The sequence below is a fragment of the Coffea eugenioides genome, chromosome 9 (assembly GCF_003713205.1).
Source record: "Coffea eugenioides isolate CCC68of chromosome 9, Ceug_1.0, whole genome shotgun sequence".
Taxonomy (NCBI): Eukaryota; Viridiplantae; Streptophyta; class Magnoliopsida; order Gentianales; family Rubiaceae; genus Coffea; species Coffea eugenioides.
This window is the reverse complement of record NC_040043.1, coordinates 10347777-10419865: the sequence shown is the minus strand read 5'-3', so window position 1 is coordinate 10419865 and position 72089 is coordinate 10347777. Positions and strand designations below refer to the sequence as shown.

Genomic DNA, 72089 nt, shown 5'->3' with positions numbered 1-72089 from the left:
GAAAACTCCTGATATGTCACACACTTCACCAATTAACTCTCAATTTTCAAATTCAGGTATGATGCCCTCCTATAAGTTAAATCTTCCTATTACCTTACGCAAAGGTAAGAGGCATTGTACTTCTCATTCTATTTCTAATTTTGTTTCTTATTCTCGTCTCTCTTTGTCATATTCTTCTTTTGTTGCTTCACTTGATTCTGCCTCCATTCCTAAGTCTATTACACATACTCTCAATCATCCTGGTTGGAGATTAACTATGTAAGAAGAGATGTCTGCTTTGGAGTAAAATGGTACTTGGGATCTTGTCCCTCTTCCTTTTGGTAAGTCTGTTGTTGGTTGTAAATAGGTGTACGCTATAAAAGTACAGCCTAATGATTCTATTGATAGATTGAAGGCTCGTCTGGTAGCTAAAAGATTTACTTAGGTATATGGAATAGACTACTTAGAAATGTTTTCTCCTGTTGCAAAGATTACCTATGTTCGTCTTTTTATCTCTTTGGCAACAACCTACAATTGACCATTGCATCAGTTGGATGTGAAAAATGCGTTTCTACATGAAGATTTGGAAGAAGAGATATATATGAAACAACCTCCTGATTTTGTTGTTCAGGGGGAGAATTTGCGGTTGGTTTGTCACCTAAAAAAATCCTTATATGGATTGAAATAGTCTCCTAGGATTTGGTTTGGCCGGTTTAGTGGTGTTGTCATGGAGTTCGATCTGACAAGATGTGGAGTAAATCACTCTGTATTTTATCGGCATTCTAATGTTGGTAAGATTTTATTAGTTGTTTATGTGGATGATGTTGTGATTACAGGTGATGATGTTGTGGGAATCCAGAAACTGAAATCCAATATGTATGCAAGCTTTTAGACAAAGAATTTAGGTCATTTACAATATTTTCTGGGTATTGAGATAGTTCGGTCTAAATGTGGGATTTATTTATATCGAAGGAAATATGTACTTGATATGCTCAGTGAAATTGGGATGTTAGGTTGCCGACCTGTGGATACTCCTATGGATCCTAATATGAAATTAATAGGAGATCAAGGTGCATTACTAGATGATTCTAGGCAATATCCAAAACTTGTGGGTAAATTAAATTACCTCACTGTAACGAGACCTGACATTTCGTTTGCAGTGAATGTCGTGAGTCAATTTCTTGAGACCTCTCGTACCAGTCATTGAGATGCTATTATACGAATTCTCAGATATATTAAGAGTGCTCATGGAAAAGGGTTGCTGTATCAAAATCATGGACACACTGATATTAAAGGATATACTGATGCAGATTGGGTTGGATCTGCCTCAGATCGAACATCGATCACAGGATATTGTGTTTGTTGGTGATAATTTAATGTCGTGGAAGAGTAAGAAGCAAACAGTTGTCTCCAGATCAAGTGCAGAATCTGAATATCGTACTACGACTCACACTGTGTGTGAGTTGATTTGGTTGAAGAGCATGTTACTTGAAATTGGGTTTGAGCATAAACAACTTATGAATTTAGTATGTGATAATCAGACGACTGTTCATATTGCGTCTAACCCAATGTTTCATGAAAGGACAAAATATATTGAAATTGATTGTCATTGCATTCGAGAGAAATTACTTGATGGAGTCATCAAGACATCTCATGTACCGTCTGTAAACTAATTGACTGATTTGTTTACCAAAAGTTTAGGGGTTCTAGGGTGAAATACATTTGTAACAAGTTGGGTGCTTATGAAATATATGCTCCAACTTAAAAGGGAGTGTTAAGAGAATATAAGTACTCTTGTAGGTAATAAATTAGTAAGAGTATTCTTGCAAATAGTTTGTTAGATTTGTACTACTATAAATACTAGTTGATCATTCATAATATAATGACTAAGATGTTTTCCTCCCAAAATACTTATTCTCATCAATCTAATTTAACAATGTGCTATAAGGTGATGACCTATGCCCCTTGTTGCTCTAACTTATAGTCTTAGGTGCAAAGTAAAATGTCCCTGAGAGCTAAAAGAATGATTTATCCATCATTGTACAGGCTCATATCCATAACATGACTTTTTAAATGCAAGATTCTGAAGATGACCAAGGATAGCTTTTCCAAAAATGAAAATGTTCCTAGTTGTTAACAAAAACAAAATTCCAATTACTAAAAGGTTCTTCTCTCACAAATCATAAGAGCCACATGGGCAAAGTTGAAAATTAACTCTTAAAAATATTATACAGATCAAGAGGAGCAAATGAAAGTACAAAGGAAAGGGGTGCAAGATATAGAAATTAACATGCCAAGAAATGCTTCCTAATCCACAAAATAAGAAGACTCATTCATTGTGACCATTTTACAGTCCTCCAAAGAAACCCCACACAATAACATTGTACAGAATGCTCTTCTGCCTTCCTGCATGAATGTATTTGGAAACAATCACCCAAACAATTCTTTTATACTTCAATACAATAATTTGGACAGACAAGAAGCATAAAACTACTCGAACAACCAAATAACCATGAAAAGGTGCTCTGCCAAGAAAGGCAAATTAAGCAAAAAGAAAAGTTACCAGCAAAGGTTTCAAAGAAAAAATCTAGACACATTGTGAGGGACCAAAATATCCACCAGTACATGGTTCAGAAAAGAAGAATTCAAGCAACACCTGTCTCATATTATTCAAACTCACCCTAAATGCAGTATTCTATCAAGATGGAATTCAGTTTCGGCCAATAGATTGATCGCTTAGAACTCATTAGACAGCAGGAAAAAATGGCATCGAGCTGGACGCCACAAGGCATCAGCTGATATGACATAGGGGCCATGACATACAGAGGCTTAGATTGTATCTTCAACAAATAAACATCTGGTGACATCTACAGATGGAAAGAGAAATAGTTCCACTCAGTTGTCAGTAAATCCAGAAAGATGAAAAGGAAAAATTTTAAGCAACATAGCTTGTCCAATTACCAACTTGTATATTCATGCTATTTCCAAGCAAATGAGATTTTCAGGATTCTCAGACAGCAAAATGCACCTGCAATTGCCCATTTAGAGCTTTAAAACTAACTGATGATACTTGGACCAACTCTAAAACCATATCAAGAATTTTAGGGTTATTCCCCTCAACAGGAACCAGTTAATAACACTGCAAAAGTAGCTACAGGTGAATAACTTTTTGTTAATGTTAGGAGAATATTAGTATTCTTGTAGATAATATATTAGTAAGGATATTCTTGTAAATAGTCGGTTAGGTTTGTACTCCTATAAATACTAGTTGGTCACTCATAATACGGTGACTAGATGTTTTCCTCCCAAGATACCTGTTTACATGGTATCAGAGCAAAAGTCCTAGGGTTAGGGTTAAACATTTAGCAAAAGTTTTGGTCATCGCGACTGTTCACGCGATACTGTTCACCGCGACTGTTCACGGGGGGCACTGCTCACGGCACTGTTCACGCGGCGCTGTTCACTGTTCACGGCACTGTTCACACGTCACTGTCATCTTGAGTTTTGACCTTTTCTTTGGTTTGATGTGCCATTCGCCATGGTTGAAAGGTTTGTTAATGCGGTTACCAATGACCACATTGAATCGAGTTTTTCAGCACATGGGTCCCAGAAGACTGTTACTATATCTGAGGAGGATTATGTTAAATTCCTACAGTACCAAGTTACAAATCACGCATCTCTTCCCTCTGCTTCTTTAGCACAAAAAGGTAATGACTCATGGATTATTGACTCCGGGGCTACTGATCATATGTCAGGTACCTCTAAAATTTTTTCTAATTTTCAAGAGTCTACTCCATATCCTCATGTTACTTTAGCTGATGGATCTACCACTAAAGTTAAAGGACTAGGCACTGTAGAAATTAATCCATCACTTCCGCTGTCTTCTGTTCTTTACGTACCCAATTTGCCCTTTAATCTAATGTCTGTTAGTAAGCTCACTAAATTTCTACAGTGTACAGTTACTTTTTCTCCTGATTCTGTTGTCATTCAGGATTTGAAGACAAAGAGGACGATTGGTGGAGGGCATGAGCATAATGGTCTTTATTTTCTCAACTTCAATGGTCCGATAGCATGTCCTGCTACTGTTTCTCCTCTTGAAATTCACTGTCGTTTAGGTCATCCGTCTTTACAAAATTTGAAAAAGTTGGTTCCTACTTTGAGTCAATTATCTTCGTTAGAGTGTGAGTCTTGTCAGTTAGGAAAGCATCATCGTGTTTCTTTTGCTCCTAGAGTCAATAAACGGGTTTCTGAACCGTTTTTGTTAGTTCATTCTGATGTTTGGGGTCCAAGTCGAGTCACTTCAAAGTTAGGTTTTAAATATTTTGTAATCTTTGTTGATGATTTTTCAAGAGTTACATGGCTTTATTTAATGAAAGATCGTTCAGAACTATATTCCATTTTTTGTGCATTTGTTGCAGAAATAAAGAATCAATTTGGTGTGCCGGTACGTATACTTCGCAGTGATAATGCGAAAGAATATTTTTCCACTCCTTTTAATACCTTTATGAGTAAGTCTGGTATTATTCATCAGTTCTCTTGTCCTCACACTCCACAACAGAATGGAGTTGCTGAAAGAAAAATTGGACATATAATCGAAATTGCTCGAACAGTGTTGTTGCACATGAATGTGCCCAAACAATTTTGGAGTGATGCAGTTCTAACTGCATGTTATTTAATTAATCGCATGCCATCAAATATTCTTGGAGGTCAATTACCTCACTCCATTCTTTTTCCTCATGAACCTGTGTTTAAATTACCTCCTCGTATTTTTGGATGTGTGTGCTTTGTTCATCAGCTTACTCCCGGGGTGGATAAATTGGATTCTCGTGCCATTAAGTGTATTTTCTTAGGATACGCACGAGCGCAAAAAGGGTATAGATGTTACAGTCCAGTTTTAAATCGATTTTTTACTTGTGCTGATGTTACTTTCTTTGAATCCACTCCATATTTTATCAAACAAAGTACGCCTTGTGAGTTAGACCAGTGTCCCTCTTTTTCCTCTCCTGTTTTACCAGTCCCTTCCCCTTTATTACCTGAGTCATCTAGTCCACCAGATTCCATAGCTCGATTATCTCGTCCTTATCTTCAAGTTTACTCTCGTCGTTCCATGGTTGAGAAAGTTCCTGATATGCCACGCACTTCACCAATTAACTCTCAATCTTCAAATTCAGGTATGACGCCCTCCTGTGAGTTAGATCTTCCTATTGCTTTATGCAAAGGTAAGAGACATTGTACTTCTCATCCTATTTCTAATTTTGTTTCTTATTCTCGTCTCTCTATGTCATATTCTTCTTTTGTTGCTTCCCTTGATTCTATCTCCATTCCTAAGTCTATTACCTATGCTCTTAATCATCCTGGTTGGAGATTAGCTATGCAAGAAGAGATGTCTGCTTTGGAACAAAATGGTACTTGGGATCTTGTCCCTCGTCCTTCAGGTAAGCCTGTTGTTGGTTGTAAATGGGTGTACACTATAAAAGTGCAGCCTAATGGTTCTATTGATAGATTGAAGGTTCGGCTGGTAGCTAGAGGATTTACTCAGGTGTATGGAGTAGACTACTTAGAAACATTTTCTCCTGTTGCAAAGATTACCTCGGTTCGCCTTCTTATCTCTTTGGCAGCAACTTATAATTGGCCATTGCATCAGTCGGATGTGAAAAATGCATTTCTGCATGGAGATTTGGAAGAAGAGGTATATATGGAACAACCTCCTGGATTTGTTGTTCAGGGGGAGAATTCGCAGTTGGTTTGTCGTTTGAAAAAATCCTTATATGGATTGAAACAGTCTCCAAGGGCTTGGTTTGGCCGGTTTAGTAGTGTGGTCATGGAGTTCGGTCTGACGAGATGTGGAGTAGATCACTCTGTATTTTATGGGCATTCTAATGCTGGTAAAATTTTATTAGTTGTTTATGTGGATGATATTGTGATTACAGGTGATGATGTTGTGGGGATCCAGAAACTTAAATCCAATCTGCAGGCAAACTTTCAGACAAAGGATTTAGGTCATCTACAGTATTTTCTGGGTATTGACGTAGCTCGGTCTAAATATGGGATTTATTTATGTCAAAGAAAATATGTACTCGATATGTTGAGTGAAATTGGGATGTTAGGTTGCCGACCTGTAGATACCCCTATGGATCCCAATGTGAAATTAGCAAGAGATCAAGGTGCATTACTTGATGATCCTAAGCAATATCGAAGACTTGTGGGTAAATTAAATTATCTCACTGTAACGAGACCTGACATTTCGTTTGCAGTGAGTATTGTGAGTCAATTTCTTGATACCCCTCGTACTAGTCATTGGGATGCTGTTATACGGATTCTCAGGTATCTTAAGAGTGCTCCTGGAAAAGGGTTGCTGTATCAAAATCATGGACACACTGATATTGAAGGATATAGTGATGCAGATTGGGCTGGTTCTGCCTCAGATCGAAGATCGACTACAGGATATTGTGTGTTTGTTGGTGGTAATTTAGTGTCGTGGAAGAGTAAGAAGCAAACAGTTGTATCCAGATCAAGTGCAGAATCTGAATACCGCGCTATGGCTCACACTGTGTGTGAGTTGGTTTGGTTGAAGAGCATGTTACTGGAACTTGGGTTTGAGCATAAACAACCTATGAATTTAGTGTGTGATAATCAGGCGGCTGTTCATATTGCGTCTAATCCAGTGTTCCATGAAAGGACAAAATATATTGAAGTTGATTGTCATTTCATTCGAGAGAAATTACTTGATGGAGTCATCAAGACATCTCATGTACCGTCTGCAGATCAATTGACTGATTTGTTTACCAAGAGTTTAGGGGGCTCTAGGGTGAAATACCTTTGTAACAAGTTGGGTGCTTATGATATATATGCTCCAACTTGAGGGGGAGTGTTAGGAGAATATTAGTATTCTTGTAGATAATATATTAGTAAGGGTATTCTTGTAAATAGTCGGTTAGGTTTGTACTCCTATAAATACTAGTTGGTCACTCATAATACGGTGACTAGATGTTTTCCTCCCAAGATACCTGTTTACAGTTAAAAAGCATCCTTGCCTCAACATGTCTTCCTCCACTAAGATGTCATAAAATAGTGTTATGTGCAAGGCCATTAGGCGGACAAGCATCTGCAAATTTGAATTGAGCTTTGTACACTATATAATTACCAAACCAAGCCATAGAGATATCCTAATTAGTGCTTCATCCAATACCTGAATTCAAGGTGGCTCGACCCAATTCGTTTAATGGTGGAGTCAAGGTCAACGTCAACCAGTAGAACCGCTTGAGTTTGAGCAATTAAACGTTTCAAACGATCTCAAACTCCATAAGCTAGAACTAGACTCAATTCGGTTCAATTAGATCCCCAGGAAGGAAAGTGTGTTGGAGACATAGCTTAAGGTATAAAGCTGCTAGTAGGAAAAGCATTTAGTTTAAACAAGTTACAGGAGATATAACTTCAAGAGCTCATAATGCAGCTCATGAACATGCAGTGTAGAAGAAAAAGTACTTTAAAGAAAAAATGAGTCTGGGAAAAAATTCTCACACACTTTTTCAAAGTGTTATAACTGCAGAAGTGGAGAATAGTGAGAGGAACTCAAGCTCCAAAAAGAAGTCAACATTGAGCATCTAAAGCACCAATTCATAAATCTTGATAACTTAAGGCTATATAAATGTCTCGCCTGGCCTTTGCCATTTCTCATTGAAGAGGGTAGTAATATTTAGATAACGTTCAGTAGTATATTATTCAATACAACCCTCTTGCATTACAGAGCTTAATGAAACAATAATAAAGCACCAAATGCTGTCTAAATACTACCTCCCTATTCAATTTTCAAAAATACCTCTATGCACAAATGCTTCTGGAAATAACCACTCTAACATTGCAGCGCAGAGCTCAGTGAAAATTTAAACACAGTAGAAGCATAATATTAGTTCAAAAGTACCTACCAAGAAAAGGCAAAGTGAATGACAAGGAAAGTCACCAGCAAAAACTTCAAGAAAAAGCCCTCGCCAATTGGGAAGGACCAATAAGTCCAGAGGAACAAAGCATCAAAAGGAATAATATTTGGTCAAATATTTCATGTTATTCAAACTCATCCATGAATACAGTGTTTAAGCAGGCTGGAATTCAGTTTGACTTCTTTCATTGAGGACTTAGAACTCACCAGCAAATTGGAAAAAACAGTTTTTGGCTCGACAGGATAAGACATCAGTTGGCATGAGACAGTAGCCATTACACCCAAGACAAATTCTAAAATTCAGCATCTGGTGACCTACACAGACTCGAAAATGAAATAGCTTTATTCAGTTGTAAATCAATCCAGCACGAATGAAAGGAAATATGCTAAGTAACATACCTCCTCCAATTCCAATTTACCGATTCTTGCTATTTCCCAAAAAAAAAAAAAAGAGTTTTTCAGGGACCCTCTGACAAACATAATGCACCTACAATCACTCATTTGCAGCTTCAAAACTCATCGATGCGACTTCGGAGCAACTCTAAAACCATATTAAGAAGATTAGGGTTGTTCCCTTCTCTGGGAACAAAATCTAGTAACAAGAAAACGATGATGAATCAGGCAACAATCTTTAGCAAGCATTCATTCAGCCTCTAAGATATCCAGGAAATTGAATTCTACACAAGGCTATTGCTTATACAAGAATCTGCTTGCATTTGCATAAGAAACACTCTAGCTCAATTTGGCAGTCAAGCTTCACACAGGCCATGCCTCATCAAAAGTACGTGACAACAGTAAGATGCAATCCTTCACTTGGAAGACTTACAATGATTACGGAAGGGTCATTGGAGCAACCTTTAAAACCATATCAAGCAGCATAGAATTGTTACCTTCAGTAGAAACTAAATCAACAATTATTGAAACAGTAGATAAATCAGGAGAAAACCCTCTTGCAAACAATTCCTGAAGAAGCATTTATGCCTCAAAATATTCACCGCATTTAAGACATCCACGGACGATGATATTGTAAGTGTTGAAGCTGCATTTGTTGACCAAATGCCTTTGGTGCTTCGTCCCACATCGGTAGAAGCCAAAGGAATTCTTCCTTTGGTTTCCTATAAATAAGGGAGCCTTATGAAGGAATGAATTGCACCACTCAAGAGAGTAATATGGGCTTTTAGCTTCTTGAGTCATTTAGCCCATTCAGTCAAATATTTTAGGCTCTCTTGTTTTGAGTTTAGGAATATTTTCTAAACTCTTTTGTAAGTGCCTATTGGCCTAAGAACCACTTTCCTACGGTGTTTTGTATTTCTTCTTCATAGTAGAAATATTGCTCCTCCCTCGCCCGTGGACGTAGGTCAATTTGACCGAACCACGTAAATCTTCTGTGTCTTTTATTTGCTTTGTTATCCGTCTTTATATGGTCGGTTTTACCGCCTAATTATTATATGGCCGGTATCTACCGCCTATCTATTATATGATCGGTTATACCGCCTACTTTGTGCTAACTTGAGTTTGTCTATTTCCTGACCCGGTCCTAACAAACTGGTATCAGAGTTGGTTGTTATATTTTGCAAGACAGGTTCATCTGGTGGGGCCCGTTCATCTGGTGGGGTCCGTCCATCCTGTGGGGCCCACTCATCCTGTGGGGTCCGTTTATCCGTGGGGCCCGCTCACCTTGTGGGGTCCTTTCATCCAGTGGGGCCCGCTTATCTCGTGGGGCCCGCTCACGAGACTTGCATATTTGTTTGGCCAGTTTTTTTGAGACAAACTTCAAGTTACAGAATTTGTGGCAACAATGATGATAACAAAGACGGTTGTCGAGAAATTCGACAGGAATGTCAACTTCGGAATGTGGCAGCTCAAGATGGAGGCCATTCTTGTTCAAGACGGAGTTGATCTAGCGATTCACGGAATCGAGAACAAACCAGAAGATGTAAAGGATGTGGATTTCGCCGATATGGATAAGAAGGCCAGATCCAGCATAATCTTAAATCTCTCCGATGAGGTATTGCGTGAGGTAGCAACGGAGACTTCGGCCAAGGCTATGTGGGATAAATTGAAAGCCTTGTATATGAAGAAGACAGTCGAGAATCGGCTATATTTGAAGCAGAGTTTGTACATGCTTCGGATGTCTGAAGGTACATCTATACTCTCCCATCTTGATAAATTTGATTCCATTATTATGGATTTGGGGAATATAGATTCGAAAATTGATGATGAAGATCAAGCCCTATTACTTTTGTGTTCCCTTCCCCAGTCTTTTAAGCATTTTCGCGATACTATGATTTATGGAAAGGAGACAATTTCGTATCGGGAAATTAAATCTGCATTAAAATCTAAAGAGCAGATAGATAGGGACATTACTGGGGAAACTAGTGGGAGTCAAGCCGATGGCTTGTTTGTTCGGGGTAGATCTGAAAAGAGAAACACAGAAAATAGAAGTAGATCCAAGTCCAGACATAAAAATGTGGTGTGCAATTATTGTAAAAAGAAGGGTCATGTTATCTCTGATTGCTTTAAATTGAAAAATAAAGAAAAGCAAAAGGGGAAATTTGTTGAGAAAAATACTGAATCCGCTGAAGCTAGTATAGCAGCTGATGAGAATGATGGAACCATTTTCTGTGCAACAAAAAATAATTTTAGATCTAAAAATGAGTGGATTTTAGATTCGGGTTGTTCGTATCATATGTGTCCCAACAGGGACTGGTTTTCAACATATGAATCAGCTGAAGGTGGAGTTGTCTTAATGGGCAACAACGCTGTTTGTAAAGTTGTTGGCAAAGGCACAATCCGGATTAAAATGTACGATGGTATTGTGAGGACGCTCACAGATGTTAGACATGTTCCAGATTTGAAGAAAAATCTCATCTCTTTGGGCACTCTTGAGTCTATCGGGTGCAGGTATTCAGGTGGAGACGGAGTTCTCAAAATCACTCGAGGAGCTCTTGTTGTTATGAAGGCACACAGATCTGGTACTTTGTATATTTTGCAGGGATCTACTGTGACAGGTGCTGCTGCTGTTTCAACATCATCTTTGTCAGATACAGACATCACAAAATTATGGCATATACGTTTGGGGCACATGAGCGAAAAAGGCTTAGGCATACTAAGCAAAAAGGGACTTCTTTGTGGTCAAAGTACCGGGCCATTGAAATTCTGTGAACATTGTATTTTTGGGAAGCAGAAAAGAGTCAGCTTCAGTTCACCAGCAATTCACAAGACAAAAGGTACTCTTGATTACATTCATTCAGATCTATGGGGTCCTTCTAGTGCTCCTTCTAAAGGTGGTGCCAGGTACATGTTGACTTTCATTGATGATTATTCAAGGAAAGTTTGGGTATATTTTCTTAAGCATAAAAATGATGTTTTCCTAACTTTCAAACAATGGAAAGTTTTGATTGAGAAGCAAACAGGAAAACACATTAAGCGGTTGAGAACAGATAATGGCATGGAATTTTGTGGAGGTGAATTTAATGAATTCTGCAAGAATGAAGGAATTGTTCGGCATCACACCGTCAGGATGACGCCTCAACAAAATGGTGTGGCCGAACGTATGAACAGAACGCTTTTGGAGAGAGAAAGGTGTATGATCTCTAATGCAGGGTTGACAAATGACTTTTGGGCAGAGGCGATCAATATGGCCTGTTATATTGTCAACCGTTCTCCTTCTGCATCTCTTGATTTCAAAACTCCTGATGAAGTTTGGTCAGGTACTCCTGCTGATTACTCCAATTTAAAATTTTTTGGGTGTCCAGCATATATGCACGTGAATGATGGAAAATTGGAACCTAGAGCTAAAAGGTGCATTTTTCTTGGATATGCTTCTGGAGTGAAAGGATACAGATTATGGTGTCCTGATCCCAAATCTCTAAAATTTGTAATCAGTAGAGATGTTACTTTTGATGAATTGTCTATGTTATCTTCCAAGAAGGAGTCTTCTAGTCCTTGTACTACTGATAGTACACAGAAGCAGGTGGAGCTTGATATTGGCAGTTCTGGTCCTTCTCAGACCAAATCTTCTATTCAAATGCCAGTAGATACACCTGAATCTACTGTTGAAGATAGTTCTGAAGAAGAAGAGTATTCCATAGCCAGAGATAGAGCAAGGAGAGACATTCGACCACCACAAAGATATGCAAATTTAGTTGCATATGCTTTATCTGTTGCAGAAGAAACTGATGCAATTGGTGAGCCTTCCACCTATTCAGAAGCAGTTTCTTGTGATGATTCTGCAAAGTGGTTGATTGCGATGAATGAAGAAATTGAATCTCTTCATCGTAATGAAACTTGGGTTCTTGTAAAGCCGCCGTCAGCTAAGAAAATTGTTGGATGCAAATGGGTCTTCAAGAAAAAGGAAGGTATTCCAGGGGTGGAAGATGCAAGATATAAAGCACGATTGGTTGCAAAGGGCTATAGTCAGGTACAAGGTGTTGATTTTAATGATATATTCTCACCTGTTGTTAAACATAGCTCTATTCGTGTTTTGCTTGCTTTAGTTGCCATGTATAATTTGGAATTAGAACAGCTCGACGTTAAGACAGCTTTCTTACATGGCGAACTTGAAGAACAAATTTATATGAGACAACCCCAGGGTTTTGAGATTGAAGGTAAGGAAGACCATGTTTGCTTATTGAAGAAATCCTTATATGGATTGAAGCAGTCTCCAAGACAATGGTATAAGAGGTTTGATTCCTTTATGTTGGGTCATGATTATTCAAGGAGCATGTATGATAGTTGTGTTTACTTCCGGAAGTTAAATGATGGTTCTTTCATTTATTTGCTGCTTTATGTTGATGACATGCTCATTGCTGCCAAGAATTTGTCAGAAATTCACACTTTGAAACTGCAGTTAAATAGTGAATTTGAAATGAAAGATTTGGGAGCAGCTAAGAAAATTCTTGGCATGGATATCAAGCGAGATCGAGGAGTAGGGAAGTTGTTCTTGACCCAGAAAAATTACCTTGAGAAAGTTTTGGAGCGTTTTGGCATGAAAGATGCTAAACCAGTATCTACTCCTCTTGCTAGACATTTTCGGTTATCTGCTGCTCAATCACCAAAATCAGATGAAGAGGAAGATTATATGGCACGGGTTCCTTATTCCAGTGCAGTCGGCAGTGTTATGTATGCAATGGTTTGTACTCGTCCAGATATTGCACAAGCAGTCAGTGTTGTTAGCAGATATATGTCTTGCCCTGGTAAAGCACATTGGCAAGCTGTGAAGTGGATTCTCAGATACTTGCGAGGTACTTCAAATGCATGTTTGGAGTTTGGAAGAAATAATAACACTTTGGTTGGTTTTGTAGACTCAGACTACGCTGGGGATCTTGACAGGAGAAGATCACTTTCAGGCTATGTATTTTGCATTGGCGGTTGTGCTGTTAGTTGGAAAGCTACTCTACAACCTGTCGTAGCTTTGTCTACTACTGAAGCAGAATATATGGCTGTAACTGAGGCAATCAAAGAAGCCTTGTGGTTGAAGAGTTTATTTAGCGAGTTAAGTCTATATCAAGGTGTTACTGATATTCACTGTGATAGTCAAAGTGCCATACACTTGACTAAAGATCAGATGTATCATGAGAGGACGAAACATATTGATGTGAAGTATCATTTCATTCGGGATATCATTGCTGAAGGAAAAGTCCTTATTCAGAAAATCAATACTAAGGACAATCCAGCCGATATGTTTACAAAACATCTTCCACTTTACAAGTTCAAGCAGTGCTTGGACTTGGTTGGTGTTCGTTATTGGTGATTTAAGCCCATTGGGACTTATATGGAGAAGGTGGAGCAAGTTTATAATCTCTCGATGTTGGGGACTCATCAAGGTGGAGATTTGTTGAAGCTGCATTTGTTGACCAAATGCCTTTGGTGCTTCGTCCCACATCGGTAGAAGCCAAAGGAATTCTTCCTTTGGTTTCCTATAAATAAGGGAGCCTTATGAAGGAATGAATTGCACCACTCAAGAGAGTAATATGGGCTTTTAGCTTCTTGAGTCATTTAGCCCATTCAGTCAAATATTTTAGGCTCTCTTGTTTTGAGTTTAGGAATATTTTCTAAACTCTTTTGTAAGTGCCTATTGGCCTAGGAACCACTTTCCTACGGTGTTTTGTATTTCTTCTTCATAGTAGAAATATTGCTCCTCCCTCGCCCGTGGACGTAGGTCAATTTGACCGAACCACGTAAATCTTCTGTGTCTTTTATTTGCTTTGTTATCCGTCTTTATATGGTCGGTTTTACCGCCTAATTATTATATGGCCGGTATCTACCGCCTATCTATTATATGGTCGGTTATACCGCCTACTTTGTGCTAACTTGAGTTTGTCTATTTCCTGGCCCGGTCCTAACAGTAAGTAACAGCATTTGGCAAACAGTTATCATCTTTCATTTTCACAAGAAACTCTTTAGCTTCTTTCAGCTTTCCTGCTTCACAAAGTCCTTTTATCATCGTACTGTATGTCACAACATTAGGATGCAATCCTTTATTAGGAAGACTTTGAAAAATGTCTTGTGCAAGATCAAGCATCCCCTTCTTGCAATACCCATTAATGATGATATTGAACATGGTAATGTCAAGGTCTACCCGGTCAGAGTCCATCCTCTCTAATAATAACAATGCTTCATTCATATTTGCATTCTTCGTGAAACCTTCCAAAATGACACAATAAGTGTAAAAATTAGGATTTAGTGAAGCAGCTTGCATCTCATTGAAAATTCGTTTTGCAGTAGCACACTTTCCCTCCCTAAATAAGCCCTGCAGGACAATGTTATAAGTAGCAACTGAAGGTTTCAATCCTTTACATTGAATCTGTCTAAACTCTAAAGAGATGCATAGCTTCATCCACTTTCTTTTGCTTGAAAAATCCGTTGATTAAAATATTATAGCTTTGAATACCAGGAGCTACTCCTCCATCATTCATCAGATCAAAAACTCTTTTTGCACCAGGAATCTGGCCTATTAGACAGTAGCCATCCAACAGTGAATTATAGGTGACCATATCAGCACTCTTGCCCTGTTGAATCATGGTATGAATTACCTTCTCGGCTTCTTCGATCATTCCTTCCCTACAAAGCGCATCAACCACGATGTTATATGTATAAACATTAGGAGAAATATTATAATCAACCATCCTATTCCAGATGTTTTCAGCATCTTTCCATTTACCATTATTACACAACCCTTGAATCAAACAACTACAAGTGATGACGTTTGGGGGAATGCCCTTATCAATCATCTCAGAGAAAAGGGCAAGAGCTTCATCCACCATCCTATCCTTGCATAAGCTGTCAATGATGGTGCTGTACACGATGGTATCGGGCTTGCACTTTCCTCTTTCCATTATCCTCAAAAATTCAATGGCTGCACGAGTGTTCCCCACCTTGCACAGCCCATCTATTACAGTCCCAAACATTTTATCATTGGGTTGACATAGTTTTCCACATATTATCTTCCTGAATAACTCTTGTGCCTCAAGAACCTTACCTTGTCCAAATAGCCCTTTGAGTAAAGTGGTAAAAAGGCAAACGTCAGGCAAATAACCGTGCTTGAGGAAGGATCCCAGAACAGAAAAACCACAATCAGTCCTATCTAAGAGGCAGTAACAATTAATGACCATATTCATGGTATAGTCATTAATAGGAATACCACCCAAGAAGCACATATCTTTGTAAATCGAAATAGCAGCAGAATATTGCTTCATCTTGACCACACGGCCAAGCAGTTGGGCGAAATCAATAACCGAAGGCAGAGGCCTCATCCGGACCATTTGCTTATACAAACCCACGGCATCATCAAGATTGTGAATACTATCAGCAAACCCAGATTTAAATACTCCCTTATTCTGAGACTGAATTCTCCTAGCAGAATGAAAATGGGCCAAAAAAAAAACCAAAATTGCTGCTGATACAAGAAAAGGGTAATGAAACAGGAAGTGGCCTTGGAGGGAAATGCTCAGAAATGCCTCCAGCATTGCGATTGACAGATGACATGGATGATCTCTTAACGGAATGGGCACCAATATTTCTCCCATTAATCTTCATCGAAACAAGTAGTACTAGCACAAATCCTCTGCTGCTCTTTGCCTCTGCTAACTTCACTCAAGACAAGCTCTCAGGCGGGTCGGATTTCTCAGTCAAACATACAAAAGCAGATCCGAATAGCAAAAAGGTGGCTTTTGCAGGAGAAAGAGGACAAGCTTTGGAGCCCGAGGAATCAGAAATCATTTACAAGGTAGTAATTTTGTGGGAACTCTATATTTGATTATGCTGCCGCCAACACATTTTTGGTTTGTACATGTTATGGTGGTGAGAATTGCAGTTTTGGTCATAAATGTTTGAGGCACGATGGCATTTCAAGTTTCTAAAGTTTGGAAGAAAGTAATTGCAGTCCTATTGACTCATTTACACCAACTGTAACTGGAATCCATTCATATGCTGTTAGCCACTGACAATTAATTGTTTAAGAAGGTTTAAAAATCTTGAAAGGAATATTGTTGGTCATAATTTGTAATAAAACAGATTATGTGAGTAATTAGTTTTTAGTTCAAAAATATAAAAATTCGATTGACCAAACAATTAGGTTAAAGAATAATTATTTACGTGACTAGCATGTTAGTATTTGGTATCTTTTATTACAGATTATGGCTAGTAGTAATATACTATTGACTTTTTTAAACTTCTACAAAATTAGTTGCCAGCACATAGGATTGCAAATAAGTCAAGTTGAGTTAAATTCAAGTCAAATTCGAGTCAAATTAGTTGCCGGCACATAGGATTGTTAATCTAAAGAACGAGTCAAGCTCTAATTCGAGTTCGAGTTTAAAAAAATAAAAAATAATTATTCTATTTTTTAAAAAATGAATAAAATAATATTTTTAAAACAAATAATAAAATATTAGAGATATATATGTAATTTTACTATTAAATAAAAATTATATATATACTCGAGTCGAGTTTAGTATTTTTGAACTCGAAATCAAATTTGATGTTAACCAAACTCAAGTCGAGTTTTGACTCAAACCGCTCGCGAGCGGTGTTTACTGCTATACCGGTGCATTACCGGAAGTAAATAAAAATCAATCATTAGGACTAAACGTGCATAAGAAATAAAATATTTGACGCTCCATTTGCTTTCACACTTTCATGAACTAGAATGCTCATACCCCGAACATTTGGGATCAAAGATTCAATTCTCTCTTTATGTAGGTACTATGAAGAGGTTGTAATTTTTCATGTGCAAAACCTAAAATATACAAAGAGTTAGAGTTTATTTATGGAATTTAATACTCAATTCTTATACTTTTAATATTGGGCTTTTCTTTCAATTTTAGTTACAATTTGATAATATACTCAGTTTCGTTTGGGAAAAAAAAAAAGATATTATGGTCCATTGTATTAGTAAAATAATCATAAAGTCGAACCAGCAAGAAGAAGAATTTCTAATATTCACACCTCAAGTTTGGTTTGGAAATGATAGTTTATTGAACTTGCAAATGTTTGATCTTCTGACATACTGTTAGGATTACATTTTATGCTTGAATTAAAGTCCTGACTTGCCATTAGAATTGTAGCCTATATTTTTGTCTGGTGGCTAACTCCTCTAAGGCTAGTTAGTAGTTAGTTTTGTTCTTAAAATAATTTGACTATAGTTAAAGTGTGTATGTGAGCTTAGGTACATATTCTTACTTTTGGTGTATAAATTGGGAGCGTGTAATTATTGTAACCACCTAAAATACTTAAATATACACAAGAACAAAGCTTTTATTTGCCTAACACATGTTGATTTAGTTTATAAGAATAGATCACTTCCTCTAAATTTTGCTTGTGACCCCTCAAGACATGAATTGGTGGAAGTGATCAGAGCCAAAACTACACAAACCTTTTTTTTTTTTTGCTTCTAATGTGCAATCCTGGGTAATACTACTGATTGTAAGCACAAGGGAAACTTTTTGTTACTGAAGTAAATGAAACTTCATTAGTTTTCAATCTAATTTAACAATGTGCTACAAGGTCACGACCTAATGTCCCTTGTTGTTCTAACTGATAGTCTAAGGGGCCAAGTAAAATATGAAGATAGTCCAATGACACATATTGCAATCACCCCTTGTTTCTTGTTAGGGGGAGAAAAAAAAAAACATGAAAGTTCAATTTCATTATGGGTAGACTGTATACTTTTTTGCTTCTTCTTTTTTGTTTGGTTTGCTCATATACATGCAAATACCAAGTGCATTCCATTACTTCTTCAAATCCAAAAATTGAATATACTCTGTGCCTGGAAACAGCCACCTATTGCACAAGGTTCAAACCTGGGAACCAAAACGTAATCGCTGAGAAGCTGAAAGAATGACTTATCCATCATTCTACAGGCTCATATCCATAACATGACTTTTTAAATGCAAGATTCTGATGATGACCAAGGATGGCTTTTCCAAAAATGAAAATATTCTTAGTTTTTAACCAAAAATTTTCCAATTACGAAAAGGTTCTCTGACAAATCATAAGAGCCACATGGGCAAAGTTGAAAATTATCTCTTAAAAATAATGTGCAGATCAAGAGGAGCAAATGAAAGTACAAAGAAAAGGGGTGCGAGTATGGAGACTAACGTGTCAAGAAAGGCTTCCTAATCCAAAAAAAAGAACACTCGTTCATTGGGTTTAAAATGTTTTTGCTTACTTCTTCCACAAAAAAAAAAAAAAAAAAAAAGGCCGTTGCTTACTATGAAGAGACTGTTTTGCATGTGAGAATTGGTGATACAACTTTCACTATGTACACCATCATACACCATTTTTTTGAAGATGTCTCATGGGTTTACACCATTTTTCAATCCTCTAAAGAAACCCCACACAATAACATTGTACAGAATGCTCTTCTGCCTTCCTGGATAAATGTATCTGGAAACTGTAAAACCCACGATTTTTGGCACCGATTTTGTTATTTTATTTCCCCAATTAATTAAATAGATAAATTTACTAAGTAAAAGAAAAATAAAATAAAAATAACTGTAGGATAGGATAAGGGGTCTAATAAATTAAAACTCTGGCCCAAGCCACCTACTAGTAAGTAGGGCTAGGTTTAGGTTTGATCAAAACCCTAGACAGGAAAATAACCCCAACCTTACCTTTCTGTCGTCTGCCTCCCTAGAGCAAGAGCCGTCAGAGAGGAGAGAAAGAGAAGCAGGTGACACCGTCAATCGATCCGACGACTAGGCATCTAAACCTGTAAGTCTCGAGTTCACGCAAGAAAACTTTTCTTTTAAGTTGTAGTTGTTATATTAATGGGTCTAGAAATTTTATGCGCATGTATTGTTGTTATATAGGCATAGATATATATGTTTTGATAAGATTCGTATATGGGTTAATAGATCAGGGGGTTGATTTTTAATCTGGTGATTATAGGGTGAGTGAATCTGTTTTTATAAAAAAAAAAAAAAAAAAAAGTGAAGAGCAGCGGCAGCCGCTGCTCTGTCTTGGTGCGGCTGCCATTTCTGGCGGCAAAGAAAAGAGCTTCAAGGGTTGGCCAGACAGCCAAAAAAAAAAAAAAAGTTGTCGCCAGCACTTGCTGGCGACATTGGAGTGAATTCATGGTTGGCCTTTCGGCCAACCAATTGAGGGTCTGGGCGCCAGACCTTCTGGTGGCCAACCATGGGTCCCACCCGAGGGTAAAAATAAAAAATTAATAAATAAATAAAATAAAACAAAACATATATATATGGTAATAAATAAAAAATAAATAAATAAATAAAGGGAAGCAATTTAAATTTGGGCCAAAGGATAGTATAAAATTTAGTAAACGTTTAGTCAATAAATTTTATATATAACTAGCCCATTTTTATAGTATATCGTGAATATTAGAAAATTCAAGACCCGATTTAAAGTAATTGTTAGAATTGAATTATTGGTCATGTAAACCTTATATTTAATTAATTACGTCTAAGATATTTAAAGAAAAATCTAGGATATCTTAATTTAGCCTTATGAGGTTAAGGTAGATGAGGTGAGATAAATTTATCATAATCATAATAGTAAATAATAATTAATAAACAATAATAGTAAGGATAATAACAATATGGACATGGAGAAGATAAATTTAAGGATATAAACGAAGATAAAAATATAAATACGAGTGGAATAAACTAAGACAATAATAATTATAATAAGTCAATATATATATGTACATGTATATATAAATAATAATAACACCTACACACGCATAAAAGTGGAAATAAAGGGGAAGTAATAGTAACTATTTAATATTTATATAAGTGGTAATAAAATAAGTTAGCTACGACGAGGATGATAATAATAATAATGAATAATTATAAACTATAAATAAACAGAGTGAGATAGTAGTCGGGATAATAAACATGATTACGAATAATTATTTTCTTTTAAATTGAGAAATGTTATAAAAAGGGAAACTTTCCAAATTAAGAAACCTTCCAAAAATGGAAACTTTCTAAAAATAGAAACTATCCAGAAATAGAAAACATTTCAATTTAGGGAAACTCTGCCAGGGTTCATATAATGGTTTAGACACGAATATTTGACTCGCCTAGGGTTCGTATAGTTATGCATCTATAGGAAGTAACCACTAATTAAGGAACCTATGCATTTGATAGGTACGATACAAGGATCTAAGATAGTTCCTCTCGAGCAGCCAAACAAAGGTAGGTGGTACTTACCCTTCTGAGATTTCAAATGTGCAAAACGAAATTCTTGTTCTCGATCCGATTTTGTTGAGTTGACTCGAAAGGTGTTTGATTAAATGTTTTACTTGGATATTTATGAAAGCTATATTTTACTATACAAAAATGGACCATGTGACTTATTTGAAATGTTTTGATATGATTTTATATACAAAATGAGTTGGATCTTTTATGAAAACAAAGATTTATGTATATGATATATGAAATGAATTTTGACAAATAAAGCTCAGAGCAGTCATGAAATAGACGGTAGGGGCTATAGTCCTGTCTAATCGCCATGGTAGCCTGGTATAGAGTCCGGCCGATTGGTAAGGTCATGGTAGCCTGGTATAGAGTCCGGCCGATTGACCCAAATATGAATGAGGCCAATCGGTAGTCATGAAACTTATTGATCGCCCACCTAGTAGGGGTTTAATCTCTAGGCTGAGTACTCAGTAGCCGGTCATTACATGTACTTGTTATGAGCTGATATGGAACGATTTATGAGCTAATATGAAACGATTTATGAGTTGAAATGCAACGTTTTATGGGATGATTCATGAATGGATATGAAGAGACTTATAAAATGTTATAAAGTGATTTATGACGTTACGATTCCTCATGTATAATTATCAATGTGATGCTTTTAAATTGCTTGTCATTCTTTACTACTGATTGTTTTATAAATGACGTTACTTTCAAAATTATGGATGTGAATGATATGCAAACGATTTGAGTTGTACTTATACGTGTATGTATCTATAAAACTAAGAGTGCATGGTCCAACAGAGGGGTAAATATTACCTACTGAGTAATGTGTCGCTCAACCTACTTCTTACCATTTTTTGCAGATTCTGAAGAGTATGAATTGGTTTACGTAGAAGACCCCGAGGATGACTTTTATTAGCAGTAGATTAATAGAAGTTGGCAGGCTAGTTTCTTCTAGTTGTTAGCCTTATTTACTTTTGTTTCCGCTATTTCAATAAATGTACGAACGTCTCGAATATTCGTAGACTTTCTTTTATATGTGGTTTGTACCGCACTTTATTTGGTTAAGTCATTTAGTACTTTTAAAGTTAAACGAGTTGATGTAGCCTTGTATTCTTGAGTGAGACTTGGGAGTACGGCGGATGTCATGTGACGGGCACGTGCGGGCTCGGGGCGTGACAGAAACAATCACCCAAACGGTTCTTTTAGACTTCAATACAATAATTTGGACAGACAAGAAGCATAAAACTACTCGAACAACCAAATAACTAGGAAAAGGTGCTCTGCCAAGAAAGGCAATTAAGTAAAAAGTAAAGTTAAATTTTACTTTTGGTTTGGTTTATAACCAGCCTTCTCCTTAGCTGGTTTGGTTCATCAAATAAACCCTTAAGCTTTCAACCTGAATAGAAGCACTCTGCCCCTTAAACTCTCAACCTGAATAGAAGCAGTCTGTACCGTGGATAGTTAGGTTGGAGACTTTATGAACTACTATGTTAATCAAACCACATGCTCGACAGCTTCTGCATTCCCTCCTCAGTTCCCTTTGAGTTATTTTACTGATTTTTAAGGTCAAATTGTTAAAATCAGGAGGAATTAGGTATAAATATAGCTTCCTTTGCTGAAGTTGATCACATGATCATCAGGGTCCAAATCAGAAATCTCAGGTTGTGAAGGATCAGTTAATTGGAAAACTAGAACCAATAATCTGTCAATAACCTCTGTTTAGTTTTTGACCTCCAGTTCCAACATCTCCACTGGATGAGCTCCAGCTCTTAGCCCTTCTCTTTGCATGTGGTTCAATCTTACTTTTTGGTTATGTTGCTCAATGGTTGCATTTCAACCAACTAATTACAGACTATCTAGTGTTGAAGTTCAAGATAGGAATGATCTTCTGGATTTATTGTCATTTTATTTCCTTTCTTCACTGTAGTTGGTGCAGGGATATGCCTCTTTTTGCATCTTGTTCAATTTTTCATCATCAGAAGTTGCCTTTTACCTAAAAAAGAAAATTAAACACAATGCTTTCTCTCTCTGTAATCCTTTATACTCCCACTGTAGATTTATTCTTCATAAATCTGCCTCATTCTTGATTTCTTCCTTTTAGACACAATGCTGCCTCATTCTTGATTTCTTCCCACTGTAGATTTATCTTCATAATTCTGCATTACTTTTCCATATGATAGATTTTTCATTTGCATTTTAGTATTATCAGTGGCCTCTTCATCTTCCATGACTTCCAACTGAAAAGCTTGCACAATTGCATGGATGTGTCAATTCTCCAGGTGATGAATTTGATTGGTGCAGTTATGGTGGATGACATGATAGATACTGCTGCTAAGCATTCCTGGATTCATGCTCCTGATTTATCACTTATGCCTCATTTTGTTAACAAATGGAAATATAAAAAATATCCATGGCATCAAAGGCAAATCCAACTATTTGGGTTTAAGTTGAATCCCCCTCCCCCATCTCCCACCTTCTTTTTGTACATGGGACGGGCATGCCTGGTGGCTCTAAAGTATAAGTTATTAACCTTTTCTCATAGATAAAGGGTGGGAGAGGAAGAAGTGAAGAGCTCTGTGTTTTGCATATTTTAATTCTCGCGAAATCTGCGATATACTGGTTTTACCCTTATCTGTATCTGCTATTCTAGGTACTAATAGTTATCTATGCATGATTGGGCTTCCAATATGCTTTACTTCTACTTTGCTTTTTTGTCATCTTGGTCTAGTGTGATGTTGCCAGCCTGTGATTGATTCAGCTGATTTATGCCATTTATGGAAGTCAATGCCCTTCTTTGATCTTGTTTTTGCAATTGCTGCACCCACGCTGTTTTCAGGTACTACATCTCCAGTGCATAATGCTCCATTACTTGCATATGATACAGCTGCTCCAATTGAAAGTAGTTCTCAATAAGCTTAATATCAAGCAGAAGATAAAATCTTAATAATCTTGTTTCCTGTTAAAAATTTCCATTTCCTCAACAACACCACATAGGGCCAAAAAGAATAATAGAATTTAATAAATTCTGATTTTACTCTTTCAAGTGGTAGTTGACATCATATATGAAGTTGGCTGGATGAGTTTTCATGACTTCAACTTTTGAATAGCACATTAGTGGTAGAGCCATATTTGTCTTTAATGTTTTTTTCTCCAGGTAGTTGTTAGCCTCAGAAACACATCTGAAGATGGTGATTGCATATGACTCGTGGGTTTTTGGCACAAAAATGTTTATGTTCTGAAGTATTCTGGATATTCTTGTGGAAAAGTTCTCAGGCAGATCAGTGTTACAGCCTTGTGTGCAAGACCTATAGCATATGGTATTCTTTTCAGTTCCCATTTACTGTTTCCTTCTCCAATGAACTTTTCTTTGGACTTGTACTTAGTAGCGAGCGGGGTAATATTATTTAGCATTCACACAATGATCTGCAATGATTTCTCACGTTTATCTGGGTTCTGCTAAAGTATTTTGTATGTCTGTTCTTTTTCAATCCTCCTGCAATAGAAATGTTGTCAAATGGATTGTTCGAAGAGGTGATCATAACAAATACCATCCCTTTAGCAGAGCAGAACTATTTCCCCCAGCTTACGGTCCTATCTGTTGCAAACCTTTTGGGTAAGACCATTTGGCGCGTTCATGATGATTGTTCTGTGAGTATTACTTCAACCAAATATATATTTGCTTCATAACTTTATATTTGTTCCCTAGCAGATGAGGATTTACGTCCTCTTTTTCCTTTGGTTATAGCGCATTCTGCTTGGTGAAATACATTTAAACAAGGATCAGAGGAACTTAATGAAACTTCCTTTTTATCAAAAAAAAAAAAAGAAGATGGGATCAGAGCAGAGGAAATTAGAGCTTTGTTTCTCCCTTGATATAGTTTAGTTGGCCCATCACATCTTGTATGAACTCTTGCTTCAGCATTGGGACATCAATGCATGCTTCATATTTCAATTGGTGCTTTGAACATTCTCTAATTGATTCAGCGCTTGGTTTATAAAACTCTGTAGGAGGATTTCTCAGTTTTTACCTTCATTTTTTGACGTTTCTTCTTGATATCTTGGCTTTCAGGGAAGCTTTGAACCCTATTCCTGCTTGGGCATAGAATATTGATCAGTTTCGAGTGAGCTTTTTTTCATAGAATATTGTGAAGTACAGCTTCTGGCCTGGAAGCAATGTTGCGGATAAAATTTTCATTCTTTAGTAGCATCCAGGCATCCAGCATTTCATTTTCCTAATATTGTCTGGACTTTGTCACCCCTGTGGTATGATATTTCTTATGTACCTGACCTGTGGTGTAGAATAGTTTTTACTTGTAACTGAACGACTTGATGCCAGTATATATAAATAATTTGGGAGCTTTGGTTATTCCTGGTTCGTTTCACTGGTAACATTATAATCAGTAGCATCACATTTTTTTTCAATATTGAATTTCTGTGCGAGGATTATCAATTCCCTCTTGTCAAATATGATATCTCCATGTGCGTCCTTTTGGAATTTGTATCATTCGACTTCGATCGACGCAGGAGAAGAATGCATGCTGCGCCCTATGTTTGCTCTAATGGATTTGCTGAAGGAGTATGATATCTTAGCATTGACACCAAAAACTAATTTAAACGATCAGGTACACAGTATAGTTCTTAACAGCCATCCCCAAACCAACATGGAAACCTACAAAGAATGATGTTCTTCAAAAAAAGCCTGAAAGGACAATATCTATAATAACAATAATATCTCCTAACCTTTAAGGATATCCACAACTACTATTTCCTTCTCAACAGTAACTCCAACCACACTTTATACCTTTTTTTTTTTTTTCAGTTAGGGGTATCCGGACCTACACCCGACTAGTCCCCTAACTCCGAGGAGAGCGGGCCCACCGATCCTCGGGAAATTACCCCAGGCTGCCAACCACACTTTATACCTTGAATGAACAACAGCAGTGCTTCACTATTTGTACTCAAATTGCAAAGCAGACAGTTATCAATTTCTCTTGAAGTTGAATCTAATTCATCTCTTCGAAGTAAATCTTCTGGACTCCGTCTTCTTGGTTTTCTTTGAACCTGATGACTTGTAATACCTTCAGATACATCACTTTTCATTTTCATGAAGTGAAATCCCATAATATACCGGTACTCCCCAGTCCCAAGACAACGAGAGCAGTAGCTAAGACCACTCCCACCAGTCCCTGCACCTGCAGCGGGCAACTTGTGGGCAATCCTCAGATCAAGAGCATATTCCAGGACACAATTAAAACATAGAAATTATACTGAAACCTCACCATTTTGGCCATGCTCCTTTAGGAAGTATGGTAAGATGTGGGAAATTTGTCCTCCCTGCATTATGCATGATGCAAAGTCACGCAACTTGTGAAACCACCTCCCATATTTCAAAAGTACTGTAGTTGTTAAAGAAACTTAAAATGAAGGTAAAATTAAACAAATACAAATACAAGTAGAGGAAAATGCAGCATTCCATTCCAAAAACGACTGTATAAAATGTCAATTAGCTTTAAAGAGTGGCATTGCTAAACAAAAAAGCAGGTTCTTTAGTGTCGAAGATATGTGATCTGATATTATGAAAAGATTTGATATTGTAAATATTAAAAAAGATTTGATTATAGTATCATATGATTATAATATCATATATTAATTAGGTATCATATAATTATAGTATTATATATTAATTAGGTAGTGGATTGATTTAGATTAGTATGATTTTAAGATTTAAATTAGGTTACACTTGTGTATATATATTTGTATATTGTGTAGTCCAAATATATGAAAAAAAATATTTTCTGTCCCTTTTTCTTAGTTTACATGGTATCAGAGCTTTAGTCTCTGTTGTCAGTTTGTCTTTTGACGTGACCCTATTGAGTCACTTTTAGATATTTCTTGTGTGAATTATAATAGCAGATATGAAAGGTAGTAGTAGAGAGATAAAAACAATAATTTTTGATATTATTCCTACAACATCAAAAATTATTGAACACAAATTGAGTGGAAAAAATTTTTTGGATTGGAATAAAACTATTCGGATATATCTACGCAGCATCGATAGAGATGATCATCTCACTGATGACCCACCCGTTTATGGGGAAAAAAATTAGGGAAAATACAAAACTATTTTTGCAAATCTGAAACTCTATTGATAATGAGATAGTCAGTCTCATCAATCATTGTGAGTTTGTTAAAGAGCTTATGGATTATTTGGCTTTCTTGTATTCTGGTAAGGGTAATTTAAATCATATATATGATGTTTGCAAGGAATTTTACCGTCCGGAAAAACAGCAGAGATCCCTTACAGCATATTTTTTTGTGATTTTAAACGTGTATGAAGAATTGAATTCTCTCCTTCCTTTTAGTACTGATGTAAAAATTCAACAGTCTCAACGGGAACAAATGCCTGTAATGAGTTTTCTTGCAGGATTACTAGTTGAGTTTGATGCTGCTCGAACACAAATTCTCTCTAACCCAGAGATTGTTTCCCTCCATGACACTTTCACACGAGTGTTGAGAACCGAAAGATCTTTGTCTACTTCCAATGTTACTTGTGCTCTCGTGAGTCGAAGTAGAGTTGGTCGAGGAAATAATAGTAGAAACAGTGGCAAAAATGGGACTGGTGAGATTGCTGGTCATGGACAATACAACTCAAATCAACGAGTCTGTTATCACTGTAAGAAACCAGGTCATACCATACGTACGTGTTGGGACCTTCATAGTAGACTCAACAGCAGCCCCCGTCTGCAAATTTCGCAACCCAGGAAAACAATTATGTGTCTTCTGACAAATCCATACTTATCTTTGCTGATGAGTTTGCCCACTTTACTAAGTTCCAGGCCTCACAAAAATCTGCTAACCCATCTTCTAATACCAATTCTCCTTCTATTGATTACTCAGGTAAACCTACTACATGCCTTGTGTCATCTTCTAACAAATGAGTCATCGATTCCGGTGCAACAGATCATATGACCGGTAATAAAGGTATTCTATACTCTTTTAATCCTAACAAAGATCATCCGAATGTTACTTTGGCTAATGGGTCATGTGCTTAAGTTGCGGGTTCTGGTATAGCATTTCCTATGTCATCTATCCCCTTATATTCAGTCTTATGTTTACCTAATTTTTCGTTTAATCTACTCTCAGTCAGTAAAATTACAAAAGTTCTCAAGTGGTCTGTCTCATTTTTTCCTGAATATTGTGTTTTTCAGGATCTTATGACAGGGAAAATTATTGGTAAAGGACGTGAGTCTGGCGGCCTGTATACACTTGAAACCCCTTCATCGAAAGTGCCGAAACTTGTTGCATGTTCCTCCACTTTGATTCCGCTTGAAATTCACTGTCGTTTGGGTCATCCATCTCTACCCACCTTGAAGACGTTGTGTCCAAATTTTTAAAATTTATCCCATTTAGATTGTAAGTCATGCTAATTTGTCAAGTATTATCGTTTGCCTTACTTGCCTAGAGTCAATAAATGGGTTTCATCGCCCTTTGAATTAATGCACTCTCATATGTGGGGCCCTTGTCCAATAGTATCTAAATCTGGTTTTAAGTATTTTGTCACCTTTGTTGATGACTACTCTCGTGTTACTTGGTTATATTTAATGAGAAGTCGTTCAGATTTATTTAATATTTTTTGTTCCTTTTGTTCTGAAATAAAAACACAATTTAATGTGTATGTCCGCATTTTGCGAAGTGATAATGCAAAAGAATACTTTTTTAAATCCTTTAATTCGTATATGTCAGAAAATGGAATCCTTCACCAATATTCATGTTCTGACACACCACCACAAAATGGTATTGCTGAAAAAAAAAATAGGCACTTATTAGAAATTGCTAGAGCCCTTCTATTTCACATGAAAGTTCCTAAGCAATTTTGGGCAGATGCTATTTCAACAGCCTGTTTTCTAATTAATCGCATGCCATCTTCTGCGCTTGCAGGTGAGATTCCTTATTCAATTTTGTTTCCAACCCAATCTTTATTCCCCATTGAACCACGCATATTTGGGTGTACTTGTTTTGTTCGTGATACCCGTCCTTAAGTGTCTAAATTAGATCTCAAATCTCTCAAGTGTGTGTTTTTGGGTTATTCACGTCTTCAAAAAGGGTATAGATGTTATTCTCCAATTTTAGATCGTTATTTAGGCTCTGCTGATGTTACATTTTTTGAGACACATTCATTTTTTCTTGAGTCTAATGTCTATAGTAGTCAGGGGGAGGGAGATGATATTCTAGTCTACACTGTTACAACAACTGTTCCTACAAGACCACCGATCAGTCAAGTGTATTCTCGTCGTTCTCAACACATAGACTCACATCTTCCACCACCTTCTCTTTCTATAGATCCGAGTTCTGATCCACCGCTTCCTCAGTCTCTAAATTCCAATTTTGATTTGCCTATTGCTTTAAGAAAAGGTAAAAGATAGTGCACTTACCCAGTTTCATCATTTGTTTCATATGACCATTTGTCTCCCTCCTTGCGTTGTTTTACTGCTTTCTTAGATTCAATATCTCTTCCTCAACGCTTATCTGAGGTTTTGGAACATCCTGGTTGGCGGGCTGCTATGGAGGAAGAAATGATGGCCCTAGATAATAATGATACCTGAGATTTGGTTCATCTACCAACAGGTATGAAACTTATTTGTTGTAAATGGGTGTTTACTGTTAAAGTCAATCCTGATGGTTCTGTTGCTCACCTCAAAGCTCGTCTTGTTGCAAAAGGGTATGCTTAGACATATGCGGTGGATTATTCAGACACGTTTTCTTCCGTCGCAAAACTCACCTCTGCTCGATTATTTATTTCCCTTGCTACTACTAATAATTGACCTTTGTACCAGCTAGATATTAAGAATGCATTCCTTCATGGGGATTTGCAAGAGAAAGTTTATATGGAGCAACCACCTGGATTTGTTGCTCAGGGGGAGTCTGGTAAGGTTTGTAGACTCCGAAAGTCATTATATGGTTTAAAACAGAGTTCTCGTGCTTGGTTTGGGAAATTCAGTGAGGTAGTTCAAGAGTTTGGCATGAAGAAGTGTAATTCTGATCATTCTATCTTTTATCAACAATCTGAAGTTGGTATTATCCTATTAGTGATTTATATTGATGATATTGTTATTACTGGTAGTAACAATGTAGGTATTGCAGCTCTTAAAAATTTTCTTCAATCGCGCTTCCAGACAAAAGATTTGAGTATGTTTAAATACTTTTTAGGTATTGAGGTTACCAAATGTAAACAAGGTATCTTCTTATGCTAAAGGAAGTATGTTTTTTATCTTTTGAAAGTAACAGGAAAGCTAGGTGTTAAGTCATGTAGTGCACCAATGATCCCTAACATGCAACTTACAGCAGATGATGAGGGGTTATTCTCAGATCTTGAAATGTACCGGCGATTAGTGGGGAAGTTGAATTATTTTACTGTGACTCGTCCGGATATTGCATATCCGGTTAGTATTTTGAGTCAACTTATGTCCTCATCAAGAACCACCCATTGGGCAGTTTTAGAGCAAATCTTATGTTATCTTAAAGAAACTCCAGGACGTGGTATACTATATGGTAATCATAGTCATTCTCATGTTGAATGCTTTTTAGATGCGGATTGGACAGGTTCTAAAATTGATCGAAGATCAACAACTGGATATTGTGTTTTCGTTGGAGGTAATTTGGTATCGTGGAAAAGTAAGAATGCTTCTCAGATTACAACTGGACATGTTGAATGCTTCTCAGATGCGGATTGGACAGGTTCTAAATTTGATCGAAAATTTACAATTGGATATTGTGTTTTCGTTGGAGGTAATTTGGTATCGTGGAAAAGTAAGAAACAAAGTGTAGTATGTCGCTCTAGTGCAGAAGTGCAGAGTCTGAATACCGGTCTATGGCACAATCCACTTGTGAGCTTATATGGATACATCAATTATTGTGTGAGGTGAAAATCAATAATTCACTTCCAATGAAGTTATGGTGTGACAATCAAGTTGCCCTTCATATAGCATCAAATCCAGTTTTTCATGAGAGAACAAAGCATATCAAAATTAATTGCCACTTTGTTCGTGGAAAAATCCAGCAAAACTTGATCTCAACCAGTCATGTGAAAATTGGAGAATAGTTAGTTGATATTCTCACTAAACCTCTAAATGGTCCGAGAATTGATTACATTTGTGGCAAAATGGGCATGATAAACATCTATGCTCCATCTTGAGAGGGAGTGTTGAAGATATGTGATCTGATATTATGAAAAGATTTGATATTGTAAATATTAGGAAAGATTTGATTATAGTATCATATGATTATAGTATCATATATTAATTAGGTATTATATGATTATAGTATCATATATTAATTAGGTAATAGATTGATTTAGATTAGCATGATTTTAGGATCTAAATTAGGTTACACTTGTGTATATATATTTGTATATTGTGTAGTCCAAATATATGAAAAAGAGTATTTTCTCTCTCTTTTTCTTAGTTTACATTTAGATTACGAAGGGACGTATTTGTTTGCTGTCTAGAAAAGAAGTTCAGTCTTGTACAATGCCATTGATCCAAATAGTATCTATCACCCTGGAAATGTGTAGGGAGATGATATTTAGCATCCTCAAGTTGCTCCTTTATTGCTAAAGTTGGCCATTCTCCACTGCCTCATAAACCAGTCAGGCATCTATGGTATCAAAAGTGGCTAGTAAGGGATCGATTCAGTCTAGTCAGGAACAATGCCTTACAAAAATGCATCAAGAAAATGAAGTTGAAGGGAAAGTAGATTATATACTATACACTCACGGCATAGTATTGGGTACTACTGGTTCTAGCTTGACCTACGAAGAAACAGGCAGCAGATTCAATGATAGAACTAACTCCCCCCCCCCCCGGCGCGGCGGCAAACAACAAAAAAGAAAGCTAGACTATATTAGAAAGATTATATATAGAAGGCAACATATAGTTCATACTAGAACCAAAACAGTGGTGCTTCAGCGGATTGAACTAGGACCAAATTAATACTCTAGGAGGCCTAATGTTCCAGATAAATTCATAATTAGTCCAGCCATCTAAGTTGTGTTGACAAAGGACATTGACCAAAATAAAAATTAAAAAGGTGCAAGGTTTGAATTACTGCTACAGGCAAAAGGTTCATAACAACTACAATTATAAGACTTGCAAACATAATTAGGTTCAAGTGTTCTATCTATTTGCCTTCCAGTGCTAATATCTATTATACCATATAGTTAAGTGAACAAATAAGAGAAGCTCAGAATGTGAAGGAATGGTATACGAACCTATCCCATGGCAATTATGGCAACTCTGCCGCTCCCTCCATGCAAGGTGGATCTGGCTTCTTTCTTTGTTCTCTCTGCACATTTGACTACAACAGGAACAATATCAGAAAAGGATAAAGCTCAATATAAAATTTAAACTTTGACTAGTGACAAATGAGCACGCACTTGGTGATAAACAATAATGCATAAAATTTTAAAGGAATCATCATTTGCCGCACCAAAAGTTAATATTAACATTTAATAAAAGGAAAACAGATATGCCCTCTGATTGAAGAGTTCAGTTGCTTGACCTGCTGCGCTCTTAGATTTTAAGTCAGTGCAAAATGCATACATTTACTGTTTCTAAAAAAAATGCTGAAAATAATTGAGAATCTGGTAATGACTGAAGTCAGTTCTTCAGCAGCCATACAAATTTGACACCTAAAATGGAAATTAGGAAATGGACCAAACAGCAAATGTAGCTACAGTATCTCCAAGCCATTTCTCCAAATTCCTCGTAGCTCCTTGTAGCAATAGTTCAACCAGGAAGCTTAGTGTCTAAATACTTCTGGTCTTTGGTTGTGACTCCAAGACCCATACCATAATGAGTTTTATCCAATGGCATTTTAAAAAAAAAAAAAATTCCATCATCTTTCTTGGAATTCATCTAACTCACTAACCTCCCTCTCATTACTCTTCCTAGTTTCAGCTATCCAACTTCTTTTCCACTACTTTTGTTCCTTAATTATGAGTTATTCTCCATTTCAGAACATTATTAGATTGTTACTGGATAAGTTACATGACTTACAAATATTTGGTTAAAAACTTTAGAGTCTTCTATCATTGGTTTAAATCTTTAGTCACAACTTTGCAAGAAATTGTAGTCACAGGTTTGGATCATACATAAAAATGACAATTTTTGAGTAAATTGGCTGAATGCCTTTTACTTCATGATCATTTCCCTTAAATAAGAATTTCTGTACAATCTATTTTAGGTAATCATCTATACATAGCTAATTACAGCTAATGTCCTAATTACTGATATTCTATTTTAGGTAACTATATATACACAATTAATGAACAAATCGTGGGCATGATTTATGCCATAATCTTTGCCACAATTTCTGCCATCATCTTATGCCATAATCTCTACCATTGATATCCCCCCTCAAATTGATGTTGGTTGATCAGCTAGCATCAGCATCAATTTGTCAACAAGAAAATGATGTCTAGGTTTGGAAAGAGCCTTAGTAAACACATCAGCAGTTTGGAGAGCAGTGGTGATATGCGGAAGAGAGATGACATGAGCATCATATGCTTCACGAATAGAGTGACAATCTACTTCAATGTGCTTGGTACGCTCATGAAATACTGGGTTAGCAGCAATTTGAATAGCACTAGTGTTATCTGCATGGAGCGGAGTAGGCTCAATTTGAGGAAACCCAAGTACACCCAACAATCCACGAAGCCAAACAATTTCAGAATATGCAGAGGACATGGCCTGATACTCAAACTCAGTAGAAGACTTAGACACCCGATCTTGCTTCTTGCTTTTCCAAGAAACGAGAGAGTTACCAATAAACATGCACCAACCGGTAATGGAACGTCTAGTATCAGAACAACCAGCCCAATCAGCATCACTGTATGCAACCAGACGAATAGGAGAGTCGATTTGAAAGAAAAGGCCTCGGGCAGAAGTGCCTTTCAAATAGCGAACAATGCGATGAACAGCGGCGAGATGAAGGTGCCTAGGGGCTTGCATAAATTGACTGACTTGTTGAACAGCAAAAGAAATATCAGGCCGAGTAATAGTCAGATAATTGAGGCTGCCTACCAATTGTCTATATAAAGAAGGATCAGATAGAAAAGCACCCTCATCATGACGATATTTAACATTCACCTCCAAGGGAATATCAACTGAACGACCATCTTGAAGGCCAGCCAAAGCAATTAACTCTTGAATGTATTTATGCTGGTGTAAGAAGATACCAGCGGAGGTGGAACGCACCTCAAGACCTAAAAAATACTGTAAAGGACCCAAGTCCTTCATATGAAAAGAAGTTTGAAGATGGTCTTGAAGCTTAGAAATCAAGTCAGTAGCAGTCCCTGTAATAACAATATCATCAACATATACCAGAAGCAGGACAATTCCTTTAGGTGTCTTGCAAAGAAACAAAGAGGAGTCATACTGGCTTTGGACAAATGACAAATTAATAAGCGTAGAACGAAATTTATCAAACCAAGCATGTGGAGCTATTTCAAACCATAGAGTGATCATTTCAACTTACAAACATCAAATGAAGGTGTAAAAAATAACCCTGATGGTGGAGTCATATAAATTTCTTCTTTAAAATCCCCATGCAAAAAGGAATCCTTAACATCCATTTGTCGCAATGACCAGCCCTTAGAAGCAGCAATAGCTAGAACAAGGCGTACTGTTGTCATCTTTGCGACGGGGGCAAATGTCTCCTCATAATTTATTCCATATTCTTGTTTATTACCAAGTGTCACCACCCTCGCTTTATATCGATCAAGTGAGCCATCAGACCGTAGCTTAATGGAATAAATCCACTTACAACCAATGAGCTTAACACCACTAGGACATGGAACAATATCCCAAGTATGGTTCTCCTGGAGAGCATGAAATTCTTGCATAGCTTTTACCCAACATGCATGCTTAGTTGCTTGAGAATAAGAGGTAGGAACTGCAGTATTAGCTAAAGTAGCAGAGAAGCCATACCTAGCAGGAGGTTGACGGATACGAGAAGATCCTCGAAGAACCACTGGAGCAGGTATTGGTTCTGGGTCGGGAAGGATTTGAGATGATGGAGCCCTGCGTCGTTGATAGACAATGCCGGGTTTAAAACGCTCAATTGGTGGCGAGATATCATCAAAGCTAGGAAGAAGGACACGCTTGAAAGGTAAAACATGCTGCTGAAAATAGTACTCATGCTCAAAGAAAATTACATTTCTAGAAACATGGAAACGATTAGCAACAACATCATAGCATAAAAATCCTTTCTGAGTAGTGCTATAACCCATAAAAGCACACCGAACTGATTGGGCTGTAAGCTTGTGACGCTCATGAGGTGGCAAGTGAACAAAACAAACACAGCCAAATGGGTGTAACATGTGATAATCAGGATGGACACCAAAAAGGCGATAATAAGGAGAGTCAAAACCCAATTGTTGAGAAGGCAGACGATTAATCAAATATACTGCAGTTGTCAAAGCTTCAACCCAAAATTTAGACGGCACTGTAGACTGTAAGAGTAATGTTCGAACAATATCCAACAAGTGACGGTTTTTACGCTCAGCCACCCCATTCTGTTGGGGCGTAGAAGGACATGATCGCTGAGAGAGAATGCCTTTATGTTGCAAGAAGGCTTGAAAGTTATGTGACACATATTCGCCACCATTATCAGATCGGAAAATCTTAATAGTTGTGGAAAATTATGTCTCAATATAAGCCACAAAAGTTTGAAAAACAGTAAATACCTCAGCTTTGGTGCGCAAAAAATATATCCATGTGAACCGACTATAGTCATCAATGAACGTCACAAAATATCTATAATGCGCATGTGAAATGACAGGAGTAATGCCCCAAACATCATTGTGTATTATCTCAAAACATGCATTAGCACGACTACCATAAGTAGGAAAAAGTAAAGTTTTGCTCTTTCCTAACTTACAAGCAGAACAATCAAGAGACAATGCATGAGTAGAACACTGATCTTTTTGTTCAAGAAGACCACGCTTCATCAAATTAGATAATATCACATTATTTGGATGACCTAATCGCCTATGCCAAACGTCAGCCTTATTTTCAACAATCATAGAAGCTAAAGATAAAGGTTTAGGAATAGCAAATTGCAACGGAAATAATCTTCCCACTTTAGGCCCCCTTGCGATCACCTTCCCCGACATCTGATCCTGCACACGACAACCATCATGAGAGAAGTTGACAGTACAGTTATCATCCACCAACTGACCAACAGAAATTAAACTAGTAGACAACTTAGGAGCGACAAAAACATGACGAAAAGAATGTCCAAGATCACCAATGGCTGTAATTGGAAGATTACTACCATTAGCAATCTGTATATTTTGTCTACCAGTATACTGCTGCAAATTCTGTAACGAATCAGTAGAGCCGGTCATATGATTGGATGCTCCAGAATCAACAAACCAAGTAGAAGAGATTGTCTTACCTTGGCCCTGAAGCCCAAGGGCAGAAAATGCTGTGAGAATCATCTGTTGGACCATTTCTGGAGTAATAACAGCCTGATTGGTGCTTGTGGTTGTAAGTGTAGGACCAATAACAGTAGGATCTGGAACTGCAACGTGAAAAGCTTGAGCTCGCCTGTTTTCTGGTCGTGTAGGACAGTCCTTGATAATATGTCCATTCTGTTTACAGAAATTACAAAATTTCTTACCACAGTTGCGAGCAATATGTCCAAGCTCCTTGCAGCTGTAGCACTGCATTGATCCCTTTCCTTTATTCCTCCCTTGTGCAGCATAAGCAACATTGACAACTTCTGATGTCCCTCCAGATGCACTTAGAACAGATTGTGTAGCCAATCGCTGTTCTTCCCGTAATAATTCACCAAGACAAACATCCAAAGAAGGAACCGGATTTCTATTCAGCAATCCACCCCGAGTAACCTCCTTAGGTACCTTAGAGTAGATAAGACCAGTATATTCGCTCCATAAGTTAATAAATCCAGAATAATATTGCTCAATAGAGAGATTACCTTGACTGAAGGTACTAATCTCATGTTCAAGCTGAAATCGTCGTGCAGTATTATTTTGATGATATATGCATTGCAGAAAACCCCACATCTCCCTAGCTGTACCAAATGAACGCAAATTGTTCACCATATGGGCTTCAACGGAGGCTAAAATCCAAGAAATAATTCTAGCATCCTTTGCCTCCCATTGACCAAGTTCTTTCTCATTTTTGGGAGCAGGAGAAGTCCCATCAATGTGACCACAAAGCTCCTTCCCTTTCAGAAACATTCCGAATTGAAATTCCCAGGCCGCATAATTCTTTCCTGTAAATTTGATAGCCGAAGTCTCTGTAGGGGAGCTTCCAAAAGAATTCTCAATAGACATTCTTAAAAAATGAGAAAGAAAAAAAAATTCAATGCAATTTTGAAATCACAAAATTGATTGACCAAAAAATCTCAAAGCCAAAATGTTGATTAGAAATTAATCAACCCAGAAAACTAACCAAATGATTCAAATATCCAGCTATGGATTCAAGAGACTAGCTCTGGTACCATGACAATTTTTGAGTAAATTGGCTGAATGCCTTTTACTTCATGATCATTTCCCTTAAATAAGAATTTCTGTACAATCTATTTTAGGTAGTCATCTATACATAGCTAATTACAGCTAATGTCCTAATTACTGATATTCTATTCTAGGTAACTATATATACACAATTAATGAACAAATCGTGGGCATGATTTATGCCATAATCTTTGCCACAATTTCTGCCATCATCTTATGCCATAATCTCTACCATTGATAAAAAATAGGGAGTTCGATCATGAACTGCAACTCATGTTATTGAAAAAGCAGTTTTTTTTCTGGCAGTTGCATGAGTAGTTTGTGAATGACTCTATTACATTGTGGAGATCTCTCTATTATGGTTTTCTGACATAGAACAAAATCTGTAGACAAAACATATTTCAACCCGAGAATTAAATCAAGAATGCTTTGCCTAATCTAATGTACCTTAAGGAGTTCTTGGTGCTGCAGCCACGAACTGTAGCCTTTATTGTGGCTATGACTGGTCCAAACTTTCTTTTGTTTCTGAGAAGACTTCACTTACACCGTAGTAATTATGATATCTTGGTGGTCAGGATGCCTCCACTTTGGTTTTCGTGCATCTTGTGATCAGAGTTAGCTTTGCAACTTGGAAAAGCTACTAAAACTCTCTGATCTTTTGAGTACTCTCTTATCAGTCTTGAGAAGAAAGAATCCTCTCTTTCCAGTAGCTTTGCTGGTGTGTCATACTCTGCTATCCACCCTGTTCATGGAACAACAATCATGAGTTTAATGAATTGAACACCAAAGAGTACACAACTAGAAGTACATGTAAAAAAAAATTGAGATGTTCATTTGTTTTCTTACCATCACTGAGGACCAATACAATATCGCTATCTATAACTGTGTGGATTCTGTGAGCTATAGTAACCACCGTTCGATCTTTAAATTCTTGACTGTTGATCTTTTTGTATTGTACCATCGGTTGCAGTATCAACAGATGCAGTGGCTTCATCTAAGACAAGAATTGTGCTCTTCTCTTGCAAGGCTCTTCCAAGACAGAATAATTACCATTGGCCGACACTCCAGTTTTCCCCCATTTTCAACCACTGTATGTTAGTTGCGTTAAAAGAACAAAAATTTAGTACACATTTTATCACCACCTAAGCATTGCATTTGAGATAGTAGTCCAAGGCAAGTATGCGACCTGTAGTTTCCAGCTTCTCTGGCTTCCCCCACACCAAATCACCTAACTGACATTTGTCTAGAGCCTTAAATCAACCTTAAATCACTACATGGGTTTTAGGGTAATTAACCTTGAATCAACGCCAATTTTGCCTTTCATGGCAGCTGAAAAAAGAAGGTAAAAATTGGCCCCTGTATGCATTTTTGTCATTTTAGGGCAATTCAAACCAAGTAGATCGACCATCTTAGCCGTTTTTGCCTTTCATAGCCTTCAAAACAAATTACGTTATGGAGTACCCAAAAAAACAAAAAAGATGAGTTGTGATTTATATGAAAAAAATATAAGCACCATGAATGCATAGGAAATTCACTGATTGCTTAAATTTGTTTTTAATTCTTAAAATATGTGGTCTAAAACACAATTACTCTTAAAGGGTCATATGATGAAGCGTTTAAATAAACAAGGGATTTGTCAGTATGCAACTACCAGAAAATGAATGTGCAAAGCGCCATCCAATCTATTTCAGTCGATGGATGATCTAAACACAAGAAGGCATTAAGTTTGATTGTTATGATAGTTCTTGCATTTAGGTTAATATGATTGAAGGCTACAGCACATTTTAATGGCATAAAGCCTCAGAATCTTCTGGCTCTTGGTACTACAAACCATGCATAAAAGACCAAAACAGATGTTGAAGAGCATCATAATTGGGTGTTTAAAGCACCGTCGATCTTGTTGCAGGCATTCTTAACGTTAGTTGCATGAGGAAGTGTCTTTTGACGACCACAGGACAGTGCACTGATTCATGAACATCATTCAAATGCCCAAGAATGATCCGCTAATATGATCAACTGAATAAAGATCAGATTGTCAAGTCTAAGACAGTTGATGAGTCGAAAATTGACAAATCAGATTTGCTAATTTTTAACTTCTTCGGTTTTTTTTCCCGGCTTCCTCTCTACTTTCTTTTGTATCTATCCCTGATTTGCCTCGTTTTAAAGGCCTTTTATAGAGTAGATGCCTTTAGTCTTTGAAGCCAAGTGGTGATGAAACTCATATTTTAACTAATGAACTGATAATCAATGATGCAGGTATCTGAACAGTTGACTGGTCTAGTTCTACTGCCAAATGCAAAGCTCATGGAAAGTAACTTCAAAGCAAAACTATGTCATGAGAAAACCTCCCAGAGAATCTCCTCAGAGGTATAAATACAACAACAGAAAACAGTGAGAGGAACTCAAAACTCGAAAAAATGAGTCAACCATGAGCAACTAAGTAGATCTTAGCAAAGCTTGAAAATTAAAGAATGGGTAAAAGTCTCAAGTGACCAATTCTCATCCATTTAATATTTCCAGCTTCCATTACTCACTCATTTGGTCTTGGAGAAAACATTTGAATCTGGCGCCAAATCTACAAATATCGAATAACAATAACATTGTAGATGTTTCAAGATGTTACTTGATTGTTCAATCCTAAAGAAACCCTAAAACAATAACATTGTAGAAAATGCTACTATGGAAATAACCACCCTCTTTTGTTTTCAAAGTACCTTTCTGCACAAAATGTTTCTGAAAACAACGTCTTTCACAATGCAGACCTTAGCCCACAAATTTGGACAGAATAGAAACACAAGACTAGTTGAAAAGCCCAATACCCATGAAAAGGTGCTCAGACAAGCAAAGGCAAAGTGAATGAAAAGACTAGTCATCGGCAAAAGCTATGAAACGAAAAAATTTAGACAAATTACGAAGGACCAAAAAAATCAAACCTACTCCTAAAACAGTGTTTTATAAAGGTTAAACTTCAATTTCGCTGATTAGATGGAGCACTTAGTACTCAATAGCAAACTGGAAATGATGGTTTTGACCTAAACTGAACAAGACAGCAAGTGGTACGATATAGTAGCCATTACACTTGTGAATTAAATAGTAAAATTTAAGCAAAATATCTAGAGACCTCTGCAGACTCGAATGTGAAATAGTTTCATTCACTTATAAGTCATTCAAGTAAGAGAGAGAGAGAGAGATAAGACAATAGCACGTACCTTCTCCCGCTCCCAATTTATCCCTCCATGCCATCCCCAAATAGACGAGATGTTCAAGGGTCTCAAACAACAAAATGCATCTGCAATCACCCATTTACAGCTTTAAAACATATTGATGGGATTTGGGAGCCACTAAAGAACCATATGAAGAAGATTCAGTTGCTCCCTTCAGTTTGAACCAAATCGAGTAACACTGAAAATGTAGATGAATTTCATGGGAACTTTTCGCAAGCACTTTCTGGAGATGCATTCTGGCCTTGACATATCTACTCTTCTAAGACAACCATTAAATAGTGTTGCACGGAAGGTGATTAGGTTGACAAGCATCTGTTTCCATTTGCATAAAAACATATTTACCTTCCTTTAGCAGCCCAGCTTCACAAAGGCCATATGATCAGACAAAACGTCAAAACATCAAAATGCAATCCTTTATCCAGAAAAGTTACAAGATGCTCACCCAGGGGTGTAGGGAGCAACCTTTAAAACCATATCAAGCAGCATAGAATTGTTCCCTTCACTAGAAACTAAATCAACAATTATTGAAACAGTAGATAAATCAGGAGAAAACCCTCTTGCAAACAATTCCTGAAGAAGCATTTGTGCCTCAAAATATTCACCGCATTTAAGACATCCACGGACGATGATATTGTAAGTACGGGCATTTGGCGAACAGTTATCATCTTTCATTTTCACAAGAAACTCTTTAGCTTCTTTCAGCTTTCCTGCTTCACAAAGTCCTTTTATCATTGTATTGTATGTCACAACATTAGGATGCAATCCTTTATTAGGAAGACTTTGAAAAATGTCTTGTGCAAGATCAAGCATCCCCTTCTTGCAATACCCATTAATGATGATATTGAACATGGTAATGTCAAGGTCTACCCGGTCAGAGTCCATCCTCTCTAATAATAACAATGCTTCATTCATATTTGCATTCTTCGTGAAACCTTCCAAAATGACACAATAAGTGTAAAAATTAGGATTTAGTGAAGCAGCTGGCATCTCATTGAAAACTCGTTTTGCAGTAGCACACTTTCCCTCCCTAAATAAGCCCTGCAGGACAATGTTATAAGTAGCAACTGAAGGTTTCAATCCTTTACATTGAATCTGTCTAAAGAGATGCATAGCTTCATCCACTTTCTTTTGCTTGAAAAATCCGTTGATTAAAATAGTATAGCTTTGAATACCAGGAGCTACTCCTCCATCATTCATCAGATCAAAAACTCTTTTTGCACCAGGAATCTGGCCTATTAGACAGTAGCCATCCAACAGTGAATTATAGGTGACCATATCAGCACTCTTGCCCTGTTGAATCATGGTATGAATTACCTTCTCGGCTTCTTCGATCATTCCTTCCTTACAAAGCGCATCAACCACGACGTTATATGTATAAACATTAGGAGAAATATTATAATCAACCATCCTATTCCAGATGTTTTCAGCATTTTTCCATCTACCATTATTACACAACCCTTGAATCAAACAACTACAAGTGATGACGTTTGGGGGAATGCCCTTATCAATCATCTCAGAGAAAAGGGCAAGAGCTTCATCCACCATCCTATCCTTGCATAAGCTGTCAATGATGGTGTTATACACGATAGTATTGGGCTTGCACTTTCCTCTTTCCATTATCCTCAAAAATTCAATGGCTGCACGAGTGTTCCCCACCTTGCACAGCCCATCTATTACAGTCCCAAACATTTTATCATTGGGTTGACATAGTTTTCCACATATTATCTTCCTGAATAACTCTTGTGCCTCAAGAACCTTACCTTGTCCAAATAGCCCTTTGAGTAAAGTGGTGAAAAGGCAAACGTCAGGCAAATAACCGTGCTTGAGGAAGGATCCCAGAACAGAAAAACCACAATCAGTCCTATCTAAGAGGCAGTAACAATTAATGACCATATTCATGGTATAGTCATTAATAGGAATACCACCCAAGAAGCACATATCTTTGTAAATCGAAATAGCAGCAGAATATTGCTTCATCTTGACCACACGGCCAAGCAATTGGGCGAAATCAATAACAGAAGGCAGAGGCCTCATCCGGACCATTTGCTTATACAAACCCACGGCATCATCAAGATTGTGAATACTATCAGCAAACCCAGATTTAAATAGTCCCTTATTCTGAGACTTAATTCTCCTAGCAGAATGAAAATGGGCCAAAAAAAAACCAAAATTGCCGCTGATACAAGAAAAGGGTAATGAAACAGGAAGTGGCCTTGGAGGGAAATGCTCAGAAATACCTCCAGCATTGCGATTGACAGATGACATGGATGATCTCTTAACGGAATGGGCACCAATATTTCTCCCGTTAATCTTCATCGAAACAAGTAGTACTAGCACAAATCCCCTGCTGCTCTTTGCCTCTGCTAACTTCACTCAAGACAAGCTCTCAGGCGGGTCGGATTTCTCAGTCAAACATACAAAAGCAGATCCGAATAGCAAAAAGGTGGCTTTTGCAGGAGAAAGAGGACAAGCTTTGGAGCCCGAGGAATCAGAAATCATTTACAAGGTAGTAATTTTGTGGGAACTCTATATTTGATTATGCTGCCGCCAACACATTTTTGGTTTGTACATGTTATGGTGGTGAGAATTGCAGTTTTGGTCATAAATGTTTGAGGCACGATGGCATTTCAAGTTTCTAAAGTTTGGAAGAAAGTAATTGCAGTCCTATTGACTCATTTACACCAACTGTAACTGGAATCCATTCATATGCTGTTAGCCACTGACAATTAATTGTTTAAGAAGGTTTAAAAATCTTGAAAGGAATATTGTTGGTCATAATTTGTAATAAAACAGATTATGTGAGTAATTAGTTTTTAGTTCAAAAATATAAAAATTCGATTGACCAAACAATTAGGTTAAAGAATAATTATTTACGTGACTAGCATGTTAGTATTTGGTATCTTTTATTACAGATTATGGCTAGTAATATACTATTGACTTTTTAATTTTTTACAAAAATTAGTTGCCGGCACATGACCTAGTAGTAATTGATTAAAATCAATCATTAGGACTAAACGTGCATAAGAAATAAAACATTTGATGCTACATTTGCTTTCACACTTTCAAGAACTACTAGGAGGAGAACGATGCTCGTGGAAATTTTCATGTTTGCCTAGTTATTTAGATTGCTCCAGTTATGCATGGTACATAATTGAATTTCAAGTTTACCCAATTATTTATGTTTTTCCAATTATACATAGTATATAATTGTTGCAAATTATATTAAGCTGAATCATAAATGATGCGATCATCCAAGCTACCACCAAGGACGGGGTGATACCAATCGGACCAATCACTAGAGCTCGTGCCAAGTGTACGAAGGAGCAATTGAATATCTTGATATGCCTGGTACAAGAAGCTAAGGAAGTTAGTTCAATCTTTGAAGGTGGTTCGGAGTAATGCTTCGCAAGCTTCAAGTTAATTAGTTTTCGTTTCAAGTTAGTGGAATAAAGCAAGTGACTCGAGTCAAGGAGTCCCTGCCAATGTTAGTCATTAGTCTTACTCTTAGTTATTAAAATTGGCCAAGCCCACTTGTTTAGATTCGGCCATGATGGGCCATAGTTGGACTGAATTCTAGTTTTCTAAACCTTATTAGGATTATTCCTAGTTCCCAGTCGAATTAGGATTTGAGTTGTAAGAAGCTATAAATAAGCTTCAAGCCAACAACAATAGGTAGATTTTGATTGATTAATAAAATTGAGAGAATTCTCTTGGTTTCTTGCAAGCATCCCTTGAACATCTTAGATAGTTTCTAGGAAGTTCAACTCGGCTTATCAAATAAGAACCACACTTGTGTGTGGTACCGTTCTACCAAATTCCTTGGTTCGCTAATTCGTTAAGTCGCGGGTTGAGATCATATCAAGAGCGTTCGCAACTTAGAGGGTTAGATTGGGTCGAAAGGAATTCCGCCAACCAAACCTGGAAATTATCCATCAAGGTCGTGGGAATCATGAGGATGAATTTCACCGTCGTGGAGGAATTCGCATCAATAAATATTGTATTCATCCATTCAAAATTAGATAAAGCTGTATTATATTTATCCATTCAAAAGTTTCTAAAGCAATTCGCAAAAGTAATTTCCGATAATACTATAACTGTGAAGTGCATCCACATTAGCAGACTTAAGAAAATAGGACTCTCATCTAGAAAGAAAAAGAAAAGACAAGTATAATTGTAAGTTACAGGACTTGCTAGATTTCTTTCTCTGCCAGATTTTACCAATAGAAAGCAATATCATTACAATATTCTTAATGTTTCAAAAGGTACAAATTATAAAAATACAAAAAGGCTATGAAATGCCCTGTTTCTCTCAACTACTAACACCCATGAGACGCTTTTTTTAATATAAATAGCATGAGATACAAGACTCAGCACAATTGGGAGTGGAGAGCTGCATATGCTTCCAATCTGTAAAAAGATAAACAAGTCATTATCTCAGGTTTAGAACTTTATTGACATAGCAAATGAGATCTAATAAAGCAAATCAAATAGATATACAATGGAAATATTTAGGGCACATGATAACAGCAAGGAAAAGTATTAACACTTTTCAAAATGGCATTTGAGGCCAAAATATTCATCCATCGACTCAACAAATTTTATCACTTTAATCTTGTTTTCATATAATAGTTGAAACTTATTCAAAACAGTTTTTGAATCTTGGAATTAAAGTCACCAAAAGACAAAAGAAGTTCAATTTCTTTGGAATTCATAAAAGGTAGAAACATCAAAAAAAGAATATAGAAACTTATAGAATAGAAGACTTGCAATATTATTTTTGAACTAATTTTGACTATTTAAATAACATAAAGTAAGAACTCAACAAGGAGGCTTCATACTCTTGTTTCATCAAATGTAATAAAACATCTCTACACTTAAACTCGCCAAGCAGATGTACAACTATTTATTTGGCTGAGTTAGACTAAATATAAAAATTGTGTATCTCATGTTTAAAGCTTTGAAACTGCACACTAGTCAAATGGATTTAAACCAAATTTTACATTCCCACTTGAGCTCCCAAAATGCAACAAGATATTAATCAGCCAATATTCTGCACCCTTTTGTCATTACTTATGGGTTGTATGTAAGTTCTTACTTGAATTTCAGAAAAGAAGGGAGACAAATACAGTTTTTTTATAATACATACTGTATAAAAAAAATCAATAAAAAAGAAATTGACAACTTCTTTAGTGCTACAATTTAAATATGTTTCACCTTTCTGAAAAAGACATTTTTTAAACAATTTCACCCATTTCATTAGTTAAACCCGTTCCTAAATTGTCAAGTCCCTGTGCTCAAATGAAACAGTAAAAGTGGCACGCCACTTAAGTTCCCTAATTTATATTAAATCTACCATAGGAATTTCCTAATCCTTGTTTTTGTGCTTATGTCAGCAAAAGATTCAAAAAAAATTCAAAATGATTTAAAAATTGCAATGATTTTGAAAGGGACAAAATGCATAGATAATCTAGCCGCAATCAATTGTTTTTTATTTTGTATTGTTGGCAAAACAGTTAGATATTCCCCTATATATGAAGTTTCACTTGGAGGTTAATCTTTTCATTCCTACAATCCATTTATTGCAGCTTCAAGGAATGCTTCAATAGGATGCAAAAAATACAAGAAGAGAAAAACATAAAAGATAAAAATGAAATAGGTAATCTACTAACTTTAAATCTAGAGAAAATAAAATAACCTTCCCAAATAATCTCCACTTTTTTCAAGACCAATAAATAGGGCAAAGGGAGCAAAAAATTACAATAAACTACTAAGGGGGGAAAATGAAAAGAACACAAAAACATTAAAACACACCTTTCCTGGCTAAATGGAGAAAAACAGCCTTCTTTATCCTTTGTTCCTTTATCTATCAATAATATAGAACTAACAAATTCTGAAAAAATCAAATTAATTAGGAAAAAGAAAAGACAAAATCAAATTAGATTAACTTTTTTCCAGGGAAAAAAATAGAGAACTAAATAATGTGCACTTTGAGAAAAGAATTTCTCCAATTCTTTGTTGCATATCTTAATATCTTGTAATAAAAATTTGGAACATATTAGAGCATAAAAGATAATTATAATTAATATGTTAGACCATCAAATCTAGCATAGGGCATGTGAAACCACGATATGAAGCAAAACAATAGCAACAAAGTGATAAGTGCATATTTTGAATGTTTTTAAGTGTGCTTTCTTATTTAGTTTTGGTGTGTTTTAGTCACTTTTGTAGCTAATTAGCTAAGATTATAGTGAAAATATGTATTTTGTGGTTAAAGTGATAGAAATTGCATTTCTATGGATTCTAATGGTAAAACTTCATGTTTTTGTAGGTTTAATGAGTCAATCATCAAATGGCATGAATTGAGAAGAGAATTGGATGATTATTGATGATCTGAAGTGATAAAAAGAAGACATGAAGTGCAAAATACTCAAAAGATGAAATGCAAGTTTTCCAACTTTGATACCTTGTGGTATTTTGGTTATATCATGAGTTACAAGTATTGGATTGAGGTGATTCTGGTATCATTTTGAAACTAAGAGACAGGTCTACATTTGGTATGAGATATTGAAGCCTAATTCAGTCGTTTTCATTGTCAAAAAGTTGAAATACAGAAGTGCATTTTCAATGTCAAAAGCTGAAATAGAGTTTTGACTAGTAGAGGGTATTTTGGTCAATTCTTGGTCCACAAATCTCCAAATTAGATGATTCTTGAGGCATTGGAAAGTTAACTCAAAGGGTTACAACTTTCATGTTCTGCACAAGAGTTAGTTTGGCCTCCATCATTGAGAAAATATCAGTTGAAGTGGTGCAAAATTTGCATAAGTGAAAATGCGAGCTGTCAAGTTCCTCTCACTATAGTAGAGGTTTTCTCACTCTAAAGTAGTTGTGCTCTCTCTTGGGTTAAGAGCCCTTTCACCTCTTTGGTGGGAAGTCAGCACTTTTCAAATATTTTCAAATTTCCACATTCCCGCAAATCTACATCTAGGAAACCATCGATCAATAATCAACTATGAGGGTCTTTGGATTCAAGTTTAAAGGAACGTAGATCAGCTACAGCTAGTCAGTGCATGAAGGGCAGAAGATCAAGCGCCACTACCAACTGATGTTTTGCTAATGCCTGGACAAAAGAGAGTCAGTGTTCTTTCTTTCCTTTGTCTTGCGTATGCGGCACAAGTGAGCAGAGATCATTATTCTTCTCTATTTGTCTAATTTCTTTGCTGAAACCTTATTTTCTGTTTAGCTTTTTGGTCCACTCTTATCTTTTGTTATTTTTTTTGGGTCCCTTTGCTGTCTGTTTTGCGTTGGGTTTTCCTGAGTGTGGGTGGTTATACCACGTGGAATTGCTGGTCAGTACCATGGAGGGAGATTTGACAGAGCTCCTACAGAAATTTTCCCTTGAAGGGAATGAGCTGCTAGGACCGACGTTGGAGCTGGAGGACTTTCATACGGGGGTGAGAGCTTGTGAGAACAGCCTTATTGGTCGAGTTATAGGAGAAAAAGTTATTAATTTCACTGGAATTAAAAACTTTGTGGCTGTGGCCTGGGGGTACCCCAGGAATCTGTCCGTGGTGGAACTGGGACCTAACGTGTTCCAGTTAAACGTGCAAAATCCTGATGATCAGCACAAAATAGTAGAGGGGGGGCCTTGGGTTATAGACAATCAGATGTTAGTCCTGAAAAGATGGGTAGAAGGTATAGAAGAGGATTACAAAGCCTTCATGACAGCACCTCTGTGGGTGCAACTCTGGAACTTACCAGTTCACTGGCTTTCTAAGGAGGTTGGAAAAAAGATAGGAGAAGTTTTTATTGATGTTAAGGAGGTTTTAGTCCCACAATCTGGAGGGAAGGAGGGTAGACATTTGAAAGTGTTAGCTTTGGTCGATCTATCTAAACCTCTTCTCAGAGGTACCGTGGTCAGGATTGCGGGAGCTGGAAAATGGATAGCTTTCAAATACGAAAGATGTCCGGATTTCTGCTATAACTGCGGGATTGTAGGACACAGTGAGAGGTCCTGCAAAGAAAAGCGAAGTTTAGGAGGTAACAATGCTGAGAACCAGTACGGTCCTTGGCTGAGAGCAGGGAACACTAGGATTTCACCCCAGGAAAAATTTGGGAGGTCGACCGAGGGGAGTGATAAACGCTACTGGACATTTAGGAATGGGGAGATGGTCGAACAGGAAAAAAATAGGCCACAAAATCTGAAGAACCTTGTAGATGGATTGGAGTTCTCTGGTAAACGAAGTGGTAGCAACCAGGAGCGGGAGATAGTAGGTTCTGATTTTAGAACAGAGCTGGATGTAGAAATCTCAACTAGAGAGGAGGAAGATAAGGCAGGATCACATGATAAGGTGGAGAGACAGATGAACGTTGAGAAAGAGGGCCTTGTTCTCACCACCTCTTTTCAAATGGGGGAAGGAATCCATACTTGTACTGCAGCGGAAGAGATGGAGGAGGATGTAGAGGTGGCAGTGCACAACCAAAACCTGGAAGCCGAGCTCAGGGAGAAAGAGGCAGGGGTCTTAGTTCTTCATCAGGACTCCCTGGGAGATGAAAAGATGGGAGGGGTGATAGAAAGGCAATACAGGAGATCCTTTAGAAAGTTAAAGCCTCCAGTCAAAACTAGAAAACCATTACAAGTGTTAAATGGTAATGACTTTTCTCAGGCTAGAACTGGAAAAAGGAAGATGTTGATTAAAGATGAATTGATGGAGGAAGCACAACAGGATGCAACTCAAGGGAAAAAATCTAAACCTATGGTTGAGCTATATTCTGAAGAGACTAGGGGAAAGGGAGAGGGGTCCTTCCTTAATGGGATCTCCAGTTGCAAATGAGAGTTGTGGTGTGGAATTGCCAAGGGGTGGGGAGTCCCTTGACAGTTCCCAGTCTGAGGGAGGTTAACAACCTCTCCTCCCCAAGTATGATTTTCTTAAGCGAGACTAAGAACAGGAAGAATGTGATAGATAGAATAGCTAGAAATCTAAGGTTGGATCATAATGTGACAGTGGAAGCTATGAATAGGGCAGGTGGAATGGCTTTGTTATGGACTAAGGAAACACAAATTGTGGAGGTAAACACTACAGCCTTCACTATAGAAGCCAAAGTGGAAGATAATGAGTCCCGGGCTACTTGGTGGTTTATTGGAGTTTATGCCAGTTGTGACCAGAGATTTAGGAAAGAACAATGGAGAGTGTTAACTAATAGAAGCAGATTGTGGGGATCCAGATTCTTAATCACAGGTGACTTTAATGATATTTTGTCCAATGATGAAAAATGGGGGGGAGCGTATAGGGAGGAGAGGAGTTTTAGGGACTTTAGAGATTTCATAGATTGTAATAGATTAGTGGATATAGGTTTTGAAGGTCACCCTTGGACGTGGAGTAATCACTGGGATAACGAAGGTGAAGTCCGACAAAGGCTTGACAGATGTCTTGGAAGTGTGGAGTGGTTTCAAAAGTTTGAGAGGGCAAGGTGTCAACACATTGATACCCTTGCTTCTGATCACTCTATACTTTTACTAGATACTAATCCAGGGATTGGAAGGAAGAAGAAGAGGTTTTATTTTGATAAGAGATGGCTCCACAAAGAGCGGATTCAGGAAGTGGTGGAGCAGGCTTGGAACAAGGAGGAACATGGTTCTAAAATGTTCAAAGTAACTAGGAAGATTAGAAATTGCAGAATCGAACTTTTGAAGTGGAGAAATAAAGTCCAATCTAATTCTAGGAGCAAAATTAATGATCTTAAGCAAGAGCTGGATAGAGTTAGGAACTCAGATTCAGATAAGAGAAACGGGGAGGTAAGGGAACTTAAGAAGCAGCTGGCCGAAGCTTATAAGGAGGAAGAAATCTTTTGGAGTCAAAAGGCTAGAATTAGTTGGCTGCGGGAAGGGGATAAAAATACTAAGTATTTTCACTCTTACGTCAAGGGGAGGAGAGTGAGTAATAATTTGAGCAAAATACAAAGAGAGGATGGGTCTTGGACTAACAATGAGGATGAGGTTGTGACTGAAATTGCTGTCTATTTTAAGGAGCTGTTCACGAGTGGAGGGAGAGGTGAAATGACAGAAATTTTATCTGGTATTCCACACTCAATCACTCAGGAGATGAATGATAATCTGATCAAGGAAGTTAGCGAGAAAGAAATCCATGAGGCTTTGTTCTCTATGAATCCAGAAAAAGCACCAGGTCATGATGGAATGACTCCAATGTTTTTTTCAGAATTTCTGGAGCTCCATTAAGAATGATATCATACCAGCAATCAAAGCTTTTTTTCACTCAAGTCTCATGCTTAAGTCTGTGAACCATATTGTCATATCTCTCATTCCCAAAACTCTGCATCCAATCAATTTGAAAAATTACAGGCCTATCAGTCTATGCAGTGTGATCTACAAAATCATATCCAAAATCTTGGCCAATAGACTGAAGAATGTTCTGGATACTTGCATAAGCAAAACTCAATCTGCTTTTATTCCTGATAGACAGATTTTGGATAATGTGATTATTGCTCATGAGTATATGCATTATCTAAAAAACAAAAGACAGGGGAAAGAAGGCTACATGGCAATCAAATTGGACATGGCAAAGGCCTACGATAGGGTGGAGTGGCACTTTCTGCTTGCTATGATGGAACAAATGGGATTCTGTGCTACGTGGATCAACTGGATCCATAGCTGCCTGAAGACAGTGAGTTACTCTTTCAATTGTAACGGCGAAGTCAAAGGTTATGTGTCCCCAGAGAGAGGAATCAGGCAGGGGGACCCTTTGTCCCCTTACCTGTTTTTAATCTGCTCAGAAGGCTTCTCGAACTTGTTGAGAAGAGCTGAGGAAAGCAAAAGAATTGCAGGTCTAAAGATTAGCAGGCAGGGTCCAGTTCTTACTCACCTTTTTTTTGCTGATGATTCTATCATCTTTTGTAAAGCAAATAAGGAAGTGGCAGGGGAGATTATGAAAGTCTTGAAAGTATATGAAAACTCCTCAGGGCAATTGGTCAATTTGGACAAATCTGCAGTGTTCTTTAGCAAAAACGTGGTCAGCGAGAAGAAGGGAGAAATCTGTCAAGCTCTGGGAGGAATGATAGAGGCAACACAAGGCAAATATTTGGGGCTCCCAATGGTTGTCTCAAGAACTAAAGAACAGATTTTTGGATTCGTGAGGGACAATATAAGGAAAAGATTCTAGAACTGGAAAAACAGATTTCTGAGCCCCGCAGGTAAAGAAGTATTGCTGAAGGCAGTCGCAATGGCTATGCCTACGTACGTTATGTCGTGCTTTAAGCTGCCAAGGAAATTGTGTAAAGATGTCTGTGCACTGATGGCCAATTTTTGGTGGGGAGAATCTAATGGAAAGAACAAAATACACTGGATTTCTTGGGAAAGAATGGCTTGGGAAAAAACGGCAGGAGGTCTAGGATTCAAGGACCTTGAAGCTTTCAATCAAGCTCTGCTAGGAAAGCAAGTATGGAGGTTAATTACTAGACCAAATCTGTTGGTGACCAAAGTGTTAAAAGCTAAATATTTTCCAAAGGAGTTCATCTTACATTGCAGTCCCACCAAAAATGCATCCTGGTTTTGGCAAGGCTTAATGGGAGCAAGAAGCCTACTCAATGAAGGACTGATTAGGAGGATAGGGAATGGGCATAGTACAAGCATCTGGGAACATAAGTGGATTCCAGATACAACTACAGGTAGACCGACTACAAGTCGAAGGAACAATTGTGGGCTGGAAAAGGTGGAAGAGCTCATAAGTCATCAAAGATGGAATAGGAATATCATCTTCAGAAATTTTAACAGTCATGATGCGCACAAAATTCTAGCTATTCCCTTGAGTCTTTCAGAGAGGGAGGATAGCTTTTATTGGCAACCAAAGGCGGGAGGGCAATACACTGTCAACTCGGGCTACAATCTCCTGATGAAGCAAAACAGAAAAAGAAAAAAGGGCAACCCTGATGGAGCAAGTTCCAGTTATGCAGATGGTAGCCCTCAAGTTGTTCAAATGTGGAACACTCTGTGGAGTTTAAACATTAAGCACAAGATCAAGTTCTTCATTTGGAAATGCATTCAAGGAGCCCTGCCAGTGAAGGAAGCAGTGAGGAGGAGAACGGGACAGGGTGATCCTACTTGTACAACTTGTGGAACTGCACAGGAAATAGTAGAACACCTCCTGTTGACCTGTCCTCATTCGATGAACATTTGGAAGGCAGCTCCTATTCAGTGGGATGGGGCAAAGGACCAACAAGGGAACTTCAAGCGATGGTGGCTAAGGATTTCAGAAGCAAGGTTTAGACCAGAGGGGTTGGAACACATTGGTTTAACGGCTAATATCCTATGGCAGGTGTGGAAAGAAAGAAATAAGAGGGAATTCGAGAAATCTGACATAGTTACACCTTTCAAAACAATAGCAAGAGCACACAAGGATTGGATGGAACAGCTGCAGGAAGAGGGCACGACATTTGGAAAGAGCACAGAAGAAACAGCCCCTAGACAAGATTTGCAAGATCAGAACTTTACGAATGAGGGAGCTGTGATAATGGAGATAGAAACAACAAAGAAAAAAGGACAGCATACTGTTGGGATAGGAGTCACAGTTAAGGAATATGCAAGGAATAGAATGACAGGGTGGTTAATGAATGAGATCAGTTTGGGAAGCAAAGTCCTAGATGATGAACTAGCTCTGAAGCTGGCCTTGTGCAAAGCTGTGCATCGAAACTGGAGTAAGGTGAAGCTGAAGTTTTGTAACAAGGAGCTATGGAGACAAATCAAACAGCAGAGCCCTGCGGACATCAAGATGGCAACAGTACTGGAAGACATCTCTAAGTTACAGAGGTTGTTTTGCATGTGCTCTTTTGACTTGTGTAGACAAGAACATATGTTAGTTAGCAAAAAATTAAGTGAAGATGCTTTAGGCGTTATCGTTGATGAGGAAAGACTGTTTCCTCAGTGTTCTTAGAACACTTTTTGTATAGATTCTCTCGAGCCGTTGCTCGTATATGTACTCTTTCTCATTAAAGCAATGAAAAATCCTATCGTTTCGGAAAAAAAAAAAGAAAATGTGAGCTGTCAATACGCGACCATAAGTCGCGTATTCCTGAGGTCGTGTATTCTAGTCTGATTTCTGCAACTTACTTTGCCACTTGATCTATTTTCGTACTGCTTTCCAGCTCAATTTCTGAATAGAATTTCGGCTGCACATACTCAAGATTCCAAAAGGAGGAGAAAAAAAGCTTTATATCTTGTCAAAAATCACTTTTTGACTCTCTTAACACTGGACATGTAAGAATCATTAGAAAAAAAGGAGAGTGACATTAGAGTTAGTTATCATTAGATTTTAGGAGGGTTTTTTTAGTTTTCTAGTTTTGTCTTGTTCTCTCTAACTAGAATATTATGAGAACAATTGGAAACTTCATTGTACAACTTATTTTGTTGAAGAAATAGAAGATCATTGGAAGCTTCTTCATTATTTTGGCAAATCTTTCTTTATCTATTTTTTTACTAGTGATTCAATATGTGTTCATCCAATGAAATTAAGTTCTTTCTTGTCATATATCATATGAGTAGCTAAATTTCTAAATTTAGGGAGTAGATGAAACTTATTGCTATTTGATATGAGTTGAATATGATTTATACTTGTTACATCTTATATTAACTTGTCTATTATGCATACTTACCACTTGTTATTGCTTGATCACTAATAGCAAGTTATTATTCAATGAAGGTTGGTAATAATGATGGAACAACATAATAGAGCTTAAGTAGTAGACTCATGAGAATAGAAATACACTTAAGTGGATTAATCTTGCATTTCATGAAGGAAACAAGAATAGATCTAGTTATTCATCACAATAATAGGGAAACAAGAGTAGATTTAGTTATTCACCACAAGAATAGGGAAAACTAGTCTAATTTAGGTCATTTCATCAAGAGAATGAGCTTTGGTAGTATTGGAAATGAATCCCTAATTAAACAAGAGTTGTAACAAGAGATAATTCTATTCATTTGTATCTTTTATGCCATAAGTGGAATCTACATCCCTAGACTCAAGTATTTAGTAAATTTTCTCCATTGTTACCTTGCAAGTTATGTAGTGAAGACTAGTTAGAAAGTAGTAATTACAACTTCTCTTGTTTTAATTGATTCTTAGTCTAAATAGTAGAATAAGTAAGATCTTAGTACTTGTAAAGTTGCTCCATGTGTGATCGATCCGATATATGCACTAAACTACTTATTTGACCGGTATACATGCAGTAAAACATGCGTATATTTTGAAATTAAACTTGTACTTATATCAAAAACCTATCACAAAGTCAAAGGATTAGTAGGAAGCGAAGAATTTGTCTGCCAAACCGTAAATAGGCATTAAGCACTAAACATCTGAATGCATTTCCAAAGATTCACATCCAAATTGATTAAGAAACCAAAATTAAAGAAAAAGCCAACTGACAAAACCAGAAAAAGGAAAAGAAAAACAAATCCAGATTTTTTTCATCAAAGAAAACTATCAAGTTTCGCATATGATGAATTCCAGCCAGCTCAACCTCTTCTTTCTTTTGGGTGGTTCTGCTTAACCAGCAGCGCAAAACATAAATTACTGAGATTAGAACCTGAAATATTAAAATATCCAAAAAAAAAATCAACTTATATAATGCAGATGCATGTTAAATACAACTACTAAAACAAATCATATGATTTTTTCCCAGAGAAAATCTGCTTGTTTGAAGCAAATCACGTCAACATCACACTTGTGCTACCATATGCTGTGTTATAACCATAATAAAAATCTCTTCTATATAATAAAAAAGTAAATGACTTTCCAAAAAAAAATGGTAGAACTAAATCTTGGTGAATATATCGACATGAGTAAATGTGTTTTACACCCTACAGTCTTTAAGACAATAAAAAAAAGAGTAAATCTTATATACACTGATAGTGCATACACTACCACTGTTGAATCCATGACACATGTACAAAAATTGAATTTCAAATTCAAATTTTGCATAGTTATTATTCATCCAATGTTGATAGTGTATATACTGCCAGTGTAGGAAAGATTAATTCATAAAAAAAGCACTGATTCCTACAACAAAAATATTTACCCAAGCAACAGTAATATGTCAAGCTACAAAGCCACTAAGCCAAGTATAACTGAGAAAACTTCTCTAGCAAAATTGCTGCATTGAGCAAATATGCAGCCATAATTTCCTAATCTTATACATGTTAATGGTCTCTAAATGCATGTTAGGAATAAAATCACCACATCTAATGGTCTCATTTATATATATATATATATATGTATGTATGTATCTACTTCATCATTGTTCTATAATAATCTGGAATAAACATTTTAATCTTGGGATAATTTCAAAAACCTTCCCTGAGATTTCTAACAATTTCACTGAGCTCCCCTAATATTTAAAAAATTACACATATCTCCCTTATCATTTAAAATAACAATTTTACCTTTAAATATTTTAATGAGATTCTCTTATTTGGTATGCTTATACTTAAAATGAGTTTTAACATTATTTTTTATTCTTTTTCCTTCTTATTTCTTTTTTTAAATTTTTTGCCAATAAAACTGTAGAATTACCACTATTACCTCTAGATTTTTATTATAACCAAATGTCGAACTAGCGATTTTTTTGACAAGTTAATTTTATATGCAATCCAATGTTTTTGCTGATATTTGTTCTCTATTTTTTGGTATTAAAATTAACAGTAAATAAAAAAAATGGCCCAAAAGCACTACTAAATTATGATAATCCCACTAATTCCAAAAATTTATAAACTCTAAATGAATTATTTTAATATTTTCTTTTTTATTTTGTAAATCTAAATTCATAATAAAATATCATATGATAGTAATAAAATTATTATTATTATTATAGTTGTTTATCAAATAGTAAATATGAACATGAAAAATTTGCCACCTTTTCCTTATAATTATACTAAATAATCTTATAATTGTATAGGAAAATAAATTAAAACTCATTCCACAAGGGCATTTTTGGATATTCATTTAAAAAATTGTCCAAGTCAATATTATTATAAGATTTTGTTACTAAAACTATCAAATCAAGAGAGATAAGTGTAATTTTTAAAACTTTAAGGGAGCTTAGTGAAATTGTCAAAAATCTCAGGAGAGGTTTCTAAAATTATCCCTCTAATCTTTTGTCCAAATCAAAACATCATATGCAAAAAATAGATTGACACATAGACCAACCATTTTTGCAATGACTGATTAGCTAGGTGTGATATTTCAAGTAAACCTCTTTTTGTTCCTAATACAAGCAACACACATGGAACAAAATGTTATCTGGTGCTTTGCAAATGAAAGATAATAAACAAATTATACCTTAGCAGCAACTTCCAAGGATTTGTGGTAGAGTTTCACTACTTAAATTTTGAAAATGAGAATCAAGAACTAACAAAATAATTCTGTAGAGTGCAGTGTTTTATCACCAAATTACATATACCTTAGGCAACATGTAGTTGAAGTTCATACAGAGTTGCTCTGTCAATTGGCAAATCAACAACATGCCTTGTATGCTTGTTCTTTCCCATGTTAAGACTCCTCTCACTCTACTGCCAATTAGTAACACTCTAACTTATTTTGTCTAACTTGTTAACATATTAATCAGTCATATAATAATCCTTTAATTGCTAAAAACATATGCCATGCACCAATACAAATCCAAAAGGAAAACCCATCTAAAATAAGTTGCATGATAAAATGTAGGAAGCCTACTATTATCAAACTGTTCACTAAGAATTAAATGAGTGAATTTGAAATTATTAGAGCCAACTTTCACATAACAGTTTCTACCATCTATAATTGAGCATAGACTTTTCTGATTCATATCATTTTTCAAAATCTGGTATTTTTATAAAATAGAAGGCTGGTATTTTTGATAAAATCTGGTATTTCAAAATCTGTCAATAGAAAGGGAAGGATGCAGCAAAACACATTTAACCATATAGAACCTATTTTTAATAAGGGATCAACAAGAACTTACAAAATTTGATTAAGGTGTTGGAGGAAATTTCTAATATTTCACCTAAAGATAAGAAATTTATGCATATTAGACAAATAAATAATTTAAAAAAAATAACGGGCTAAATAATTTTTGGCAGGAAGGGAAGAACTTTAAGACAAAGGTATCCATAACCATCTTGCTCATTGTTGTTTTCAGCTGGAAAATGAAGAAGAAGAGAGAAAGAGCCTCTCTAAGAGGTTCAGAGAGAGACAGTCGACCAACAAAGGGGAGAAGAAGAGACTTCTAATGCATCAAGCCCAATCCCCTGTCAAATCCCACCAAAAAAAAAAAGCTGTTATGGAGAGATGAAGTCTACCCATCACACGTTTATTTAGAAAGTAAAAAAGAAGGAAAAAAAGTGTCCTGGGCAAAACAACCATAAACAAGCCAAATGTTCTCCATACTTTCAAGAAAACAAGTAGCACTCTCCTCACTGAAACTCTAACTTTAGTCATCACAAATGAACAATTTAAGGAATAACAATTGAAATTATGATAAAAAAGAAAGCAAAAAACCTTTAATAATAGGAAAGCAAAAAGTGAGAGCAAAGGAAATGGGGTATAACATTTAGAGTACGAATTGCAATAAAATACACATGAACAGAAGAAGGCATGATCAACCTACTCACTAATGTTACACAAAGTAGGTTGGATACGGTATTGAGTTGTGTTGCTATAATCTGGAGTAGTTCTCAAAAAGGACAGAATAAAATTTCCAAATTTTGGACCTACAACATAAAAATATACATTAGACAACAAAATGGAGGGGAAAAATCATTTAAAAGCATCAGATTTACAAAAATCGAAAACAAACAAGATATGAATTTAAACAATTCTTCATATAGAACTTATCAAGAATAATGCTATGGTTTTTCAATAGGCTCTTAGCAAATTGGAATTGGAACAAATTGAGAAATCAAAGACAAAAAATTAGTTCATCAGTTGACCATTCATGGCAGATATCACATTGGAAAAAGAAACAGCGAAGAAAAAAGATTCTCAACCTTGACAGAAAGAAAGTGCACCAATCAATTTTGAAAGTTTATTTTGTCACGTTCTGCACCAGTCAATTTAACAAATTACCTACGATTTTTATTTTACTTAAAAATTTTATTTACTTTTTAACCCCCTAACACTCAAATAAGTCTTTTTTTTTTCTACTTCTTTTTCCTTAAAAAAAGTTTCAGAAAGACGTACAAAAACAAAAATGTTTCAGACAAAAAAAAACATAAGAGACAAAAAAATAGATAAAAAAGGAAATTGGGAACATGAATTAAACAAATAAAAAATGCAAAGGCAGATGAGAAAAAGAATTTTGAGTCTTAGAGATAGGAAAAATCATGGAAAACACTCACTCTGATACAGAGTCATCTTTGAGAAGCATTAGAGAAACATACAATCTTCCACCTACAACACCATAAAAAGTACAATCAAGTAATTAAAAAAAAACTCACCAATGATGATGATGCTGAGAATTTCTGAGAAAGGGAGTACTGGGAGTTTAAAAGGAGAAGCAATCTTCATTTTTTTTCTTTTATGGCGATATATTTATTTAGTGGTACATTTTTTATGATGAAACTTAGTGGATTGTTTTTAGACATTACTGAGGTGTATTTATTTAATTATAGTGTTACTTTTTTGCTGTATTTGGTGGTTTAATTTTTTGGTGTTTTTAGCATTATTTAATTATTGTTTTTGCAGTTGTATTTATTTTTGTTGCAGTTTTTTTTGTGGTTGTAGTTGTTGTCTTCATTAATAGTTTATTATTATTTGTTATTGGTAGTAATTTGTATTTGTTTTTACAGTTATATTTAATTATTATTTTTACAGTTGTATTATTTTTGTTGCTATTTTTTTGTTGTGGTTGTAGTTATTGTTTTCATTAATAGTTTATTATTATTTATTATTGGAAGTAATTGTATGTTAATTTTTTTTATTGAAATTTTATTTTTTATTTATTGTTTTTAGTTTAGTTTTGTTTTGAGTTTATTATCTTTTAATTTTTAATTTATTGTTTGTTTCATTTATGTGTTGTAACTGTACGTGATATTCTTTGGCAGCAGAGATTTTATTTGGTATTCATATGCATATAATTCATACTTGTTTGAAAGTGGGATGTGAAGAATAAGTATGAGCTGGTTGTAATTTTAGTTGTTGGTTTACTTGATTTTGTTTTGGTTGCAAGTGAATTAATGGCGTGCAACAATTAGGTATTTTCAATAGTTCAAGATCAATGTCTAGAATTGGAGGAGAAGTTCAGTAGGTTGAGTATTGGCTCTGCTATTGCTTATCCTATGGGAAATTCTTGTTGGAATCGTCCTGCAGAACTTGTAGCTTGGTCTCAAGTGACCTATATTATGCTGAAAAATGAGATGTGTGATTTTTTTAGAGTTCTTTATAGGGATTGCAAGTGGGGGCGTGTTGTGGACAGTGGATTGCGTGCGGGAGAAATTTGCCAATGCTGGAGGTTATTACTACGAGAATCAAGTTGGATGCAGCTGAGGAGCTACTGCTCTTGCCACATTCGCCTTCTTTTGATAGTTCTAGTAGTCACAATGATTGAGGAAGTATAATGGAGTTAGTGTTATTTAAAGAGGAGGATGTTGGTTGTACTAATGTGTTTTGTGAGTTCAATTTTGGATTAAGTCTTAATTTGCATTGGAGTGTGTAATTTCTTTGTATTTTTACTTTGAATGAATGAAGTGTTGTCGTGTTATTTTTATGTATTGTGGATTGAGTAACAAAAGATGAACGCGTCCGTTTGGATTAGCTATTTTTGGGGGTGTTTTTAAAAATTGTTACTGTAGCAGAGTTTTTATAATATATTTTGGAATATTTTTAGAAAATATTTTGGGATATTTAAGAGTAGAAGAGGATTTAGAATATATTTTAGGATATTTTTAAACATTAAAAAAAATTAGACTACTTTTTGAGTACCTTTTAAAGTACTTTTTAAAAATTTTAATAGTATTTGAAAAACTAGTTTTTTGAAAAACTCAGCAATTCGCAAATAGTTGTGAATTAGTAGTAGATGTTTTTTTTTTCTATTTAATTGTAGTGTTGTACAGATTTTGGAGTTTTTGTCATGAAATGGATAAAGTTTGTACATGCTTCACATGAATAGTGTATAGTAAATGGCTTTTTTTTTTTTCTGTGCAGGGTCTGAGTGAGTTTAGGTGCATGTAATTTTGTTCATGGTTGCATAGTTGTTGGTATTGGGAATCTTTGGTATCACATATGTAGAGCTATTTTCTATTATATATAAGTGTAGTGTATAGGTGATTTTTTGTCATGGTAGTTGATTATCATTTAGAAATGGAGTATACTCATAATCGTTTTGCGGTATTACATGATTTGCATCCGAATGTTGAAGTTGTGTTCAATTGATTGTCGTTAGCTGGTGTTGTGGGGAGTTTGCCTGGGTGTAATAAGGATAACAGCAGTTTGAATAGTTTTGACAGAGTTTTGGCAAATAATGTTTTGTTGCAGAATGAGATATATGACATGTTTAAAAGTTTTATCGGAGATCTAGAAGGATTACTGTGTTGCATTAAGTTTTGGAAGATATCAAAGAATTTCTATTTCTTTAGATAATTGGTCAACGTATGCAAGTCGAGATCGAAGAACAGAAGAAAGCCGTTGAAAGTTCTATGGTTTAGTGTTTTTATATTTTTTTTGTGTATTTTTTTTGTCTAGTGTGTACTGATTATCGTGTGAAGATGTTAGGGCCTTTGGTTTGTGCTTTGTACTTTGTTGAAGCATTTGAATTTGTGTATTTTCTTTTGGTGCTTTGATATAATGTAACTGTTTATGTAATAAATAAGTAGTATAAGATATTGTGATTGTGATATTGAATTGGAATTTTAGGTAATAGAACCATATAAAGTTGATATCTGGATATTGATTATAAAGTTTATATTCACACTTTCGTTATTTAGATAAGTGAGCTGAGCATTTATTAACAGTAATGTGAAGCATTATGCATCAATTATATAGTTGGTATTTCAAAAGCATAGTGAAGACATCTAATTTCATTCTGAGTACTTCAAAAGCACAGCTGGACATGTGTTGATGCTATACAAAATGTTCAAAAGGATAATTAGAGCTGTGATTCAGAGTAGGGTAGATTAATGCTTTGCTATAGACTTTTAGCAACCTAGAAACGATAGCTTATGTACACTGATGGGGATAGCAGTTCATTAGATGTTCCAAAGGTTGGTCAGAAGCATAGATGCAGATATTACATGCCAGTGCTCCATGTCAGTTTGATCAGTGTGTTGTTTCTTAGTTGAACTTTCTGTAATTTTGAGCACTATGAACAAACTGCTGTCCAAACTTATGACTATTGCATAAGTGTGAGAAGTAGCGTTGATGGTCATTGAACTCGTGGTTGGGTTTGATTGTTCTGGAATTGAAAGTGTAGAAGAAGTGGGAGTTGAAGCTGGGTGGGAGTTGAAGTTGGATTTGTAGAAGTGCTTGATATCATTTTTGCAACATTTGTCTTATGCACTATTATAGCTATGTATTGTTCTACATCGCCAGATCCATGATTTCCAGTCATCTTTTTCACAAAGCAGGTGAGGATAGTGCTCTCGATAGCTTGCTCAATAGCTATGTAATTGAGCTGGTGCTGTGATATTTATGTTTGAGTATTAGTTCATAAAATGTATGTGAGTTACTATTTAATTGGAGGTTGATATGTTCTAGATGTAGATGTATACTAACCTTGTCTTCGAGTTCTTGAATCTGTGGTAGTATGAAAGGCAGTAGTTGCTGTGCATCATTGTTATATAGATCAAGTGTGAGGTTTCCAGAGTAGTCAGTGAGCTCTATGGTTAGCCTACTCCTGTGATCGCCGTTCGTAATTAGTGTAGCAATGAGTATTGAAGTAGTTTGTGAGACTGTTGTTGTGGTAGTTACCTTGGAAGAACGTTAACATGCTTGTTGCAAGAAGTGCAAATAATCTTCAATAGAAGTTTAGCTTTGAAAGATTTGTGGCAGTTTGAGCATGCATTATACCATAGTCATTGGCTTCTGTCAAGAAATCGTGGACTTCCTCAGATCCACTAAGCCTTTTCTGGCAAGAAATTAGGTTCTGAGTTGGTTAATTTGATAGATGAGCTAATGAGTTGAGGAGTTGGATTTGTTAAGGTTGCAGAAGCTTACAATTGGGAATTTTAGAAAGTCTTCGATGGTGCAGAGCTCGTTTTCTGTAGGTTTTGGCAGTAGTTTCTTTGTGTTATGAGCTCATTGATCTATAATTTATTTTCTAGAGCCCTTGTGAGCAGATATCAATTGTTAGTTATTGGAGCGTTGTAAAAACTTTGTTATAACATAATGCACAACAATTCTATTGGAGCAAGTGTTTACCATTGTTTCAGCATTGCACCTTGTTGCACTAGGGGTTCACTAAAACACTTGATCCAAACTTTGTTGAAAGATTTAGAGCTAGAGTGTTATGTATTTCAAAATGATATTGAGCTTGTTTGGATATCAATTTTTTGGAATAATATTTGACATAATATTTAGCAAATCAAAATTTCATTTCAGATAACCGAAAACTTGTTTGGATTTCAAATCTACATAGGGTCTACATTTTCATGCATTTCTGCACCTACTTGTCCATATGGGTGCAATAACTGGATGGCTGCTTTTGTTATTTCCATTAGCCACTCCAACCATAACTATGTTGTATCTCACTTAGAATTTGTTTAGAAACCCGTTTCACGTAAGCAAATATTTATGACTCGGACAAAGTGGAAGTGGTCCAAAGCAGTAGCAAAGAAAAGGTAGACGGAGCAACTTTTCCTTAAGCAACCTCTATCGGTTGTACAAAATATGTGCCGGAAATACAACTATTTTGCACCTAGGTTGAGTCATATGCTTGGCTCCAAAGTATGGTGGTCAACTGGAAAATTTTGCATCATGGGTTTGCAAGAATTGTGCTCCTACAAATGCCACCACCATATGTGCAAAGCCAAGACGGATGGTGAACTAATGGACCATAAGTATTGCCCTTTGGAGAAAGGATGTCATCCGGTTTTGTGGCCATGTATGAGTGGTTTTGTACACTAGATGGCCATTAATTCATGCTGCTGGAAGTGGCTTTGGTGGATGACCTGATTTGGAGGAGGTATACAATAGAGAAGAAGCGTGATGAACATGAGGGCTGAGATGGACATGATAGCAATCAAACGATAGTTTATGGACTTGCATTTGAGGCAGAACAGTTCACTTGGACTCTAACATATCGAAACATTACCACTCCATACTTATGAGCATTACCAATCCATTAAAGAAGAGTTGAATTCTTTTTACGCTTTACTACAACACCATAACTACATAGGTTTAATACAACTATTTTATAGAAGATCCAAGTGCCAAAAAACCAGTAGAAACAGCAGCAATTTCCATCAACCCAGAGATGAAGTACAAGATTCCCGTAGACTAGAGCAACGAACAGTACAAAATACAATGCACTAACAGAAGTAAATTGCATCTCCGTCTTTCCCTAGTACGCAACATTTCCTACTATTAACCTACACCTTACGTTAAAGGTACAAAGAAGAGATGATTATTAAGCCCACTGATATCATCATCCTTCTCTTCCTCAATCAATGTAAAGGAAGAAGCGGAACTTACATAAATAGAAACTTGTACTATACTGACATTGCAGTCATCCAACTACTATCTTCGCTTATGCGAAGCGGCATGTATTTGATTAGTTGTTTCTTCTATTATTGCCTTCCAAGTTTCTATCTCTTGCAGGGACACAACCAACGGTTGTATTTGTAAGTATGGACCTACGTCACCTTCGCCCTGAACTTGTATTTCCTCTTGTTCATACTGCACAAAGTAATAGTCCGAAAGTTGATTTTCCCTTAAGAAATTGTGCAGTCCACAACATGCAATCACTACGTTGATAGGCTTTCACATATATGAATATTGTGACGCCCCCACTTCTCCTTAGGGTGAACCTAAGGATGTCAGCGGAACGCCTGCCTAACTCTCGTCAGGACTCGATACAAGTCAATTCAAACTTAAGGATAAACAACCAAATATAAAAGTCGAAGCAAAGAAAAGTCACTTCCTTAATTCAACATTCAAATCTTACATCATAAGTTACCAAAAGTATATCGACTTTCCCCAAAATACAACTACCAAAAGTCGACTAATCAATTACATCCAAAATTTGAATCAAACGGGTAATCAAGTCGGCTTTCTCAAAATTCTTTTCATTCCGATCTCCTATTAAGGAAAATAAACTAATGGGTTGAGCGAACGCTCAGTGAGATCAAGAAAATATGCAAACACATAAGTTAAATAACAATAACACTTATATAGAAAGTAAATCTATAAAGTTCAAGTAAATCATAATTTAACAATAAACACACTAAATAAGGATACAGAAGCTCTCAAGAGTTAGATTCCACTTGTTTTCCCAAGACTCGATCAAATACCTCCACGCGATGACACTCCGTCAATCAGGTAGGTATTAAATCCATAGAACTCCACTTACTTCCCACTCCCATTCACCGTTACACCCCTTGCTCCGGACCCGTACTTCTATTATAAAAGGCGATACTATTCGAGTATGTCAAACGAGATCTTTCAAATAGATTAATTTTATGATTTTCTCATGATTCACCAAACTTCCCGACCAAACTCATGCCGGTTCGAGTCGCAAAGTCGGCCGATGAGTTTGGGCGTCCCCCACTATTATAAATATAAATCGATGAGATTCACTCTAATCGATATCGTTTCAACACAAATATAATTATAAGTCGATAAGATTCACTCCAATCGACATCACTTCAACACAAATGTAAGGCCCAAAGACAACCTAAGAGGGGGGTGAATTAGGTTGATTAAAATCTTAATCAAATTTATGCAATTTTTCTTTAATAAAAATTTACTTTCTTTTCTAGTAATAATCAACCAAGTAGATTAGAAGAAGAGAGCAATGTTGATTAGAAAAACAAGTATAGATAAACAATGAGAATTTTATTAAACAAAAAGAAATAAGATAGAATATCAAATCGATTGTCTACCAAGCTTTCCTTAAACTTGAAGACTAATCACTAGGTTGAGCAACTTCTCTTTGATGAAAGATGATCAACTAGATGTACAATGGAGGGAGCACTTCCTCCTTGCCCTAAGCCTCACTTAGTCAAGCTAAGAAGTTTTACAAACACTCAGATAACCATCAACAAAGCTACACTAATGAAACTTTCAACCACAAGAGAAATGCTCACAAGAAATTCACATCACTTGGAGAACAAATCTGGCTTTGGAGACTATTTTCTAGCTAAAATATCTCTTGAAATCTTGTAAACAAAGTGTGCAAAAGTCCCCATCTGATTTAGAATCGTTTGTATTTAAAGGGAACCAAAAATGGCCTTCATTAATACTTCCAACGGATAGAAGGCAGATAAAGAGTCAGCTAGCCGTTGGGGCTGTCGGACGTCCGACGGCTTAGTCATCGTCCGATCCCATCGTCCGAAAATCAGTCAAGTTGTTGTTCGGACGTCCGATGGGATTTTATCGTCCGAGCTTCTGTGTCCGAACGTCGTCCAAAGAGTTATCAAATCTTCATGAAATTTTTAGGACGTTCGATGAGATTGATGTGCGTCCGAAGCATGCGTCCGATCCTTCAGGACGTCCGATTCTTCCTTACGAGCGTCCGACAGATTCTTGGCAGAGAGTCATCAACACTTTGTGGAATTTTTAGGACGTCCGACACGATCGATGTGCGTCCGAAGAGTACGTCCGATCCATCCGGACATCCGATGCTTCCTCACGAGTGTCCGACAGAATTTCCTTCTTGATGTTCTTCATCCTTTCGGACGTCTGACAGATTCCTTCGGATGTCCGACATGAGTGTCCTGTTTTTGCTTCTTCTTTTGGTTGATTTTCATTTCTTGACATATTCGTTCCTGATTCTTTGATAGGCAAAAAATACTTATATTTGAAGAGAGTTAGATAAACATTTCAAAGTCCTTTGTGATCATCAAAATCAAGAATAACATTCTCCCCCTTTTTGATGATGACAAAACAATGGTTTGAAATGAGATTTGATGATTGCAATATAAGCTCCCCCTTTCTCAATTGACAAAAACTCCCCCTTACTTAGTGGATCATAGAGCAAAAATTTGAAAAACTCCCCCTCACTTGGCTACCCTATCGAATTAATCAATCAACCAAAAAACATAACAATTAAGCAGCCAACATCCAACATTTTATCAATTCAATCCATCAAACCAATTCAATTAAATCATCAATCAATCCAATCCAGTCCTCTCTCCCTTTTTGTCATCACAAAAGGCCAATCAATCACATATATCACGGAGAATCAATAACAAAAACATTCATCACATCCACACATTCAAAATACTTAAACATCCATCCACATATCCATAACCATTACAGCCATAATCATCCATCAAAAAGTACTTAAACGAACATAATATAAACATAAGCATTACATCTACATATCCATTGTTGAACACCACATGAAATAGTCAAACAAAATGCAAATGACCCTATGTGATCCTAAATGGTGAACTAGGTGGATCCAGGTGTCCTTCGAGAAAGCTGATATTGGGAGAGGTCCTCCTCTTCAGTTTCTTCATCATCTGCAGCAGCTTCTTCAACAGGTGCCTTGCCTTTATCTGATGTGGAAGGGTCATGAGGAGTCACTGGAGTTGACGAGCTCGGGTCTGGAATTGATGAAATTGGATCAGTGGGGCGTGGCTCTTTGCCATGGGAAACTTTCTCAACCACAGGGGGGAAAAAAAGGTTCTTTTTGTCTAGGTAGGCTGTTTGTTGCTCAGAGGACATGGTGAGTATTAGACCATGTTTCAGAAGAAGAACATGCTGTTTGAGTTCACGAAGGAGCTCAATCACTTCATCATTGGAGGAGGAAGATGCCTTAGTGACAGACTTCCTAGGATGAATGGGAGTGAGTGCAACAGATGAAGGATCATGTGCAGCCTTAGACCTATGTTCACTAGATGATGCCCCCTTATAAGCCCATAGATTATTCTTAAAGACAAGATTTTTCCTTTCAAAATATTCTTTGGTAAAGGCATAAGAAGATGCTTCTTTAGGACAAACACCTAGAATTGGTACTTTGTAATACTCAAAAATCTTTTGAAGAAATTTTCCATAAGATAATTTTCTGCGAGAATCAGTGGCATAGCGAAGTAAAAACTTGCACATGACAAAATCAAAATCAATGCGAATCTTTTCTCGAAAACAGTAAAAGAGATACAACTCCATTTTGTTTGCATCTGTTCTATGACCATCAGTAGGCACAAGCAGGTTTGAAATGATTGAAAAGGCAATTAGATTCACAGGGGTAAGATCATTCAGTTTAGCATCAGCAGGGGAAGAAAAAGTTCTTTTAAAATAAGTCAGCATCTTAGCCCCATCAAAATGATTATCAGCAGTAGGGTGCTCTTCATAGGAAAAGAAATTTACAATTTTACTCTTGCATCCACGTTCAATAGTGGTATTTAAGATGGCATTCACAGTTTCAGGATCAAGAACTAAGTCTACCCCATTTACCCTGGACATGATTTCAGTGTGATCAGTGCCTTTCCTAAGATTTGCAAAGAATTGATACAGCAATTCAGGGTAATAAACATTGGGCATAGAAATGAGATGTGACCATTTCTGGAAAGAAAACAGACTCAGAATGGATTCTAAACCTATTTGGCGAAATTCAGAAGAATTGACAGTGCGTTGAGGGATGACACCTTTCTGGGATATCCAGGAGTGTTTGTCTTTTGCAGCATCATCAAAGAATGTAGGGACTGTGGTTGATTTTGGAGGCGGTTGAGATGAGGTTCCCTGTCCAGATTCAGGCTGAGGAGTGGGTTGTGGTGTAGGCTGTGACATTTGACCCTTTACAGCTCCCCTCTTGAAGCGTTTGGATGATCGTTTGACCGTAGGAAGATCATCATCCTCATCCCTGAGTGGATGCTTGCGTCCGGCAGTGACCTTCCCTCCTCTTAGATTCACCATTGTGCGAAATGTGTGGAATGAAGGATGAAAATGATGCACACAGTAGTATGGAAGTGAATCACACAGAAATTTTGGGACAAAAAGGCTTTGAAGAAGATTTGACAGAGCGGTTATGAGAAAGTAGGGTTTTGAGGGAAATTTGGGAATTTGCGAAATGTTATGCGATTCGGTGAAATGATCAGGAGAAACGAGTCGCAATCGATCAGGAAAAGTTTTGGTTGAGTCAATTTGGGAATGAGAGCTTCAGAATGGTATGAATTTGAGAGTGAGAGACGAGAGAGTTTTCGTCCGAGAGGAAATAGAAGAAGAAGAGTTTGAAGCAAATGAGAAAGAAAGTTACTTTAAAAAGTGTACCGTTGCACTGTCGGACGGCCGAACGAAGTCGTGCGTCCGACATCTTCGTCCGAACAGGTGTTTTCTGGAAAAAATAGCTGAAGAACATTATCGGACGTCCGTTCATCTTCTTTCGGACGTCCGAAGGCTTTGAAAAATTTTAAGATGATTTTTCGATTATCCCTAATTTTGATCTTAGATGAATGAACTGATCTAATGGCAAAACTTTTGTAAAAATATCAGCAAATTGATCTTTAGAACAAACATAATTTACACATACTTCACCTTTTTGAACAAGATCGCGAATAAAGTGATGCTTTATATCTATATGCTTTGTCCTAGAATGTTGAATTGGATTTTTGGTCAAATTGATAGCACTAGTATTATCACAGAATATAGGCATGCAGTCATATGATAATCCAAAATCATTCAAGGTATGTTTCATCCATAAAAGTTGAGCACAACATGCACTAGCGGCAATATATTCCGCTTCGGTTGTAGACAAAGAGATTGCATTTTGTTTCTTGCTAAACCAAGAGACTAAGCAATTACCAAGAAAGTGACAAGTTCCACTAGTACTCTTTCTATTCACACGACAACCTCCAAAATCAGCATCCGAATATCCATATAGTGCAAACTCACTAGATCTAGCATACCAAAGACCATAGTCTAATGTACCTTTCAAATACCTAAAAATCCTTTTAACAGCATTCAAATGTGATTCTTTTGGACAAGATTGAAATCTAGCACACAAGCAAACAGCAAACATAATATCGGGTCTACTTGCGGTTAAATAAAGTAAGTTTCCAATCATACCTCTATAGTGCTTTTCATCCACATGTTTACCTTCTTCATCTTTGTCAAGTTTTGTTGAAGTGCACATTGGAGTTCCAACTTACTTTGAATCCTCCATGCCAAATCTTTTCAGCAATTCCTTAGTGTATTTTGCTTGATTTATGAAACTGCCCTCTATGGCTTGATGTATTTGAAGTCCAAGGAAGAAATTTAATTCTCCCATCATACTCATTTCAAATTCACTTTGCATAATGGTGGAAAAATCCTTGCATAGATACTCATTAGTAGCACCAAAAATAATATCATCTACATATATTTGCACAATGAGGAGTTCATTTAGCACTTGCTTAGTAAACAGTGTGGTGTCCACAACTCCTCTTTTGAAATTATTTTCAATCAAGAAACCACTCAATCTTTCATACCAAGCTCTTGGAGCTTGTTTTAGCCCATACAATGCTTTTGAGAGTTTAAACACATGATTTGGAAATTTTGAATTTTCAAAACCGGGGGGTTGATCTACATATACTTCTTGATCAATAAAACCGTTTAGGAATGCACTTTTAACATCCATTTGAAACAGTTTAAAACCTTTGAAGCAAGCAAAAGCATGAAGCATTCTAATAGATTCTAATCTAGCTACGGGAGCAAATGTTTCATCAAAATCAATTCATTCTTCTTGAGCATACCCTTTTGCGACTAATCTAGCTTTATTTCTTACAACTATACCTTTATCATCCAACTTATTTCTAAATACCCACTTAGTGCCAATGATAGGGTGATTTTGAGGTCTATCAACTAGTGTCCAAACCTCATTTCTTTCAAATTGATTGAGTTCCTCTTGCATTGCCAAAATCCAGTTTTCATCCCTTAAGGCATCATTGATATTTTTAGGTTCAAAAAGAGAAACTAAAGCAAAATTGTCTATCAATTTCTTAGATGAGGAACGAGTGTTTACCTTCTCGGATGGATCACCAATTATAAGTTCTTTTGGATGATTTTGGCTAAATTTCCATGCCTTGGGAAGATCTTTGAATGAATCATCATTTTTGTCCTCATCTTCCCTTTCTTGATCTTCATGAGTTTCATTCTCCATTTCCTTTGCTTCCGGTTCAGAATTTCCTCCATCTCCAATTTTTAACTTTTCCATTCCTTCACGAACACCTACATCATCATTCTCACACGAACTTTTGGAATTATCATCATTAGTTTCATCAAATGTTATGTGTATGGCTTCTTCTATCACAAGAGTCCTTCTATTAAAGACTCTATATCCTCTTTTGTTCTCACAATATCCCAAAAATATTCCTTCATCAGATTTTTTCTCAAACTTACCAAGATGTTCCTTTAAATTTAAAATAAAACATTTACAACCAAAAACTTTGAAATATCCAACCGTAGGTTTCTTATCAAAATTCAGTTCATAAGATGTTTTATTCAAAATGGGTCTCAAAAGGATTCTGTTCATCACATAACATGCAGTGTTTACCGCTTCAGCTCAAAGGTATTTTGGCAAACTACATTCACTTAACATAGTTCTAGCAGCCTCTTGTAGTGTTCTATTTTTCCTTTCTACAACACCATTTTGTTGTGGAGTTCTTGCAATTGAAAACTCATGTGTTATGCCATTATAATCACAGAAATCTGGAAAATCACAATACTTGAATTCCGTTCCATTATCACTTCTAATCCTAACAATTTTTAAGCCAAGCAGATTTTGTACTTTAGCAAACAATGAAGTGAAATTCTTGAAGGCATCATCCTTATGAGCAAGAAATATCACCCAAGTATATCTAGAATAATCATCCACAATCACAAAGCAGTATTTCTTACCTCCCAAGCTAGTGATTTGAGTGGGACCAAATAAGTCAAGATGCAAGAGTTCTAAAGGTTTAGAAATTGAAACACACTTCTTTGATTTAAAAGAAACTTTTGTTTGCTTTCCAAATTGACATGCATCACAAATTTTATCCTTTACAAAACAGATTTTTGGCAATCCTCTAACCAGCTCCTTTTTCGAAATTTTCTTTAGTAAATCCATGTTAAAATGACAAAGTCTCCTATGCCACAACCAAGGATCTTCATTTAAAGCTTTAAGACATTTGAAGCTAGAAGAATCAATTTTATCAAGAACCACAATATATATGTCGTTAAACCTCTTACCTTTGAACACAACATTATATTTGGAATCAAGCACAATGCATTCATGCTTTTTAAACAACACATTCAAGTCTTTATCACACAATTGACTAACACTAAGCAAGTTATAACCTAAGTTATCAACTAAGAGCACATTATGAACAAAAGTTTCACCATCCTTACCAACATCACCTATTCCAATTGTCTTAGCTTTCACATCATCACCAAATGTCACCTTTCCACTTGATTTTGATTTTAGCTTTATGAACAAAGAGGGATCACCGGTCATATGCCTTGAACAGCCACTATTAATAAATCATTTGGACTTGTTTGAGCCTTTTTCCTGAAAAGAGAAAGTGTTTGGTACCCTTTTTAATGTTTGGGTCCACAATAGTTAGCATTGTGTCTAACTAACCACAT

The 72089-nt window shown here is 36.5% G+C and overlaps 4 protein-coding genes and 1 long non-coding RNA gene across 5 annotated transcripts; all 5 read right to left on the bottom strand.

The window, feature by feature from the left end:
* Window positions 1-14258: 14258 nt before the first annotated feature.
* LOC113782188 (putative pentatricopeptide repeat-containing protein At1g12700, mitochondrial) lies at window positions 14259-15681 on the bottom strand. Its single transcript, XM_027328097.1, has 2 exons — window positions 14811-15681; window positions 14259-14710 (listed from the first exon to the last, which is right to left on the bottom strand). Exons 1-2 carry the CDS (start codon window positions 15679-15681, stop codon window positions 14259-14261), a joined length of 1323 nt encoding a protein of 440 aa, XP_027183898.1.
* Window positions 15682-33002: 17321 nt separating this feature from the next.
* On the bottom strand, window positions 33003-33884 carry LOC113782187 (uncharacterized mitochondrial protein AtMg00810-like). The gene has a single exon (XM_027328096.1). It carries the CDS (start codon window positions 33882-33884, stop codon window positions 33003-33005), a length of 882 nt encoding a protein of 293 aa, XP_027183897.1.
* A 1634-nt stretch (window positions 33885-35518) lies between these two features.
* LOC113782186 lies at window positions 35519-36949 on the bottom strand. Its single transcript, XM_027328095.1, has 4 exons — window positions 36767-36949; window positions 36589-36684; window positions 36046-36511; window positions 35519-35767 (listed from the first exon to the last, which is right to left on the bottom strand). Exons 1-4 carry the CDS (start codon window positions 36947-36949, stop codon window positions 35730-35732), a joined length of 783 nt encoding a protein of 260 aa, XP_027183896.1. The 3' UTR covers window positions 35519-35729.
* Window positions 36950-37582: 633 nt separating this feature from the next.
* On the bottom strand, window positions 37583-40427 carry LOC113783774. The gene is made up of 3 exons (XR_003469975.1): window positions 40339-40427; window positions 37976-38217; window positions 37583-37871 (listed from the first exon to the last, which is right to left on the bottom strand). It is a non-coding gene; the product is annotated as an uncharacterized LOC113783774 (long non-coding RNA).
* Window positions 40428-40791: 364 nt separating this feature from the next.
* Window positions 40792-42669, bottom strand: LOC113782185 (putative pentatricopeptide repeat-containing protein At1g12700, mitochondrial). Its single transcript, XM_027328094.1, has one exon. The coding sequence runs from the start codon at window positions 42667-42669 to the stop codon at window positions 40792-40794; it is 1878 nt and encodes a 625-aa protein (XP_027183895.1).
* Between the last annotated feature and the right edge of the window lie 29420 nt (window positions 42670-72089).

What these genes read in the sequence shown, in the direction of transcription:
- LOC113782188 (XM_027328097.1), bottom strand. Translation starts at nt 15,681, where the DNA reads ATGGTCCGGATGAGGCCTCTGCCTTCGGTTATTGATTTCGCCCAACTG. An exon ending in TGATGGAGGAGTAGCTCCTG is followed by an intron (nt 14,711 to 14,810) that starts GTATTCAAAGCT and finishes TTCAATGTAAAG; the next exon opens with GATTGAAACCTTCAGTTGCT.
- LOC113782187 (XM_027328096.1), bottom strand. Translation starts at nt 33,884, where the DNA reads ATGAAGGACTTGGGTCCTTTACAGTATTTTTTAGGTCTTGAGGTGCGT.
- LOC113782186 (XM_027328095.1), bottom strand. Translation starts at nt 36,949, where the DNA reads ATGTCTATTGAGAATTCTTTTGGAAGCTCCCCTACAGAGACTTCGGCT. An exon ending in AAGAACTTGGTCAATGGGAG is followed by an intron (nt 36,685 to 36,766) that starts GCAAAGGATGCT and finishes CATTTGGTACAG; the next exon opens with CTAGGGAGATGTGGGGTTTT. An exon ending in GATTAGTACCTTCAGTCAAG is followed by an intron (nt 36,512 to 36,588) that starts GTAATCTCTCTA and finishes ATCTACTCTAAG; the next exon opens with GTACCTAAGGAGGTTACTCG.
- LOC113782185 (XM_027328094.1), bottom strand. Translation starts at nt 42,669, where the DNA reads ATGAAGATTAACGGGAGAAATATTGGTGCCCATTCCGTTAAGAGATCA.